Source organism: Heloderma suspectum, chromosome 4 (assembly GCF_057233095.1).
Source record: "Heloderma suspectum isolate Gila_16-S chromosome 4, 16-S_ref, whole genome shotgun sequence".
NCBI classification, from domain to species: domain Eukaryota; kingdom Metazoa; phylum Chordata; class Lepidosauria; order Squamata; family Helodermatidae; genus Heloderma; species Heloderma suspectum.
In genome coordinates, this window is record NC_139461.1 from 185,211,646 (window position 1) to 185,283,734 (window position 72,089).

A 72,089-nucleotide genomic window follows, 5' to 3' on the forward strand; every position below is an offset into this window, starting at 1 on the left:
TCAGCAGCAGGAATATGACAGCTAATTAATACAGCAATTCACAGCAGTCATGCGAAACTCCCCAGATTTGAAGAATCCACCACACACTGCATTTCCCTATCATGGTATTGTCATCAAAAATGGGCAGCATTTTATCAATGAGAGAAAAGCTAGCAAAAATAAGCTGGAAAAGCTAATCCATCCCAAAGAAGGATGCAAGAGTTCATGCAAGAAGGATATGATACACAGATATGAGTTGTTTGGCAGATAAAGGAACTGCTTCTACATAGATTATGTATTCTGTGAACAACTTAGGGCGCAATCCTATCCAGATAGGTGGCCTCCTCCAAACTCGGAGGCGACCGCCTATCCAAAGCAAGGCAGGAGAGGCACCGGGGGGGGGGGGGTAGGGATGGGTGGATTCCCTACCTGCTGGTCCAGGTGGGAATCCGCCCATGGGGGGGTGATCAATTCCTCCCCCCGGAATCCTCTTTGGCCGGCTCTGCTCTGCGGCAATTCCGCAGAGCCACTGGCTGGCTCCGAAGCACCAGCGATATGGCCGCCATTGCCGTATTGCTGGCTGAGGGGTATTGACTGCGGATGCAAATGTTGTCCAGTACGCCATTTGTGGCCATAAAGGTCTTAGTTTAAGGTAAATGCAGCCATTTACAGCTGCATTTACCTTAAACTAAGACCTTTATGGCCGCAAATGGCGTACTGGACGACATTTGCATCCGCAGTCAATACCCCTCAGCCAGCGATACGGCATGGTGGCCGTATCACTGGCGCTTCAGAGCCACAGGATCTGGCCGAAGAGGATTCTGCAGGGAGGTGGAGGTAAGTGCTCCATTCCTCCACAGACTCTGGGGGGGCAGATTCTTTAGAATCCAGCCTCACTGGGGTCCGTGGTGGAATTCTCTGCCATCCCTATGGGGGTGATCCATTTCAGCTGTCTAGCCACAGGGAGCCAAGCAGGAGAGGACGCTGCTGTATGATGACACGTTGGATGTGTCATACGCACAGTTCTGCTCTCCCCACCCCAGAACACCCCCAGCCCCGCTCCTTTTCAGTCACTCCACGCTCCTCCCCCCACATGGGGAGAGGTCTGCTTTCCAGGAACCAACCTTGGAGTGCGGGCTCCGAGGTCGGTTTTCAGAAAAGAGCATATCCTATGGCCATCTAGCCACTGTCTAGCCATAGGATTGCTTCCTCCGGCAGGGAATCCATAGCGAACAGGCTTTAACACCTCAAATTTGGATAGTCACCAGTTCATTGTGCATTTAAATAACCCAAGAGGAATTTCTCAGAATTAAATGCTGGGGGACATGATGGCAGATCTGTGTGCCCATCAACACAGGTCTTGTCCCAAGAACGTCTGAGCCCATTTCCTTCCCTGCACATGAATTCCACTGTATTGTTATGTTGAATCACATGTGAATGTCTTCTGTGGCCAGACAAAAGCAGGTGTTTGGCATCCAACTGTTCCTTTGTGATAATACAGGGTGCTAAAAAGAGAGGAAAAAAGGTCATGTATTTTTATTATACTTAATTTTACCCTCTTTTTGCCCTGGAATATTACAGACAGTCCAGCCTTCACCAAATCAGTGGGGGAGAAAATCAGCAAGACCTCAAGGGGCTTATTGTAGAGATGGCGGAGAAATCTGCCATGGACTCCAATGAGGCTGGAGTCTTTAGAATCCAGCCCCCTGGAGCCCATGGCAGAACAGACTGCTCCCCCCCCCGCCACCCCACGAAGGCCGGCCGGGACAGACCCTACCTGGCGGCGGCAGGTCCAGGTCCGTCGTCTTCGTTCCGCAGCCAGGCAAAAGCAGGCGTTTGACATCCAGCTGTTCCTTTGAGATAATACAGGGTGCTAAAAGAGGAGAAAATAGGTCAGGGTTTTTTTTATTATACTTAGTGCAGCCTCTCTCTCGCCACCCTGCTTCCCCCCACTCTATATATACATTTTTCTTTTCTTTTAGTGCAGCCTCTTTTTACCCTGGAATGCTACAGACAGTCCACTGAGTCTTTCCTTCACCAAATCAGTGAGGGAGAAAATCAGTAAGTCCTCAAGGGGCTTATTGTGGCTGAAACATAGGCATCCTTACTCAGACATGTCATTTTAATTTTTAAAAATATTAAATTCAGAGCTGAAAAAACATGTCATTCATATAGCAGTGATAATGATATTTTGTACATGATGTGGTTGGGGTGAGATACTTTAACCTCCTCCTCTTTCCCCTTCCTCCTTTACTGACTGTATCACTATAAACTGCCTGGATAACTTATTTGAAGTGGGGGGTATAAATCTTAATAACCAATGCAATAGATAAGCCACTTCTCCTGGGGAAAGAGCCTTGGACAATCATGGCTGCCATATCCCTTAGCAATTTCATCTCAGCCATCAGCGATTCAAAGCATAACCATGGTCTGTCCCACTTTATCTAGTTTAAAGGGTTGCAAGTTTTCCCTTCTCTGCTTTCTTGGAAATAACTCTTTGGTCCTGTTTCCCTTCCCCAGTCTCCTTCCCGGAATCCCGGCTAGGACAGCCAGAGGCCAGCTGCCTGCAATTTAAACTGAATGAAACGAGAAAGAAGTATACTTCCATACCTTTGTGTTGTTGTTGCTAGTACCAATACTGATGCTGTACCAGGTAATGACACAGAGTTCAAACTGATTCAAACCCTCCTTTGCACAATAGTCCAACACTGGTTGGGGCAACGACATCAGTGGAAGGCAGTAAACGCAGTCTTGTCCAACTATAGTACATTCAACCATTAACCTTGACTTTAAATAAGCTATAGTATGAGTACAAAAGGTCTCACATCCTGTATGGAGAGGCCTCAATTGTTCTGCATATGTGAGAATTCTCATATGACTAGCAATTGTAGACAAGCATCATCTCTAACCTGACATACTTGGTTCTGGGGCCTTTCACATGTTAAAAATGCTCTCACATTTTGCAGTGTGAAGTAACATTATAAGTTATCCTAGACATGATCCACTGTTGTTCTAAACTTCCCGGAGGCAAACAAAATATGCCATGATCTTACCCAAACACTTTGGTAGAGGTCTCCACTTTTGGCTACTGCATGTTACCCATTCAGGTCCTTCCAAGACATATCCAGGGTTGCATTCGAATTTTGCTTCACTATCCCCATCTTTGACTCCCCAAAGCCTTACAATCTGTCCGAAATCAACTTCAGTCGATCTCCACACACTAGAATGTGATTTAGCATCAATTTTGTGAACAATCAAGAACCAAAGCTATAATTTTCTCCAATTTAATTCCATGTTCAGGATTCATGTATTCTTATTATTTGATAATTTGTTACTTTTTGGACAGGTTGTGTCAATAGACTGTATTGACATTAACTTATTCATGTCCTTTGCATTGCTCCTCTTGTATACCTGTTTTATTTCTTTTGCTAATTAAGAACATAAGAAGAGCCATACTGTTTCAGACCAAGGGTCCATCTAATCCCGCATTTATTTTTTTTCACACAGTGGCCAACCAGCCACCTGTGGGAAACCCACAAGTAGGACAACCCCAGCAACTGGTGTAGATAGGCATACCACCTCTGGTACAGGAGGTAGCATATAGCCCTGAGGACTAGTAGCCTTATCCTCCATGAATTTGCCTAATCCCCATTTAAAGTCATCCAAATTATGGCCCTCACTACATCTTGTGGTATCAAATTCCATAGTTTAACTATGCGCAGTGTGAAGAAGCACACTGTCCTGAGCCTCCACCCAATCATGGGATGATTCCTGGTTCTGGTATTATGAGAGAGGGAAAAAATGTCTCCCTGTCCAATTTCTCTGCACCATGCATGCATTTGTACACCTGACTTACCCTTTTTCTAAGTAAACCTGCCCAGACATTATCACCTTTCCTCAAAAGGGAGTTACTCCAGCCACTTGATCATTTTAGTTCCCCTTTTCCATACTTCTTTCAACTAATATCCAACTAATAATTCCAGTTAATATCCAAAAACCCCTAATATTAAAAAAAAATCCCCAAATATCCCTTTTTAGGCATGGTAACCGGAACTGTACACAGTATTCCAAGTGTGGTCACATTAGGGATGAACGAAAGTCCCTTACCTGTCCTCGAAGCTTGCTTCGCGGTGGGGGGAGGCGCTTCGCTTCTCCCCCCGAAGTTCATGCGAGGGGGGGAGGCGCCCCGCCTCGCCCGGCTGAAATTCAGCCAGGCGGGAGGTGCCCCATCCCTCGCCGGCGAAATTCAGGCCGGGTAGAAGCGCCCCGTCTACCCGGCCGCGGAAAAAAAAAAAAAAACCACCCCTGTGATAGGCTACGTAACGATTAACGTAGCCTATCATGGCTAGATTTCCAAAGTCAGCCGTGATAGGCTACGTAAATCGTTACGTAGCCTATCACGGGTGACTTTGGGGAAAAAAAAAAAGCACGTACGCAAATGGCGGCCCCCATAGGGAGCCGCCATTTGCGTTCCTTATTTGGTCCCTGTAGTCTACGTAAAGATTTACGTAGACTACGGCGAAAATAAGGGCAACGCAAATAGTGTTCCCTTATTTTCGCCGTAGTCTACGTAAATCTTTACATAGACTTTGTTGTTGTTCAGTCGTTCAGTCGTGTCCGACTCTTCGTGACCCCATGGACCATAGCACGCCAGGCCTTCCTGTCCTGCGCTCTCTCCCGGAGCATGCTCAAGTTCATATTCATTGCATCCGTGATGCTATCTAGCCATCTCATCCTCTGCCGTCCCCTTCTCCTTTTGCCTTCAGTCTTTCCCAGCATCAGGGTCTTTTCCAGGGAGTTTTCTCTTCGCATTAGGTGGCCAAAATATTGGAGCTTCAGCTTCATTATCTGTCCTTCCAATGAGCACTCAGGGTTGATTTCCTTTAGGATGGACTGATTTGACCTCCTTGCAGTCCAGGGGACTCGGAAGAGTCTTCTCCAGCACCACAGTTCGAAAGCATCAATTCTTCGGCGCTCAGCCTTCCTTATAGTCCAGCTCTCACAGCCATACATTACTACTGGGAAAACCGTAGCTTTGATTAGACGGACCTTTGTCGGCAAGGTGATGTCTCTGCTTCTTACTATGCTGTCTAGGTTTGCCATAGCTTTCCTCCCAAGGAGCAAGCGTCTTTTAATTTCATGGCTACAGTCACCGTCTGCGGTGATCTTGGAGCCCAAGAAAGTAAAATCTGCCACTGCTTCCATTTCTTCCCCTTCTATATGCCAGGAAGTGATGGGGCCAGATGCCATGATCTTCGTTTTTTTAATGTTGAGTTTCAAACCAGCTTTTGCACTCTCCTCTTTCACCCTCAACAAGAGGCTCTTTAGATCCTCTTCACTTTCTGCCATTAGGGTGGTATCGTCTGCATATCGGAGGTTGTTGATAATTCTCCTGGCAATCTTAATTCCGATCTCTGATTCATCCAACCCGGCGTTTCTCATGATGTACTCTGCATATAAGTTAAATAAGCAGGGTGACAATATGCAGCCTTGTCGTACTCCTTTCCCAATTTTGAACCAATCGGTTGTTCCATGTCTGGTTCTTACTGTTGCTTCTTGACCCTCGTACAGGTTTCTGAGGAGACAGGTAAGGTGGTCTGGTACTCCTATCACTTTCAGAATTTGCCACAGTTTGTTGTGATCCACACAATCAAAGGCTTTAGCGTAGTCAATGAAGCAGAAATAGATGTTTTTCTGGAATTCTCTTGCTTTCTCCATGATGCAGCGAATGTTGGCGATTTGATCTCTAGTTCCTCTGCCTCTTCGAAACCCAGCTTGTACTTCCGGTAGTTCTCGGTTCGCATACTGCTGAAGCCTAGCTTGTAGGATTTTGAGCATCACCTTGCTGGCATGTGAAATGAGCGCAATGGTGCGGTAGTTTGAACACTCTTTGGCGATGCCCTTCTTTGGAATTGGAATGTAAACTGACCTTTTCCAGTCTTGTGGCCACTGTTGAGTGTTCCAGATTTGTTGGCATATTGAATGCAGCACTTTAACAGCATCGTCTTTTAGGATTTTAAATAGCTCGGCTGGAATACTGTCATCTCCGCTAGCTTTGTTGTTACTAATGCTTCCTAAGGCCCACTTGACTTCACTCTCTAGGATGTCCGGCTCAAGTTCAGTGACCGCACTCTCATGGCTATCAGGGACATTCAGATCTTTCCTGTATAGTTCTTCTGTGTATTCTTGCCACCTCTTCTTAATCTCATCTGCTTCTGTTAGGTCCCTGCCTTCTTTGTCCTTTATCATGCCCGTCTTTGCACAAAACGTTCCCTTGAGATCTCCAATTTTCTTGAAGAGATCTCTAGTCTTTCCCATTCTGTTGTTTTCCTCGATTTCTTTGCATTGTTCATTTAAGAAGGCCTTCTTGTCTCTCCTTGCTATTCTCTGGAACTCTGCATTCAGTTGGGTATATCTTCCCCTTTCTCCCTTGCTTTTCGCTTCCCTTCTTTCCTCAGCTACTTGTAAAGCCTCATCAGACAGCCACTTGGCTTTCTTGCATTTCCTTTTCTTTGGGATGGATTTCGTTGCTGGCTCCTGAACAATGTTACGGACCTCCGTCCATAGTTCCTCAGGCGCTCTGTCTATCAGGTTTAATCCCTGAAATCTATTCCTCACCTCCACTGTATATTCATCAGGGATATGATTTAGGTCATACCTGAACAGTTTAGTGGTTTTCCAATCCCCTATGATGAAGAGGACATCTTTTTTTGGTGTTAGTTCTAGAAGGTGTTGTAGGTCTTCATAGAACCGATCAACCTCAGCTTCTTCGGCCTTAGTGGTTGGGGCATAGACTTGAATTACTGTGATGTTGAATGGTTTGCCTTGGATTCGTACTGAGATCATTCTATCATTTTTAAGATTGTACCCCAGTACTGCTTTTCCCACCCTTTTGTTGACTATGAGTGCTACTCCATTTCTTCTAAGGGATTCTTGCCCACAATAGTAGATATGATGGTCACCTGAATTAAATTCGCCCATGCCTGTCCATTTTAGTTGGCTGATTCCCAAGATGTCGATGTTCAATCTTGCCATCTCATGTTTGACCACCTCCAGCTTACCTTGATTCATTGATCTGACATTCCAGGTTCCTAAACAATATTGTTCTTTACAGCATCGGATTTTCTTTTCACCACCAGACACATCCACAGCTGAGTGTCCTTTCGGCTTTGGCCCAGCCGCTTCACTCTTTCTGGCGCTACTTGGAAATTCCCTCTGCTCTTCCCCAGTAGCATATTGGACACCTTCCGACCTGAGGGGCTCATCTTCCAGCGTCATATCTTTTAGCCTTGTGATATGTTCCATGGGGTTTTCTTGGCAAGAATACTGGAGTGGGTTGCCATTCCTTCTCCAGTGGACCACATTTTGTCAGAACTTTCTGCCATGACCTGTCCGTCTTGGGTGGCCCTGCACGGCATAGCTTATGGCTTCACTGAGTTACGCAAGCCCCTTCGCCACAACAAGGCAGTGATCCATGAAGGGGTTACATAGACTACAGGGACCAAATAAGGAAAGCAAATGGTGGCTCCCTATGGGGGCTGCCATTTGTGTATGCGCTTTTTTTTTATTATTATTATTTCAAAGTCACCCGTGATAGGCTACGTGACGATTAACGTAGCCTATCATGGCTGACTTTGCAGATCTAGCCGTGATAGGCTACGTTAATCATTACGTAGCCTATCACAGGGTTTTGGGGGGGGGGGTTACTGCACTTGTAATGGCAGCTGCCGCCCCTGCCCCTGACGAAGACCCGACGAACCACCGCCGGGACCTGCCGCCGGAAGGGACATTCGTGAAAGGTAAGTCCCATCCCGGGGGGGGCGGGGGGGCGGAGAATTTCACTGCCGATTTCGTGGGGCCGAATGCATTGGCACTCGGCCCCCCAAAGTTTTGGGGAGAAATTCTCCCCCATCCCTAGGTCACATAATAGATTTCTATAAGGGCAGTATGATATTGGCAGCTGCATTTTCAGTGCCTTTTCTAGTTATGCCTAACACAGCATTTGACTTTTTTACAGCACCCACACAATGGGTCTACACATTCATTGGGAAATCCACCACAACACCAAGATTTCTTTCTTGATCAGTCACCACTATTTCAAATCCCATCACTAGAGATGTCAGAGAATTCCGCCACGGATCACGGTGAGGCCGAATGCCAGTGCATTTGGCGCCCTGAACTCCATGGCGGAACAGCCTGCCACCCCCTGCCCCCCCGCGGATCCCCCCCGGGACGAGACTCACCTGGGACGGATCTTCCGGGTGGCGGCGGCTCCGGCGGCGGCTCCAGCGGCAGCAGCCAGTCTTCCAACCAGCTGCCGCCACCACCATTTCCACTCTGGTAAAAAAGAAAGAAAGAAAGAAAGAAAGAAAGAAAGAAAGAAAGAAAGAAAGAGAGAGACTTGATAGGCTACGTAAAGATTTACGTAGCCTATCATGACTTGGTTTAAAACAAAACAAAAATGACATGATAGGCTACGTAAATCTTTACGTAGCCTATCATGGCTGGGTGGGTTAAAAAAAAAACCCGCATGCGCAAATGGCGGTGGCTACAGCCGCCGCCATTTGCATTCCTTATTTTTGCCCTCTTAATCTACGTAAATATTTACGTAGACTATGATGGCGAAAATCAAGGGGAACGCAAATAGCATAGCGGGCGCTATTTGCGTCCCTTTTTGATTCCGCATTTTAGCCTACGTAAATATTTATGTAGGCTAAAACAGGGAATCAAAAAGGGACTCAAATAGCGCCCACTACGCTATTTGCGTTCCCCTTGATTTTCGCCATCATAGTCTACGTAAATATTTACGTAGACTAAGATGACCAAAAATAAGGAATGCAAATGGCGGCAGCCATAGCCGCTGCCATTTGCATACACATTTTTTTGTTTGTTTTTTTACCCAGAGCCCTCTGCAGCCCGAAATCCAGCTGCGGACGGCTCTGGCCTGGCCGGACCTGGCCAGCTGCTCCGCGGAACTGCCGCGGAGCACAGCTGGCCGCGGAGGATTCTGGGGGGGAGGAATGGAGCGCTTCCCCCCCGGCAAGGATTCTGGGCGGAGAGACAGAATGCCTCCCCCCCACCATCAACATAATCCGCGAACAGGTAAGTGACTTTCGTACATCCCTACCATCAGCATATATGTGAAGTTGGGAATTTTTGCCCCATCATGCATTACTTTAGATTTTATTATATTTTGCCATTTTGTTGCCCATTTTCCCAGTTTGGAAAGATCTTTCTGGAGCTCTTGTCAGTCCCTGTTTGTTTTAGCTATCATAATACATTTGGTGTTATCAACGAACTTGGCTACCTCACTGCAATTCCAGATAATTTATGAACAAGTTAAAAAACACTGGCCCTAAAACACATTCATGTGGGACCCCAGTGTTTACATCCCTCCACTACAAAAATTTACTATTTATTACTACTATCTGCTTTCTGTTCTTAAACCAATTACTCATCCATAAGAAGACCGTTACTCTTAATGCATGATTGCTAAGATTTTTCAGGAGTCTGCTAAGGGACTTTGTCAAAGCCCTTTTGGAAGTCCAAGTAAACAGTGCCTACCAGATCACTCCTGTGACTGTCCCTGTGTAAACTCCAAGTTAAGCAGAATTACTATTGCTTAACACATGGGAAGGAGAACCCAAATTAACCCAATGAGGGCTGGGCAGTTGGATAAGAAAAGCAATTTGGGTAACTAGCAGCCATTTCCCTAGGGTTTTAAAAATCTCATTTTAAGAACTTACCATCATGGGAAGTACAGCATGTCCATAGAAGCAATGGAACAATATATCTCAGCCAACTCATCTCAATATTTCAGGTAGTTTATAGTTGCTCTGTTGTACACAGTCTCCACTTTCAGCTACTAATCGTGAGGAGGTCAACACTACTAATACCTTCTTTACCCTCTGGTACCCCAGCTCACTGGAAAAGACCCTGATGCTGGAAATGATTGAAGGCAAAAGGAGAAGGGGACGGCAGAGGATGAGATGGCTAGATAGCATCACTGATGCAATGAATATGAACTTGAGCACGCTCCGGGAGAGAGCGCAGGACAGGAAGGCCTGGCGTGCTATGGTCCATGGGGTCACGAAGAGTCGGACACGACTTAACAACAACAAATCACCCCCAGATGTTGTTAATTATTTGGTATCATGTCTGTGGAACATTTTCTTTGATCGGTGTAAAACTTGGGATGCAGAGACAAATATTGAAATAAGGCTTTTCTGTTGAAACTGTTCATTGCTTTTGTAGCACAATTCTGGCAACAGAATTCTGTCAGATCAGCAAAACTCCTTCTTTCATGAAAAAAAGTCATATTTTCAGTCACTCTGAGCCAAGTTTATCTGATGTCATGGCCATCTGCACCTCAGCTATAAGTGAAGCAAAAAGCTAACATTGCAATCCTATACATGTCTACTCAGAACGAAGGCCCAACAACTTTAATGAGTTGTACTCTCTGGTAAGTATGTATAGGATGGGAGCCTAAACTATGAAAGAGGAGAAAAACAAGACTTGAAGTGCAAGGAGTATTATTGGCTCTGTGGACCAAAAGAAATACTGAGTGAACATGAAAAAAGCCCAGCACCCCCACATTATAAGGTTTAGTATCCTTATTTCTATTATTTTTATATTTTGTTTTCAACTTCTAAAATTATATCAGCCAGAGTTATTTGTAAATAATAAAAAAGACATGAATCATTATTTCAGGAACTATGTAAGCAGACATTTTACATACGTAGGATATGGGAGGGGTTTGTTGCTGCTTTGCACTCAGAAGGTTCCAGGTTCAATCCCCAACGTCTCCAGGTAGCGCTGGGAAAGATTTCTGCCTGAAACCCTGGAGAGCCACTGCCAGCCGGTCTGACTCAGAATAAAAAGGGGGATAATTATTTCAGAAACGATGTAAGCAGACAATTTTAGATGGTGACATTGTTAATCTCTTATCCATTAAAAAAAAAAAAAACTACAGCACCATGTAGAAACAGCTGACTTTCATTCCAATTCTCACTGGTAATCCGTGAAGGTATAATGGGCCAGTTCTGCAGAAGCAATTTGTCGATGAAAATGTCTTTAAACCCTTTAACTGCTTCAAATCCCTTTTCCCCTGTACCATTTTCTCACTGGGAACAACTGTTCTACAATTGTCCCATTTTATTACTGAAGGCTAAACTGCACACTACGTTAAATACATAGCATGCAGCTGAGCCTAACCTTTTTTTGACCTCAGTGTAAGTGAGTGGGGCCCTGATCCATATCAGGACCACTGCACATGGGTACGGAAGGCTTAAACCTCCCCTATCTGTGCACAGTGATCCCACTCCAGATATGCCCTACCTACCCCTATGTCCAGCTTTCCTGGCCATGGGGGCATTGTGGGCAGGTGGGGTGAGCGGACGTGGCGGGCCGCCATTGGCAGAATCCCCATAGCACCACTGGGGAGGGGAGGGGTCGGAGAGGCATTTTTACTCTCCATGCCCCTCCCAACTGCCTCTCGCTCGCGCAGCTGTCAGGCACTTGGCACGTGCTCTGCAGCTTCAGATAGGAGGGGCGGCGACGGCCCAATCGGCAGCACGTCTCCTCTTTGGCCGGGGTCAGCCAGGGTTCCCTATGCCACAACTGGCATCAGCAGCAGCAGCTTTCAGGAGCCGGCAGGCGGACAGTCCTTCAAACAGGAACGACAGCTCCTTCGCATGCCGCCGGTGGTCGATTGGGCCACTGTCTGCAGAGGTGGCCCCATTCTTCCTGGGGCCAGGATTGGCCTGCATTTCTGCAGTGGCAGTGAACAGGAGGTGGCAACGGCAGCATCAGCAGCTGCTCCCTCGTCAGGAGCGACTGCTCCTTTCTCCCACCGCCTGCAGCTGACGGGCCGTCCACTTTAAACAGCGGCTCCACTTTTGGCTCTCTTCAGAGAGTTGCCGTGGATGCGGTCTCGCCCCCGGCGAGGACAACGGTCTTCTGGAGCCATTTGGCCCAAGGTTTGGGCTGCATGGGGCCAGGGAGATGGGGGAGGGGTGATCCCGGTTGGGGCCCCCTCCTGGTGGTGTCTCACCCCGGTGACTCTTCCCCAAGGTCGGTGGGGGGTGGACTGTCTGCTTCTGGGGTTTGGACACCCCTTTCCTCCTGGGCATGTTGTGGAAGGGGGGGGCTCCCTTGGTAAAGTTGCAGACCGGGGCCTTCAAGCACCTCAAAGAGCCCCTGTTTTGTTTACAGAAGGTCCGAGGCTCGATACCCAGCTTCCCCGGGTAGGGCATGGAGAGAATCTTGCCTGACACCATGATAGAGCTGTTGCCAACCCCAGTGTGGGAAGACCGGGAGCCTGTGGGGTTGGGGGTTCTTTTGTTGTCACACCTCCCAGGCAGTCTAGAGAGACAGCTTGGTGCAGTGGTTAGAGTGCTGTACTGGGACTTACAGATACGGGTTCTAGTCCTGACTTGGCCATGAAGCTTACTGGATGAAGCCAATCCCTGGCTCTTGGCCTAACCTTCCTCACTGGGTTGTTGTAAGGAGTTGTTCCTCATTCATTTGGTGGGGCAGCAGCTTTAACATTTACTCTAAGGGGACAGTCTGGAGGAACATGAGGCTTCTGGTCGGGCCTGGTCTGTAACTGTATGGGTGACCTGAGAATCCCATATATATATGTACGTATATAATTATTTTTTGCTTGGATTTGAAGGGGGTTTCAGGTCACAAGGCCTGTACTGAGACACCCCCCTTCCTTTTGTTTTTGTATTCCATTACCTTTGTGATGGGTGGGTTGTCCTATGGGGCCAAGTCCCCCATCATTTGTATAGGATGCCCCACAAGAAAGGGCAAGCAGGGGAAGGGCAAAACACCCTGCCCACTTGCCAATATGCATTGGAGGAGACATGGTTCTTCCTCTGAAGATGAGGCCCAGCTGGACTTACCTTAAGCTGGGCTAGATTGAAGGCAGTGGAAAAAGACTAAGGAATGGTGTGTTTTGAATGCAGTGCGGGGCTCTGGGCCCAAAACAAACTTTGAGACAGACCCAGAGTAGCTTATTATTTTTTGTTGCAGCATGCTTGGTTGCCATCAAAGCTTCCTTCAGCACAACTCCGCCTCAGGTTATGGGCCCGTTCCTTCTGCAGCTCTCGAAGGATCAAGTCATCTGGTGTCATTAGTGCATCTGGATGCCATCAAAGCATCCACCAGCTCAGCTCCTATTCTGAGTTTGAGATCTGCAGCTCTCACAGAACCAAACCATCCCGTGTCATTTGGTATAGTATGTGGTTTAGTGTCATCTGAGCCGGCTTGCAGCCCTCTGTGCCAATAATTACAGACTCAGGGCACTTTGGTATTATTAAATCTTTTATATTCCACTAGGTGGAATAGTTTTATTCCACGTAGTGCCGGGTTAACTTTAGTGTTAGTGTCACAGGATTAACCCCCTCCCCTGCACCTGCCTTCTCCCCGTGTCTGCAGTGGCAGAACCAAGCCAGGCTATTTATACCTTCGCCACAGTAAATCCGGATTTAGGTGCGAAGGGTCTTGTGCTTGCATGACCTGTGCTTAGGGATGGCGGAGAATTTCTCCCCGAAACTTCGGGGGGCCGAGCGCCAACGTGTTCGGCCCCCCGAACAAGTTTCGGGGAGAAATCCTCCGCACCCCCCCGCCCCCCGCACACCCCCCTGGGACGGGACTTACCTTTTGCGAATGTCCCTCCCGGTGGCTGGTCCGGCCGGCGGTTCGGCGGGTTTTCGAGCGAGGCGGGAGCGGCAGCCGGTCTTTTGACCGGCTGCCGCCGCCGCCATTGTAATGAAAGAAAAAAAAAAAACCCTTCCCCTCATAGGCTACGTGACGATTCACGTAGCCTATCACGGCTAGATCTGCAAAGTCAGCCGTGATAGGCTACGTGAATCGTCACGTAGCCTATCACGGGTGACTTAAAAAAAAAAAAAAACGCATACGCGAATGGCGGCCCCCATAGGGAGCCGCCATTCCCGTTCCTTATTTGGTGGCTGTAGTCTACGTAAATGTTTACGTAGACTACGGCGAAAATAAGGGCAACGCAAATAGCCATTCGCGTACGCGCTTTTTTTTTTTTTTTTTTAAGTCACCCGTGATAGGCTACGTGACGATTCACGTAGCCTATCACGGCTGACTTTGCAGATCTAGCCGTGATAGGCTACGTGAATCGTCACGTAGCCTATCAGGGGAAGTTTTTGTTGTTGTTTTTTTACTTTTGCGTTCGCGGCCGGGCGAGGCGAGGCGCCTCCTCCCCGGCCTGAATTTCGGCCGGGCGAGGCGGGAAGCCTCCCCCCCAGCCTGAATTTCGGCCGGGCGAGGCAGGAAGCCTCCCCCCCCGGCCTGAACTTCGCGGGGGGAGCAGCGAAGCGCTCCCCCCCACCACGAACGGCCTTCGACGACAGGTAAGTGACTTTCGTCCACCCCTACTGTGCTTACCTGCTCACATTACAGGGGTCAGGGGTATAGTAGGGATGGACGGAAAGCTTACCTGCCATTCCGAGGTGGGCGGAGGCGATCCGTTCCTCCCCTCCCCTGGAATCCTCTTCAGCTGGCTCCTGCTCCGCGGTGAATCCGCGGAGCCACCAGCCGGCTCCGAAATGCTAGCGATACGGCCGCCATGCCGTATCGCTGGCTGAAGGGGACTACTGCCTGCGGTTTACTGCCGTAAATGGCTGCATTTACCTTAAACTAAGACTTTTACGGCTGCAAATGGTGTACTGGATGCCATTTGCATCCTCAGTCAATCCGCCCAGCCAGTGATACGGCAATGGCGACAGTATCGCTGGCACTCTGGAGCCAGCCAGCAGGGAGGATCCAGCTGGCGAGGATTCCTCCTGGAGGCGCAGGTAGGAGATCCGATCTTCCGCGGACCTTCCATTCCCTGGATAGGGGAAGAGAACGTCTACCCACTGCAATTGGGCAAGGGCACATACACCCCATCTATACCCTAGGGATGTTGGAGAAATCCTCCATGGACCCCAATGAGGCCCGATTCTATTGAATTCTATTGACTCATTCTATTCTATTGACTCATTGGAGTCCGTGGAGGATTTCTCTGACATCCCTAGGGTATAAATGGAGTCTATTTGCCCTTGCTCAATTGCACAATCCCATTCAACCTTAAGGAGGGAGGTCCTGATTGTTAAGGTCTGTAAAGATAGAATTTCAACTGTTGGTACAACCACCTATCTGATGCTGTCTACTGCCAGCTACCAAAGAAGTTTTGGAGAGGAGAGTGGGTAGATGTTCTCTTCCCCTATCCAGGGAATGGAAAGTAATGGAACAAGGCTTAGTATCAATAAACAGGGACAGGAAGGCTGGCATGGAGTAATAGCCCTATCCAAAGGGGCCCGCCCCAGTTGGAACCAAGCCCCTCATGGCTTTGTAGTGGTTCTGTGGCAGGAGGATACAGTGTGCTTTGTAACTTGCATTTTAGAAAGGTTCTGGGTTTCATTCCAGGGCTAGTGTCAGGCCCACTTTTCTCTGAATCAGAGATTTATCTATAGTAGTTCTATTTGGTTAAATTTATATTTAAGGATACAGCATGCAAGTTGTTAAGTCTGTATGTGGCCTTGTTTGTTCTTGCTCTGTGAGCACCTTCAGAGTGATAGTGCCTACAGGATGCCTGAGGGGCGATGCAGGTTGACCTATACAGGTGCTCTCATGATGTCACACTTCATGCCCTTTAGGGAGTGGCAGAGTTCTTATTTCACCAGCATAGCTTCTGTCCCATGTCGGCCTTTGATGGAGGCTGTGCTGTACCACAAATGGGGTTAGGCTACCACACCATTGAATTAGCCCCAAGGATTTCGGTTGGGTTTTAATTTTTTGGAGATTACCAGTGTTTCCTTTTCGGGAACACAGGTTCATCTTAGGGATGGCAGAGAAATCCACCACAGACTCCAATGAGGCCGGATTCTAAAGAACGAACTACTCCCCCCCCCGACACCCCCCAAGATCCTCCCTGGACGAACCCTACATGCTGCCATCCGGTCCAGGTCTGTCCACTGCTGCCGTCCATCCACTGCCCCAGACTGCAGATGCAAATGGTGTACGGCATAGCAGACACCATTTGCATCCCTGCTCTTTTCCATGATAAGCTACGTAAATATTTATGTAGCCTATCACGAAAACAGCAGGGACACAAATGGCATCCGCTATGCCATTTGCATCCCTGCTCTTTGCCGTGATAGGCTACATAAATATTTACGTAGCCTATCACCGAAAAGAGCAGGGACGCAAATGGTGTCCCCTACGCTGGAGGCCATTTGTGGCAGCAGCCTGGCAGCAGATGAAAGTCCGACTGCGGACGGGCCCAGCCGGCGGCTCTGCGGACTCGCCACAGAGCGGAGCCAGCCAGAGAGGATTCCGGGGGGAGGGACGGATTGCCTCCCCCCCCCTCGTGGACACCCGGAGTGGAATGGTAAGTGGGTTTCGTACACCCCTAGTTCATCTTCAAGGTAGAGCTGCAGACGTACTATGATGCCTCTAGTGGGCTGGGTTTTAGGGTCAACTTATAGGATCATTGGGTGTGTAGTGCCATGCCCAAGGGTTGGCCCTCTGATCTCTCAAGATCTTGTTACTGGAACTTCTCTTATACGTGGCATCGCCCATGCGGGCCAATTCAAGGCTCAATGTCCATTCTTAAATGCCTTGTGTGTGAAGGGCAGGCCTCCATTCTTGTCATCAAAACACAGTCCTCCCGCAATCAGAACATTATGGATTGGGTAGTAGTATTGAATTTGCACTGCCTACTGCACAATATCTGTTTTCTCATGAGGCATATTAATGACAAGTAGAATACCAGTGCCAACATTTTGTCTAATAGCCGGATGCAAAAGTTGGTAGAGGGCACCCCCTGCCCCCAGGGTGCTGACACTTCTAGAGACCATGCTAAGAGGCTCTCGTTGAGTGTCGTGTATTTAGATAGCGTAAGCCATGGTGTACTTCATGGCTCACAGGACAAGGGCCCCCTGTACCTGGGTTGATATGGGAGCCCTGGGCTTTTTGCTCTCATATTCAGCTGAAGCATTGGTAGGGATGGCGGAGAATTCCGCCACGGATTTCAGTGAGGCCAAATGCACTGGCATTCAGCCCCCCGAAATCCGTGGCGGAACGGCCTGCTGCCCCCCCCCCCGCGGATTCCCCCTGAGACGAGACTTACCTGGAGCGGATGTTCCGGACAGCAGCCACTCCAGCAGCGGCTTCGGCAGTGGCTGGTCTTTCGACTGGCTGCCACAGCCGCCATTTGCATTCTGGTCTTTGCCGTGATAGCCTACGTAAGTCTTTATGTAGCCTATCATGGCAAGCCAATCAAAAAAAAAAAAAAAAAACAGCCTACGCAAATGGCAGCGGCTACAGCGGCCGCCATTTGCATTCCTTATTTTTCACCATTTTAGTCTATGTAAATATTTATGTAGGCTATTACGGCGGAAAAAAAAGGGGGAATGCAAATAGCGTAGTGGGTGCTATTTGCGTTCCTTTCCCCCCCCCCCGTTTTAGCCTACGTAAATATTTACATAGGCTAAGATGGCGAAAATTAGGGAACGCAAATGTCAGCTGCCATAGCCACCGCTATTTGCGTATGCCGTTTTTTTTTTGGGGGGGGTTGCCCAGCCGTGATAGGCTACATAAAAACTTACGTAGCCTATCACGGCTGCCTGGCTGGATGCAAATGGTGGCCGCTACGGCGGCCACCATTTGCGTCCACACCAGCCAGTCCGCGGCCAGAAATCCGGCTGTGGACGGCCCTGGCCAGCTGCTCCACGGAGCCGCCGCGGAGCAGAGCCGGCCAGGCAGGATTCCGGGGGGGAGGACCGGATCACCTCCCCCCCATCGAGGATTCCGGGGGGAGGGACGGAGTGCCCCCCCACCGCGAACAGAATCCGCGAACACGTAAGTCACTTTCGTATATCCCTAAGCATTTGTAGCCTTCTCGGTAGTTTACAGTTATGGTCTTGACTCCATTCCTAGGGTGTGGGACTTCAGTGATCAGCATCTCTTTTCTTGTTACTGTTATTTTTCCTTTAGATCAATGGAATGGATGTGAACCCATATGTGTGCGTGTGCACTCATGCCTGGACACAGTGTGGTGTTATGGGCTGTTTGGAGGGTTTATAAGTCAGGCTGTGGATCCCAGAGCAGACTGTTCCAGTGTGCATGTGTTAGTGGTTTGACAGACACAGCATGCGGTGAGAGCGCCTCTTTCCCACTCCATTCCATCATGATTTGGTGCATGTTTCCCCACAGGTTCTGGTGCTGCATCTAGGAGGGAACGACCTGTTGGTGTGAAAGGCAAGGACCTCATCCTGTGTGCCTTGGCCGATTCCCAGGTCATACGGCCCAGGTGGCCAGCATTAACAATCACTGTCCTGCTTGCTTCCTCGAATTAATTGGAGGAATGTTTGGAATCTGAGGGCCATGGAAAGGGCCCATCAGAAAGTGAACCGGGAGATGGCATTGGGCTATACCAGAATAGCGACAGGATCATCTCTCATTTGGAAATTATGAGGACGCAGGTGGAGCCTTATAGACAGGACCTGTCCGATTTGGCAACGACAAAGTTTTGTCGGATCCGCTACGGGGCCTGTGAGAAGCCCTTCAGCACAGGAGGGGGGAATGTGACTAAGCATTAGGCTTGTCACTCCTGGTGGCCACTAGGATACAGGCTTCTGGGTGCAACATGCCATCCAGGGCAGGACCAGCACATCACCTGCAACTGTGGACTCCAGGCATCCCTTTTCCCCAGATATCCTTTATGGCTCTGAAGCTTATTGCCATTGCGCCTCTCCTTCCGAGGCATCATTGTTTTATGTGGCTACCTTAACGGCTTTGTTTGGGGCCCTCAGAATCTCCAAGCTGGTCTGGGCATCCAGATGTGATGCAACTGATTGGGCCCTGAGATATTTTGATACCCAAGCACAATATGATATGGTCCGGATTCAGCTCAGGAAACCTAAAAACTGACTGACTAGCTAGGGGCACAAAGGTGTTCCTTTTCCCTACACTAATAGAGGAGTTATGCCCCATCAGGGCATTAGCTGCTTTCCTGCAACTAAAGCAGACAGTAGATAGTCCAGTCTTTTTTCCTTGGATGGGTTCCCCACATTTAACTATATCAATTTTGGACTATTACTAAGCTGGCACTGAGTACTCTCAGTCTAGGAAATCCGATTTAGGACACATTCTTTCAACATTGGGGCTGCTCCTACAGCTGCGTCTTTGGGTTTTTCCACTGGATCAGGTGAAGGCAGTGGGCAGGTGGCACTCCAAGGCCTTCAGGACTTAGGTGCAGGCTTTTCCTTGATGCCAAGGAATAGCCTCTCCTTTTCTGTTACTTACTGTTCTCCTTTATCTCCTTTAGATCGATGGAATGGATGTGAACCTGTGCGTGTGCTCCTGTGGTCACAGCATGGTGCTCTGGGATGGTCAGAGGTCTTAGATCAAGCTGTGGATCCCAGCTCGGACTGTCCCAGTGTGCCCATGTTCGGTGGCTTGGCACACGTAGCATGTAGTGGGAGCACCTCCTCCCCACTCTATTCCATCAATGTGAGGTGCATGCCCCCCCTGCAGGTTTTGGTGCTGCATCTAGGGGGGAATGACCTGGTTGTGAGAAGGCAAGGACCTAGGGATGTACGAATGGGATGCACTGGCATTCGGCCTCACCGAGATCCGTGGCGGAATTCTCTGACATCACTACAAGGACCTCATCCTGCAGGCCTTGGCCAATTCTGAGTTATCCAGCACCATGAGCTGGGGATAACTGTAATTTGGTCTTGTGTGTTCACAAGAATGACGTGCGGAATGTTCTGACCCAGAAGGCCATGGAGAGGGCCCCTCAGAAAGTGAACTGGGAAATAACCTTGGGGCTATACAAGCATGGTGATGGGATCATCACTCATCAGGAAATCATCTGGACAAGGAGGGAGCTTTACAGACAGGATGGTGTGCGCCTGTCTGATGCTGGCAATGACATATTTTTTGTCAGATCTGCAAAGGGACCTGTGGGAAGTTCTTCAGTGCAGGTGGGGGGAGTTTGACAAGCAATAGGCTTGTCGCTCCCAGTGGCAGCTAAGGTGGGCAAGGGGGAATGAGCTTAGGGTTGGTGAACATTCAGAGGCACCGTTATGTTGACAGGTGATGCCTGAGGCCTCCCGAATGGGTTTTGCGGCTCGGCGGGGAGATAAGGGTTGCCTGGGAGACTGACTCACCTCACTCACCCAGGAGCTTTGTGGCCCAGGAGGGGATGACAGGGGAAGGTCTACCTCCCCCAGAAGGGGCAGTCCGGAGGGGCAGCAATGCTGTCACACCACTCCTCAGGCTGTGTATGTTTTCGCCCATTATCGTGCCAGCTAACAGCTGGCACAGTCCAGTGCCCGTCCTCAGTTTTCCCCTTTGCAGATATTTCAATAAATGTGGCCCAGTTTCAATCCAAGCATATGCATCTGTCTCTTTCTTACCCTGCTCTGCTCTCAATAGGGACCCACATGCTTATGCAAAGATTTTTAAAAGGTCAGGATCAGCTGCACACTACGTATTTAACGTACCATGCAGTTTAGTTCTCAGATGAACAGTTGGTGGGGAAACAAGCCCAAAATTCTGTCCCTGAGCTGGAGGAAATGCATTGTATTCCAAGCACCCTCTTCGATCTCTCTTTATACATGTATTTACAAATCGACTTCACTTGCTTCTGTAGTTGTTGCCATGCCATAAGTGAATGTGCAGAGACCTCTGCCCATCTTGGTCAGCTTCCCAGCATGTTTATAAAACATAATGCAAGTGACATGACTCCATGCTTGTAAAGTGTGGAACTTTCAAAATTACCGCAGCGCCATGCATTTTCATGGGTTAATCCTATGGCGATCACATGGTTCCTTCCCTTGGAATTCGCAGTCTCTTTCTCTATTTCTCTCTCACACACCCCTACACCTCCTGGGGCAGATTTAAATTACCCTTGTGGCACTGCTGTGTAATATGTAAAGGGAACCTATATAAAAGAGTGAAGAGGCTCTTAAATGAACCATGAATGCTGAAGCCTTTACAGGGGTCCCCAGAAGCTTGAGAGCAACCATGGAGGAGGCAGCACCCACACTGCCTATTGTGATATGGAAAGATGGGTCTCAACATATTCAATGTTCAATTTTCTTAACTGTGTGTGTATGTGTGTGTGTGTGTATTCTCAGCAGTGATGAAAATGAAGCTGTGAGCTTTGGTGGATGTTATTACAAACACGGAGAACTTGAATATTTCATTTATTTTGAGTTGACACTGTAAGCAGATAAAAATTAAGTTCTACAAAGTAAATCATTATTCACATTTTTAGGAAATGTTTGTTGAATGGATAACACCAAAATCCTAGATTTAATCAAGTATTTTATTGCTGTTTTTCTTAATTTACTTCAGGATTTTATAGTGAAAAAGAACAGTGAAAATAAATGAAACACATATATGTGTTTTGAATTCCTAAATTAAGTGTGTTGCTTTTGCTTTTAGGATGCGAAAGAAATTACACAAAGTTAAAAGGAACTGCCTGCGTGATTTGTCAGACGACTGAGCATAATAACAATGTCACAGTGCATCCCCAATATGATGTCCATAGTCAGGACCTTGTGCTTTTCTTTAATTAAAAAAAAGAGGCTACTTGTAGCAATGGAAGTGAGAGTGCAAATTGGACCAGGCTATAGCACTGTGGGATGGGGTTTTAACCCATTCTATCACCAAGCGTTATTGAAATCCCACCTCCAAACTGCTATCTGACACACAGGGGAAAATACACTACCCTGTACTAGTTAATCTATACAGAGGTGAACAAGGGCAGGGGGTCTGCGGCCCATTTTCGCACACACCCTCTCCAGACCGTCCCATGGGCCACACTTATGGTTCTAGTGGCAACGACAAAAAAAACTGGCAATCCTCTCCCCGCCCCCCCGCCCCCCGCTCCAATTTGGTGACAAACCACTACAGAGCAGTAATTAGGGCAAACTTACCTTGAGAACAAATTTAATTTGACCTATTTACTGCTCCCGTGCAGTAAACAGATGGATTTTTTGGATGCCGTGAATTTCAGTGGTGCAACTGCAGCACAGGCCATACTGGGCGGCAGTGGGGGGGCACATTCAGCCAGTGAGCCATGTACCTCCTACCCCTGATCTATATACTCTCCCTTGTCTGCCTCCCAGAGTAGCCTCTTCCCATTCCATTTTTATTATCAGGAAAATTAAATCTCAAGACGAACTAACAAGGCACAGCTGATCTTTTGTCTCCCATGCCTGTCTCCTTTGCAAGGAACAAAGTGCAGCCAACACATACTAAAAAAAAAGTAAATTATGCCATTTCACTGCAGTTAACAGCTGTTTCCCATCTATCAATTCATGCCACTGTGTACTATGTCTCTGGGTTAGAGGTTCCTGACATGTGTCACTTGGGTAGAAGGTAGATCTCCAGATGTTTTGGATGATAGCTTCCATAAGCCCTTGCCAGTATGGCCAATTCTCAGGAATGCTGGGAATTGAAGTCAAAAATCTCAAAATCTACCTTCTTCCCACCCCTGATTTAGGTGCTAGTCCACATTGGTAGTTCAAATATTTAGAGCCAGAAAGGTATATGTTAAACACTTCCACGCTTGAATCCTGTCGCATTTTTTTCTTTCTATAATGCTTCATTTGTAAGGTTTTGAACTGTATTTTCTTAGAAGTGGGCTAGGCCTACACTTTTAGCCATTTTGTAACTTCACCCATGATAAAGGTGCAGGTGTGGCTTCCCTAAAGTAGGTTTTCAGTTTTGGTCAATGATCCATTGTGAGCAGCTACAGAGACCATGAAAATATAATTTGAAGCAGCAGCAGCAGAGGCAGCATTTGGTAATATTCGAGATAAGTGATCAATCATTTTTGAAGACAATATGTTGGTTGAAGATGTCCACTATACACATCTTATGCTTCCTGCAAAATACAAAGTAAACAATTAGATGTGGTTACATATATAGATTTTGAGTAGCTAGTTTCTTTGTAGATACTCTCGATCTGCAGCAGAATGTTGTCTTTCACTGCTTGATGTTAAACTGGTTCAACACACAAGCAATAGTTTCTGACTGTTAGAAGTATTATATGTCTGCTTTTGGATGAAGCCCAAAAATAGAGTAAAGAAAAAAACCAAGTCACAAGAAATCAGCATATTCTACTCATCAGCTCTTTTATTTAATCTTGCTTGGGACTGTCCTTATTGAAGTTGCATTGTTACTACAAGTATAGCAGTGGAGGAATATGTTGTGGATTGCTCCCTTTGAACTGTGTAGGCTGGGATAGAAACCCCCTTGGGGTACACCTGTCCTTCTGCTTTCATTTCCTTGGACTCTGGGAACACCATTGTCCGATGTTCTGAACTGAGGATGTTAAGGAAACAATACCCAAATGCTACTGTTGTGACTGCCTTCTCCTCTTCCTCTCTTTCTTATTTTATCATGGAACAATGAACTTCCTTTGCTTGGCCATAGTGCTGGAATACTCTTACATTGGGGGTCTCATGAGCATTTGAGCAGGGCTATTCACAAGCCCCCCTGCCTGGGGCCAGATTAAACCTTCTATATAATATGCATGGTATAGCAATGCATACTAGTCTTCTTTATATAGTCTTCTTTTCTTTCATTCTTTATGTATAGTCTTCACTAGAGGGTGGATTGTTCTAATAGCCAGGCGAGCTGCCATTAGTAAATGTGTCACCATTTTTTAATCATCTGATGATATTTTGCCCTTTACAAAACCCAATAAGGTCACCAATGGGTTCTTCAGTAAATTTCATTTATATTGATAACACCAAAATGTAAGATTTTAGGACAAAAAGACCAAAAAATATGAAAGATATCAGCATTTGATCTCCACATGGGTGTCAATTTGACTATGCTTATGTGGTGTCAAATAACACATGCATAAAGTATTTTAAACATTCTCCTTAAAATTCATACACAATGCAGACTGTGGAATATATTTCCACAGCCACTTCCATACCTCTTCTGTACCAGTCTTGATGACATCCTCTTTCAAATGTTCCATGATAGAAGTTGGTAAACGGCCAAACGATTTGTAGTTTGTTTCTGTAAGGGGCGAGAAACTCAGTTTGCCTATGTACCATATTTTAAATAAATTACTCTATAGGGATTTGCCTGAATTTTAGCAAAGTCATTTCTGTTCCAATACAAAAGTGTACATTAATATGTAGTTAGATTCTGTTATTCTCACCTTGTGACCTTCTCTATTGTGAACCATGATTTAAATGAGCCAGCATCTATTTAATGCAAAGAAAAGCTATATCTCCTTTCTCAACTAGATGGTACAGTGTTTTATCCATAATTCCAGCCTTCTAACCAACACACACTAGGGATGTCAGAGAATTCCACCACGGATCTCGGTGAGGCCGAATGCCAGTGCATTCAGCCCCCCGAAATCTGTGGCAGAACGAAGCCCCCACCCCCCCAATCCACAAAAGGTGTGCAAAAACGAACACTTACCTGCTGCCGTCCACGCTGACTTGCAAATGGCGGCCGCCCTCCGGCCGCCATTCACTTCTTCATCATAGCCGTGATAGGCTATGTAAATACTTACATAGCTTATCACGGCTAATGCAGGGACACCTTTTGCATCCCTGCGGAGGCAGTGATAGGCTACGTAAGTATTTACGTAGCCTGTCATGGCAAGCCAAAAAAGAACAACAGCGTATGCAAATAGTGGCAGCTACAGCAGCCGCCATTTGCGTTCCCTATTTTTAGCCATTTTAGCCTACGTATATATTTACGTAGGCTATTGTGGTGAAAAAAAGGAGAACGCAAATAGCGTAGTGGGCGCTATTTGCGTTCCTTTTATTTTCGCCATAATAGCCTACATAAATATTTACGTAGGCTAAAACGGGGGGGAGGAACGCGAATGGCGCCCACCACGCTATTTGCGTTCCCCTTTTTTCCGTCGTAATAGCCTACGTAAATATTTACGTAGGCTAAAATGGCTAAAATAGGGAACACAAATGGCGGCTGCAGTAGCCACTGCCATTTGCGTACGCTGTTGTTGTTGGGGTTTTTTTGGCTTGCCGTGATAGTCTACGTAAATACTTACGTAGCCTATCATGGCAGCTTCGCATGATGCAAATGGCAGCCGCTATGGCAGCCGCCATTTGCATCTGCAGCAGCCCGTCCGTGGCCAGAACTCCAGCTGCGGACGGCCCTGGCTGGTGGCTCCACGGAGCTGCTGCGGAGCAGAGCTGGCCCAGGGAGGATTCTGGGATGAGGGACGGAGCTCCTCCCCCCATATGAACACACACACCCCATTGAATTTGGATCTGAGTCGAAGCAGAGGGGGTCCGAGTCAGCCCGAGGCAGATAGGGGTCACTAAAGACCAACATCAGAAGTAGAGCAGGGGGTCCTTGCACAGTAACAGCATATGAGTCCCTCAAACCTGAATCATTTGGCACACATTGATCCCCTATCACTGTATTTTCATCAGGCATGGGCAGCATTTTATCAATGGGAGAAAAGCTAGCAAATAAGGAGGTGGAAAACTAATCCTCCCACCTGAGGTGGCCATGCAAAAAGGAATGTTAGATAAAGACTTGAGTTGTTCTGTGGATCAAGGAATTGCTTCTAAGACTGTGTGATACTTCATGAACTACTACTAGCACAGGAAAGCCATAGAAGAATGGGCTTTAGAATCTCCAAGTGGGATAGTCAAAGGTTCATTGAGCATTTAAATAACCCAAGAGGAATTTGCCAGAATAAAATGTAGATTAACCTGGGAGACATGATGGCAGATCTATGTGTCCATCAACACATGTCCCTTCTTCTGACGCTGTTACCAAGCCATATCCTTCCTTGCACTGGAATCTCAGTGTACTTTTATGTTGAATCATTGTAGAATGGTTGTGGCTGTTTCCCCAAAGGATGTGGTTGACATCCAGCTGTTCCTTTGTGATAATACAGGGTGCTAAAGGGGGAGAGAAAAGGGGCAGGTATTATTTTATTACACTTAGTGTAGCCTCTTCTTACCCTGCAAGACTCCAGCCTTTACCACATTGGGGGGGGGGGAGAGAGAGAGATCAACGTGCTTATTGTGGCTGAAGCATAGACATGGTTACTCAGACACATCATTTAATTTTTAAAAATGTTAAATATAGAGCTGGAAAATAGATCATTAATATTTGTTTGGTTGTTACATTTCCCTACTGCCCAATAGCCAAAGCTTTCTGGGCAGTTCACAACACTTAATACCATAAAATACTATGTTAGATGCATTATAAAACTTTAAAAGTTTAAAAACATAGTATCACTGTAATCAGTTCAGTCAAAAGTGGCAAGTACATCTCTGATTCCTCATTCCTGAAAAACATGCTAATTTGAATTGGGGTTTCTTTTCTTAGAAAACATCCTGAATGCCTACTAAAAATATGTATGTTGAAGCCACATCCATTTATTATTTATTTGTGGGGATTTAAACGCCATGGGGGGAGGCTTTATGGACAGTGCTCCCAAAATGTGAATAGTCCACCACAATTATGATCCACTGTCAACATTAACAGATGTTGGTTGTTCTAGATCTTCACTCTAGTGGGTTTTAATTCAAATTGGTCTGTTTTGCACTCCTGGAAATAGCTAGGATCTATTTGTTCTGCAAATAATCATCTTTGCCACAAGCTGATGCCACATTACAAATCAGTATCTTAAATGGAATTCATATGATGAAACAGTAAAGCCTCATTTATCTGTTGAGCAGCCTCGTCAGGGAATGACCAATCTGCACATTCCCCCCCCCCCTGGATTTAGCAAATATGGAAGTTGGTGGTGCTTCTACAAATGTGCAAAGGGGCAACATACTGTCAAGAGTGTCAGGAGCGCCCTGGCGGCCTCTTTCAGTCTACTCCAATAGCTAACTCAAGACACAGACAAAAGGATTCTTTTCAAGACTTTAATCCTTTTACAACTTGAACTTAATGACTCTTTCAGATACTAATCACCAGCGACTAAGCAAGGAACAGCAGAGTAGCCTATGCTCCAGGTTAGGCAGTTGGTCCCCGTTTGAAGGAGAAGCATGGGAAGACCCTGAACTTATGGGCTAGGGAGAGTTCCTCCCTCTTTCCCTTGGGTCCTCGGGACGCGACCGTTGCTTGTGTGCCAAATGAGCACTATGCCTCCTTTCTGCGCCCTCCAGCTGTCATTGCTCCCGGCATCGGCATCGAGGGTCCAGCAAGCCCCCCTCCTGCACTCTTTCGCTGCCAGGGTCACTATCTATCTCAGGAATGCTAGCAGGAGAAATCTGTGCCAGCTGCTGTGCCTGTGAGAGATGAGCGCGCTCCTCTCCCACAGATTGCTGTTCCTCCCCAGAATCAGAACTGGTTTGGGGTTCTATCAGCTCAGTTTCCACCCTGACAAAGAATCACCAGAGAGAGAGAGAGAGAGAGAGAGAGAGAGAGGAGGAGGAGGAGGAGGAGGAGGAGAAGGAGAAACACACCTTGGTCTGCCAGAGGTGTCTTCAACTGCCCCTCCCTCAAATAGCCAAACTCCCTTCTGCAGTTCCAGATCAATTAGACATGGTACTGCCAGATTTCCAGTTTTTCTAGGACATTTTGCACAGTATGTGCTTTGGATGAGATACTCTCTAATCTCCTCCTCCTTTATTCACAGTTGCGCTATAATTTACCTTGATAACTCCTTTCAGGGGCAGGGTATAAATCTTAATAATTAAAGGGGCACAGGAGTGCCCCTTGAATTAAGGGGAGTTGCAAGAAAAATCCATTGCTTTTATTATTTATTTATTTATTTTTAATATTTTTTAATCCACCCAATAACAAATGTTATTAAAAAAAAAAAGTTAAAATAATATGCTATAGAAACAGTTAAAAATATAAAACACAATACAAACATTTTTTAAAAAATACAATTCAATATAAAAATGACACTTGTTGTTCTACTAAGTCGAAATGACACATGTGAACAACCAACCAACAACCAGTCCATAACTGCACAAAATTTCAAACACATCTAGGAAAAATTGCCACAGGTACAGCAACTTAAATAGTTCTGAGAAGGAACAGGAAATTGGGAAGGGAGTGGAGTGGAGTGGACTGCCCAGGTGTGGGTAGCAGAACGATCAAGGTCTCACACCACCTTTCTGAAAACGAGAATGCAGCACAAGAGCCCCAGTCCGTGATCTTCCTTTCTAAATAAATTTCTGGAGGTAAAAAGACAGTGTGAGCACTCCAATCTTTGCTGTCCTTTTCTATGAAGTAAGAGAAGGATGTGTAAGGATCTTGTTTCACCCTCGGGGTACTCACACATTACACTGAGCATGTATTTACCCTGTAAGTACACTCATTGAGATGGCTGTGAGTATCTAGTCCTATTCAGTTGTTCTTCTCAGATCGAGAGCCAGTGTGGTATAGTGGTAAGAGTCTTGAACTGGAATTTTGGAGATCTGGGTTATAGTGCACACTTGACCATGTAGCTGGCTGTAGGGTGACTTTGAGCCAGTCACTTACTCTCAGCCTAACCTACCTCACAGGGTTGTTGTGAGGATAATATGGAGAGGAGGACAATGTAAGCCACCTTGAGTTCCTTTCAAGAGGAAAAAAGGCAGATGATGATGATGATGAATGCTCTACACCCAGGGAAGGGGAGGGTGAATAAGTCCACTGGCTCCACTCTTGTTCTTCCTGCTCTCCACATATGGAGAGTAATTCTCTGCAAAGAAAAGCCTCCTCTATCCATAAAAACTCTCCCTGGGATTTTAGAATCCTGATGAAAACTTTCCCTGGGATTTTAGACTCCTGATGACATAAGTCAAGCACACCCAGTACAGCTTTCCTGTCAACATTTGGACTGTGGGGGAGTGCTAGCAGAAAACTATCAGCTGAGACAAGAGTAAAGTCATTTTGAGGGCTGGGAGAGTCATTGTGCCTAACTGGTTAGTGATGAAGAGAGGGGGGGAGGGAAAGGAAAGGGCAGTGTTGGAATTCTGTGAAGGCTTACTCAGATGTAAGCCTCTCTGAACATATAGGGACCTATATATTTATTTGTTCACTTCCACCCTGCTAATGACTTCTGTGTGGTTTTTTTTGGGGGGGGGGTTAGTTTGTATTTTTGTTTTTTTCAGAACACTGAAATAATATATTTCCTTTTTAAAAACGGGAGAAATTAAATTATCAGAAAACATGCCACTTCAAGATCAGAGTTAAGGCTATCTCATGCTGATTCAAGTTTCACAAAACCAGGAAACTGGAAGCTTAGGATGATTAACAGATGGCCTTAACAGATATGCCAAAGTAAAAAAAAAAAAAGAGCTGCATCAATTTAATTCCCAACGCATTTTGACACTTGGTCTTTATCAATGGAAAAACTCTTGAAGATTCATTTGGAGGATTCTCTCTCCCTGTTTCTTCCAAAGTCCTCCAAAAGAGTCTTCAGGAGTTTTTCCCTGAATAAAGACCAAGTGTCAAAATGTGTTGGGAATTAAATTAATGCAGCTGTTTCTTTTTTGATTTTGGTTTCCAGCCTTACAGCTGTTTTTTCTGGACCCTATTGGCACTGTTGCTTAACAGATATGCCCCATGATCAGTAACGTGTCTGCAACGTCCAAATTATACTTGCTTCTAACATACCCTCCATGCAGCAGCACTGTTCTTTGTCCTTCAGGCCCAAATTCAGGTGGGGAGGATGCAAAGCCTGGGGCAACCAAAGACCACCCACATTTTCCTAGTCCTGTATTGTTTTATGAAGCATCTGCACTTTATGGTATTCCTAGGAGAATCTTCCCATGTTTTTGCCTGTTTGTTGCTCACATTTGCAGCTGGCAGGGTGGGTTACACTAGCCTTCCCAAACCAAGGGCCCTCTAGATGTGTTGGACTGCTAAACATCAAGCCTCAGATGTTCAATAAAGCAATACAGAACCAGGGGGTTCATCTGACAACTGTAGACAGACATGATCTGTAGACAGACTTGGTCCCTGGATCTCTCACATGTTAATACAGACTGCTCTCAAATTCTGCAGTGTGAAGCAACTTTTAAAAAATTATCCTAGACATTATCCATTATTGTTTTTAACTTGCAGCAAGCAAACACAATATGCCATCTTACCCAAACACTTTGGTAGAGGTCCCCACTTTTGGACGCTGCACTTTACTTCTTCAGATCCTTCCATGACATATCCAGGGCTGCACTTGTAATCTGCTGTCGTGCGTGTTAGTTCCCCTTCTGGGACTCCCCTTATAACTACGACCTGTCCGAAATCAACTTCTGGTGGTCCGTCACACACTAGAATGTTATTTAGCATCAATATTATGAACAATCAAAAGCCAAAGCTATAATTGTCTCAAATTTATTTTCTTTGACAGGATTACTTTGTCATTATTATTTGATAGGATAGTTAATTTTTACACAGGGTTTGTCAATAGATGGTGTTGACATTACTGGTTATTTATTCATGTACTTTGTATTCCTCCTCTTGTATATCTCTTTTATTTCCTTTGCTAATTATGTAACAGGGCCCCTGAAGTTCCTGTCTATTTTGCACAGCTTCTTAGTATGTCAAAAACCTGATAAAACTGTTTTACCATGGGCCAAATTGGGGGGGGATAAATGAAATGAACAGGTTAATCATGGCATTGGCAACACTGGTTCCAGCATGGTACTTTCCATTCTGTTGATGATCGTTTTGTGTCCCCATTTATGAGACAGCTAATTAATACAACCATATTATTCAGCAACTAACAGCTGCCATTTGAATCTCCCCAAATTTGGAACATTCATCACACACTGCATCTCGCTATTGTCATGTTCCTTCATCCTCCCCCTTCACAATCAACACACTCCAGGATACCAGGCATCAGGCTCACTACTTTATTATTTAATGACTAGCTTTCCTACAAATGCAACTTCTAGGAAACTCTCAGATTACAGTGAAAACAGCTACTCCACACAATTACGAATATCAATAGAGGAGCCGAAGTGGAAGTTAGAGAAGTTGCCAGCAGTCTGAACAATAACTTATCTGCCAGACTAGCTTTGGAGTGATGCCCCTCCTTTACAGTGGCTTCCTCCTACGTAGGCATAGCCAACCTGGTGGAGCGTCTGAGCTCCGCCTCTAACTTTTCCGGCTTCGCTATGTGATGGACCCTAGCATCCCTCAGGTCACGCCCCTCATTCTCCTCCTCCTCTGAAACTTGGGTTCTCATGGAGGAGGAAAGTGGGGGGGGCTTCAGGCTGAGCCATCTGTGTGCCAAGGTCTTGGGAAGAAGGCTTTGCCATATCTGAGCTCACTAAGGAGGGAGCCTCCCCCTGTTTTGGCTGTTCCCATTCTGAATCTGAGATGCTAGACATCTCCACATGCTTAGATTCATTCCTGACTTCTGTCATGGATGGTTTGTTCATCAAAAAGGGGTGGCATTTTATCAATGGGAGAAAAGCTAGCAAAAAATAACATGACAATCTATCCCAAATCAGAACGTTATACAAGTAAAGGATTTGAGGCAAATATATGAGTTGTTCTGTGGATTAAGGAACTGCTCCTGTGTGGATTATAAACAACTAAGGCAGGGGAATATAGCAAACAGGCTTTAACATCTCAAAGTGGGATAGTTCACCAGTTCACTGAGTATTTAAATAACCCAAGAGGAATTTTCAGAATAAAAACTAAAAAGCAGATTAACCTGAGATACATGATGGCAGATCTATGTGCCCATCAACACAGGTCTTGTCCCAAGAACGTCTGAGCCCATTTCCATCCCTGCACATGAATTCCACTGTATTGTTATGTTGAATCACATGTGAATGTCTTCTGTGACCAGACAAAAGCAGGCGTTTGGCATCCAACTGTTCCTTTGTGATAATACAGGGTGCTAAAAAGAGAGAAAAAAAAGGTCATGTATTTTTATTATACTTAATTTTACCCTCTTTTTACCCTGGAATAATATTATAGACAGTCCTGCCTTCACCAAATCAGTGGGGGAGAAAATCAGTAAGACCTCAAGGGGTTATTGTGGCTGAAGCATAGGCTTCATTACACTCATTAATCATCATTACACAGACATGTCATTTTAGTTATTTTAAATATTAAACATGGGGCTGAAAAAGGTCATTAATCTGACAGTGTTACTGGTATTTTGTACAGTCTGTGGCGAGATACTCTAACCTCCTCCACTTTCCCCTTCCTTTTTCCCTTACAGTAGCACTATAAGCTGTCTGGATAACTTATTTGAAGGGCAGGTTGTAAATCTTAGCAGTCAATACAATAAATAAGCTACTTGTCCTTAAGAAGGTTCTTGGACAATCATGGCTGCCATATCCCTCAGCAATTTCATCTCAGCCAACAGAGATTCCAGACATATCCATGGTCTGTCACATCACATTTGATCTAGTTTAAAGGGTTGCCCCTTCCCTGCTTTCTTGCATATAATCCCTTCAGTCTTGTTTCCCTTCCCCAATCCCCTCCCCATCCAGGACAGCCAGTGGCCAGCTGCCTGCGATTTGACTGAATGAACTGAGAGAGAAGGATACTCCTTCCATACTTCTGTGTTGTTGCTTGCTGCACCAGGTAATGACACAGAGTTCAAACTGATTCAACCCCTCCCTTGCACAGTAATCCACCCCTGGTTGGGGCAATGACATCAGTAGAATGCAGAAAATCCACTCTTCCCCAACTATCTAGAGCATTCAACCATTAACCCTGATTTTACATATACTTTAGAATGAGTACAAAAGGGCTCATATCCTGAATGGAGAGGCCTCAGTTGTCATATGGGAGAATTCTCATATGATTAGTAACTGTAGATAGGTGTCATGTCCAGCTTGTCATACTCAGTCTCTGGGCCTTTCACATGTTAAAAATGCTCTCAAATTCTTCAGGGTAAAGCAACCTATTTAGGTTATCCTAGACATTAGCTATTATCCATGTTTTAAGTTTCTGGCAAGCTCACACAATATGCCATCTTACCCAAACACTTTGGTAGAGGTCCCCACTTTTGGACGCTGCACTTTACTTCTTCAGATCCTTCCAAGACATATCCAGGGCTGCACCTGTAATCTGCTGTGGTGCGTGTTAGTTCCCCTTCTGGGACTCCCGCTATACCTATGACCTGTCCGAAATCAATTTCTGGTGGTCTGTCACACACTAGAACGTAATTTAACATCAGTATTATGAACAATCAAGAACTGAAGGTATCATTTTCTCAAATTTTATTTATTATATTTCTATACCACCCAATAGCCAAAGCTCTCTGAGAAGGTCACAATAATTAAAACCATGAAATGCACCATAAAATGCAATATAAAATGTAAAATATTTAAACTACAGTATGAATGTACAAACCAAAATATAGTCTAGAGACTTAAAATACAATAACATTTAAAACAACAGAGCTAAAAGACTAAATATTTAGTCTTCCGTTTTCATGATTACTTTGTTATTATTTATAAATTAGGTAATTTTATTGAGGTTTTGTCAATAGATGGTGTTGACATTCCTGGTTACTTAGGGTGCAATCCTATGCATGTTTAAACAGAAAACAGTCCTTCAACTACCGGGCATTCCCCAGCCAGCCATGCTGGCTGGGAAATGCTAGGAGCTGTATGACTTTTTTTCAATCTAAACATGCATAGGGTTGTGCTGTTAGTCATATACTTTGTATTACTCCTCTTGTATATCTCTTTTATTTCCTTGCTGATTGAGAATGTAAGAAGAGCCATGCTGTATCAGACCAAGAGTTCATCTAGTCCAACATGCTGTTCACACACAGTGGTCAACCAGCCACCTGTGGGAAACCCACAAGTCAAGCTTGAGCATAAAGGCACCCTCCCACTCATGTTTCCCAGCAACTGCTGTACATAGGCATACCTCCTCTGGCACGGAGGTAGCATATAGCCATCAGGACTAGTAGCTAGCTATTGATAGCCTTATCCCCCATGTATTTGTCTAATCCCTTTTTAAAGTCATCCAAATTGGTGGCCATCAGTACATCTTGGCAGTGGTAGCAAATTCCATAATTGAACTATGTGCAGTGTGAAGAACTTCCTTCTATCTGTCCTGAAGCTCCCACTAATCAGCTTCATGGGATGATTCTGGGTTCTAGTATTATGAGAGAGGACTGCCTATCCACTTTGTCCACATGATCCATACTTTTGTACACCTCTACCATGTCTCTTCTGGTTTGTTCTTTTTCTCAGTAAACAGTACCAGATGTTATCAATTTTCCTGATAAAGGAATTGCTCCAGCCCCTTGATCATTTTAGTTTCCCTTTTCTACACTTTTTCTAACTGATACCCAACTAATGGTTACAGCTAATAACATCCCCAAAATCTAATGCCCCCCCCAATTTCCAAAAATAATCCTTTCTAGGCATAGTGACCAGAACTGTACACAATATTTCAAGTGTGGTTGCATAATAGATTTGTATAAGGGCAGTATGATATTGGCAGTTTTATTTTCAATGCCTTTCCTAATTATGCCTGGCATGGCATTTGTCTTTTTCATAGCAGTCACACAGTGGGATGACATTATCATTGAGCAACCCACCACAACACCAAGATCTCTCCTTGATCAGTTACCACTAGTTCAGATCCCATCAACATATATGTGAAGTTGGGAATTTTTGCCCCAACATAAAGCACTTTGCATTTTGTTATATGAACCACATTTGCCATTTTGATACCTATTCTCCCAGTTTGGAGAGATCCTTTTGTAGCTCTTCACAATCCCTTTCTATTTTAATTCTCCTAAATAATTTGGTGTCATCAGCACACTTGGCTACCTCACTGCTCACTCCTAATTCCAGATCATTTGTGAACAAGTTAAAAAGCATTGGCCCTAATACAGATACTTGTGGGAGGCTTCTGTTTACCTCCTTCCAATATGAGAATTTACCATTTATTCCCACTCTCTAATTTCTGCTTTTTAACCAGTTACTGATCTATAACAGGACCTCTCCTCTTATCATGTAACTGTTACATCTGCTCAGGAGTCTGGTGAGCGACACTGTCAAAGGCTTTTGGAAGTCCAAGTAAATAATGTCTACTGCATCACCCCTGTCCACATGTTTATTGACACTCTCAAAGAACTCTGAAAGCTTGGTGAGCCAAGCTGCCCCTTGCAGAGGCTGTCTGCTCTCATCCTTTGGCATCTTGGGCGCCATAGCTGCTGCTGCCCCCATGCTGAAGGCATCCTTTCCCAGCATGGAAGCTTCCTTTGTTAAACTGTGCATGCTTGCAACCACACAGAGCCTTGGAAGTCTTTATAACTGAGCAGTGCAGCCACTGCCTCGAGGCACATTTTTTTAAAAAATGAAAAATTGTCAGTGCAGGCTCTTAGCTTACACTCTCCAGGGATGTCTTGAGCGCCTGACTTAGTCCAAGAGGCTGGTGAGATCCCCCACCCCTGCCCCCGTGGCACCTGCTCACCAAGCTCCAGGGCACTGACAGACACAGCCAGCAGGTGCCCTGGAGCTCGGCGAGTGGCCAGAAACAACCTGGACCTGTTGCTGCTCACATCACATCCCAACCACTCTCACCTCCTCCTCCTCCTGCCTAGTCAGTTGCCAAGGGAACTTCCTTGACACCTGACCAGGCAGGATGGGTCCTTGCCCAGGGTCCCAGCCTGCTCAGGAGGAGGAGACGGCTTGCAGCTGGAGCATGTGCAGTGCCTCCTTCTCCAGAGGAGATGGCTAATGGCTGGGGTGTGCGCACCAACCCTGACAGTCAAGCCCTTGTGTGCACAAAACCTTGACTGCCGGATTCCTCAGTGGGGCGGCTGGGGGCCATGAATAGCCCATATACGCAAGATTACAGATGTAAGTGCCTGTAATCTTGTGTATATGGGAGATTCACAGCCCCCTTTTGCGTCTATGCAAATATGCACATTTTCACTTTTGCCATTGAAGGTAATCGCAATCATGCTCATATTTTGTGGCACCATTTTTTCCCTTAAAATGGCACTCGTGGTGCTCACCGACTGCTCCCAGATGAGTATGGGCAGCTCGGCAAGTGCAGGGGGGGCAAGCATGGGTCCGGGGGGTGCACAAGCGGAGGCAGGGGCTGGGTGGGTGCCCGGAAAAACTGGAGGGGGCGCCCATACATCTCTAAAAAAAGGTGTCCCCAGCCAGTCGTGTCCGACTCTAGGGTGCGGTGCTCATCCCCGTTTCTAAGCCGAAGAGCCAGCGCTGTCCGAAGACGCTTCCGTGGTCATGTGGCCGGCATGACTGAACACCGAGGTGCACGGAACGCTGTTACCTTTCCCGCCGAAGTGGTACCTATTTATCTACTTGCAATTTCTTGCTTTCGAACTGCTAGGTTGGCAGGAGCTGGGACTGAAGACGGGAGCTCACTCCGTCATGCGGCACTCGGGTCTCGAACTGCTGTCCTGGAGAAGACCCCTTCCCTCCACAAGGGAGGGGGTCTTTTGTGCTATGGGTTGTTGCCCATGAGGGCATTGCTGGCTAGGTCATTGGCTAAGCCAAGCCAGCCAGTCATTAAACTAAAAAAGAGCTAGAAGGAGAGAAGTGAGTGAGTGAGTGAGTGAGTGAGTGAGTGAACAAGCGCTCAAGCTCACTTACTTGCTAGCTATTTCTCTGATTACTTTGAGGAGCCAGCCCAGCCTTGCACAATCCTGGTATGTAAACTCCCTTAAATAGGGTTGGGGGAGACAGAGGGGTTTATAATTTGTTATTGTTATTATTGCTTCCCCCCCCCCCCGTTTGCTTTAAATCTGGACTTTGCCACAAATTGCTTTCTCCATGTTGTTATATACTCCGGAGAAATTGGTGTGTGTGGGGGGGGAGGAGGGGTTGAGCAATCCTATATAGGTCTACTAAGAAGTAAACCTCATTAAATTCAATGGGCCTTACTGTCATGTAAGTATGCATAGGACTGAAGCCCTAAGGAAAGGGGACAGATGTGTCTCTGTGTAAATGCCTTATTATGTGACTGTGTGTGTCTCTTTGTGTGAATGCCTTGCGATGTGTGTGTGCATGCGCGTGTGTGTGTGTGTGTGTGTGTGTGCGCACGCGCACACACATTAATGTCTTGGGGCTTGTGTGTGAGCTTTTGTGTGGGCTGTGTTGTCTGATCCTCCCCTCCACCACCACCACCATCACGCACACAGTCACCACCACTCATGATTTCAACGACGGTTCATTTAGTTTCCTTCTCTGTGCAATGCAGGTTGCTGTTGGAAAGAAAGAATGGGGCTTCAAAGAAGTGCTTTTGCACAGGTTGTTGTTGTTGTTGTTGTTGTTGTTGTAAAAATGCAAAAGATAGATTTTGAATGTTCTGAGAGCTTGCTGCTGTATTTGACTATGGGTTACGTCAGCACTGCAAGTAGTCTATAGTTGTTACACCCATATTGTTGGGAGAGAGAGTAGTATGCAACATCACTGCAGTGTAGTCCAGAGTTGTTATTTAGTTGGCTAGTAGGTTGGGCTGTTTTTGTTTTGTTTTTAGGAAAATGCAGTGGAGGTAGAGGATAGGACCGTGAAGTATTTGATGAAAAGAAGGATACTTACCTTTACTTCCTTCATTAAATTTCCATCTCACTTCACTAAGCACCACACACACACACACACACACACACACACCTTATATACTGTATAAAAACCTGAAAATCCTCATAGTACCCTATGCATAGGATGCAGCTGGCTATAGTCCATGGAAGCTTATGCCAGAATAAATTCATTAGTCTTTAAGGTGCCACAAGACATTTCTTTGTTTTGGCTACTAATAATGTTTCTTTGAGTTGGTGTTCATGCAGAAAATGGAGGCATATGGGTGGGGCATGTGAAAAGCAAGAGGATGTTTTCCAAATTTTGAATATTTAATGCAAGTTATAAGAGTTTGTGTCAGTCTTTAGACTCCCTCCCCAGGGTCAGTATAATTAGGGATGTGCGAACTCACCCCAGTCCAGCTTCTCCGGATGCCTGCCCAGCCCCTGCCCCCGCTCACTGGTCCCCAGACCACACTCAAGCCCTTCCCACACTTGGTGAGCAGCCCACACTCACCCCAGCAGCCTCATCAAGCTCTGCAGTCACCATTTTTTTTAAAAAAAAAAAGGCAATTGCAAAATGCACATTTTTTGTATGTGCAAAAATGTGCATTTCTGCACATGCATGTATTCTCATGTGCGAAATGCATATTTTTTGCAAAGGCGCACATTTCTGTGTGTGTAAAAATGTGCATTTCATGCATATGCAAATATGCACTTCGCAAAAATGTGCATTTTCACGTGTGCTCAAATATTCACATTTTTGCAATCACCATTTTATTTCTCAAAAATTGGTGACCATGATGCGCGACGAGGCCACCAGGATGAGTGCAGGGGGCAAGCAGGGGCTCTGTGAGCAGAGCTCGGAGGTGTGGGCAGGGGCAGTTCTGCCAGATTCCCGGACTGAATGGGCGCCCACGCCATCCCTATATAAGATAAATATCCTTGTGAAGTACAGGATGCTTCTCATCTGTAGAGCACATGCATGCAAATATGTGCACACAGTAATGCAATGCACAGATGTCCATTTTACATGCTAGGGTGGCCTATTACAAACATAGCGTAAGACAATTATGTTTTTCAAGTATGAAATTATTTACTTCATTTATGTTCCCCATTTTTACCTTCACAACATTCCCATGAGGTATGTTAAGCTGAGAGGTAGTGACTGGCCCAGATCACCCCGTGAGAAATGGGAGACATTTGCTGGTTCTCCTCAGGCAGCAAAATGTCCTGGGCTAACACTGGCTGTGTATGTGTGTGTCTCGTTTGGCTGTTGCATCTGAACAAGTCAGTGAGTTCAGTCTAGGTTTCTTTTTTGAGTGTGTGTGTATGTATGTATGAGAGAGCATGTCAATGTGTGTTCATTCTGTGTCTGTGTGCTGCATTCCATAAAAGGGGAAGCTTGCATTTGTATATGAGAGATGTAATTCTTTTCATGAGAGATGCAAGTCTTTTCCTCCAGGAAAGCATGGAAGATGATTTCCACAAAAATATGTAGTGAAAAATGTTTTTGTTTTATTATTGTACATGGCTGACTCTGTGTGTGTGTGTGCGCGTGTGCACACGCATGTGCGTGTGCGTGTTGTGTGTGAGTTCAGTATTGGAGGCAGAGTAGGAGGCTCACTACAGACAGCTACCCTGGGACCCATCATGGCCTTGAGCTGACTCTGAGGAGATCATCATTAGCAGTGGGAGCATCTTGTTTTTGTGTGGTTGCGTGACTGGCCCCATCCCACCCCACCCCACCGTTCACTCATGATTCTCTGTGGAATGGGAGTTGTTTCTGGAACAAGAGAATGTGGGTCCCAAGGAGTGCGTTTGTGTGGCTATGTGATTTCGCATGTACAATCTCAAAGTTCATGTGCCTCAGTTATTCCTTTCTGTGGCTGTTGGTGATTCAAAGGCTGCTCTGCCTCCTGTGACCCCTTCGCTCCACCTCTGCTGGCGTTTCTTCCACTCCCTCCAGTCAGATTGGCCACCAGCCCCTACTACCTACGGCACTTCAGAAGATGGTTCTGCCCCTTTTAGAGTTTCTAGTCTGCTTGACACTATGCCCTCTTTACAGAATGACATCTGCTCCTATAGCACTGTCCTTGCTATAGAGTTTATATCAGGAAATGACCGTATCACAGTGGTTCTTCCCATTCTACCTCGTTACTGCTATACCCACTCTATCTAAATTCCCTCTGAAACCGGTCACTCCAGCTAGCCCATCTTGGCTCAGAGGCTTCTATCATTAGCATAGAAACTCCTATATACGGTGTCCCTCCCCAGATGTCACTCGTGTATTCATCTTCTGCTATGGTCCTTAGGCCTTTTTGATTGGTTATCATGTTCACCTCATGGCCAGTTTCCTCATGCTCATGGCCTCCCTGTCTGCGACTGGGCAATCAGAAACATCTTCACCTTCATCCCCTAAGGATGATACAAACCTAAACCAAATGCTTCCCAGCTCTTGTTGGCTTTCCCCCAGGTTCAGTTGCTCTGCCCCTTTTTTTATTTTACATGCCAGCAGACTGGTTCCATTCTGGTGTGTTCACTCCTCCTGCCATCACCTCTGTTTCTGTATTTTGCACAGCTTCATAGTATGTTAAAAAACCTGCTAAACCTGTTTTACGAGAGGCCAAATTCAGAGAATGAATGAAATGAATGTGTTCACCATGGAAACACTGCTTCCCTCATGCTACTTTCAACTCTATTAGGAATCATTTTGTGTCTCCAGTGAAGCTTGTTGAATATGGAAAGGAGCCAGAGACTAAACAGTTATAGGCTGTTGCTTTTTATCTGATTTTTCCAATTTAGCATTAAAAAACACTCCAGTCTATGAAGGTAAGGTCTGTTAAATCAGGGGTAGGCAAATCCAGGCGCTCTGGGGGGCAATTTCTTGTCTGGGACCTTCCAGGGGCTGCACCCCCACTGCTGCCATGCATGCAACACACATACATACATGCTTCTTCCTCCCCCCCCCCCACACACACACACACACACGCTGTCCCATACACACAACTTGGATCATGATCACTGGGAGGAAGGCATAGTTAAAGCCTTTTCCTCCTCCCATGGTCCAAGTCATGGGGATTGTGGGGGAGGCCTCAACCTCATCCCTCCCCCCACCCCAATCCCAGGGACCTGGGTCACAAGCAAATTCTCCTGGGAAATAGATGTGCAGAGAAAGTCAGTTGACTCTGCTGGAAATGGGTGTGCATGGATGATGCTCCCTGTACACCCATTTCCCAAAAGAATCTGCTCTCACCAGGGCCAGCGAGGGGGAGCGTCTGATTCTGCTGAGAAACACAGTTCTCCTTGTACTCCTGTTTCCCAGCATAATCTTGCCCCTGCCAGCCCACCAAATGGTGGGCTGGCAGGCTGACAAGAGCCTGCTTTGTGGCTAGAGGGGACATATGGGGTGGCAGCAAGCACAGCGGGGAGAAGGGTTCGGGTGGCAAGACACCCTTTGGGGGCAAGGGACCCATGGTGGGCCACAGAGATGGCCTCTGCAGGCTGCGGGGGGGGGGATGTTGCCCACCCCTGGCCTGTAAGGAACAATTGTTGTTGTTGTTCAGTCGTTCAGTCATATCCGACTCTTCGTGACCCCATGGACCATAGCACGCCAGTAAGGAACAATAGCCATATGTTAAATGGAAAGGGAACAGCAGGAGGGAAATCTGGAAACATTTTCTCTCGTTACACACTCAGGTGGTTGAGTGCTGAGATGTTTGGAGCCAAAGTGAGAAGCAAGAGGAAGGCATCAGCACGTTTGGGTGGACTCCAAGTTAAGCAGAATGACCATTGTTTAACACATAGGGGGGGTGAAGCCAAATTAGCCCAATGAGGGCTGGGCAGAGTTGGAAAAGAAAATGATCTGAGTGGCTAGCAACCGTTTCCCCAGGTTTTTTCTTTTTTAAAAAAAAAAATCTTATTTTAAGAACTTACCATTATCAGAAGTACAGCATGTCCATAGAAGCAACAGAGAAAAGTATCTCAGCCAATTCATCTTAATATTTCAGGTAATTTATAGTTTGTTGTACACAGTCTCCACTTTCAGCTACTAACTGCTCGGAGGAGGTCAGCACTACGAATACCTTCTTTGCCCTCTGCTGTCGCCCCCAGCTGTAGTTAATTATTTGCTGCCATGTCTGAGGAGGGCTTTCTTTGATTGGTGTAAAACCTGGGAAGCAAAGAAATGATTGAAATAAGGCTTTTCTGTTGAAACTTTCTATTGGTTTTGTGGCACAATTCTAGCAGCAAAATTCTGTCAGATCAGCAAAACTCCTTCTTTCATGAGGAAACAGCCACATTTCCAATCACTTTGAGCCAAGTTTATCTGATGTCATGGTCATCTGCTCCTCAGCTATCAGATACCAGCAACATCAGTAGGCAAGAAACTAACAATCCTATACATGTCTATGAGAAGCAACCCCCAATGAGCTCAATGAGATGTACCCTGAGTTTAGTTCTTTATCTGGTGTTGGAAAGAGTACAATGATTTGCGTAATTCGCAGTGTTCACAGCAATATATACTATATATATATATATATATATATATATATATACACACACACACATATATCTATATACACACACACACACATATATCTATATACACACCTCTCTCTCTCCCTCTCTCTCTCTCTCTCTCTCTCTCCAAGAACCGTATAAGGTAAGCCAGTGTTATTATCCCCTTTGTGTGGTGCAGCTAGGTAATTTTAGAGCCTGGTTTTAAGGTGCAATCCTATGCATGTTTAGACAGGAAAAAGGTCCTACAGCTCCCAGCATTCCCTAGTCAGCCATTCCATGTTTACAGATGATTTCACATTCCTGATATATTAATGCCAAAACAAAACCTATTTGCCAACCCTTTTTTTTTTAAGGAGGGAAATACTCTGAACATGTGGAGCCTTGCACCCAGGGACAAATGGCCAGGACAGGATCGGTAGATGGGCAATAGAAACAAGAAGGTAATGCTATATCCCACTGAAGTTTGAGCTCCAAACAAGTATGACCAGATATGCCACTAATAGTAAGAGAATAGCAACGGTCACAGATATGCTTCCTGAATAAATTGAAAAAGTCATAATTCCACTTCAAGACACGCAGTAAGATTTCCCAGAATATAATGGCATGGGAAGTGCAAATGTATCCATAACTGCCAGTGGTAATTTTAAATCCCAGACTTAGGGAGCAATCCTATGGCCACTAGACACTGTCTAGAGGGCCATAGGATATGCTCTTTTGTCTTTTTCCGGGAACTGATCACCCCCCACATCCGTGCTGCCTTGGAGGCAGCGGGGAGAAGCCCCATCTGCCACGCTTGTAAGAGGATCATGGAGTGACTGAAAAGGGGCGGGGCTGGGGGGCATTCTGGGGCAGGGAGAGTGGAGCTGTGCGTACAGCACATCCAATGTGTCGTATGGCAGCTTCCTCTCCCAGTCGGGGGCCCCGCTGCTAGCCAGCCAAAAACGGCTGTCTAGCGAAAATCAGCAAGGCAGGAATGGCGCGGAATGATCCCCCTGTACCTCTCCTGCCTTGCTTTGGATAGGCAGTCGCCTCCGAGTTCAGAGGTGACCACCTATCTAGTTGGGATTGCACCCTTAATGATCTTACCAGGGACCTCTTTAGATAGCCATGTGTATTACCCATTTTCCACAGCCGTTGCTATAGTTCTGTCTTTCTTGCTTGACTGATAAAACTCCCAAAGAAGGACTTTTTTTTTCTGTAATGGGAAAGATACCCCCAATCTTGATTGAGTCCAAATTCAATAGAATAAAGTTTGCTAATATATTTCATGCTAGCACTTCCCTTTGCAGTTTTTATGTTGAAGTTTGGATACTTTTAAGATTAGCAGCTGAGTGTCCTGAAAGATCAAAATGTTCCCCGCACAGGTTTCTCAGTGATGCTATTTCTTATATCAGACTTAGGTCTATTTATTCTCTTGCATTGAGACTGACCTGTTTGTCCTATGCAAATAGCGGTAAAATAGTGTTGCCAGGTGATGGCATATATTGTGTTGGGGAATATGCAGGTGAGTGAGCCCTTGCTGGCATAGCTGATGTTATTAAGTCCTGTCAAAGGTCAAAGTTCAGATGGAGCAGGAAATCAAATTTTCCTACTAGGTAAATGAGCCTTGGGCTCATGCGCTCCCCCTTCTTTCAGAGGAGGCAAATGGAAACTTTCACTCCTGGTTTTAAACCAACCACAGTTCCTAGTGGCATTCAACTGTAGTTTGTTTTTTACTATGGTGTGTGAACAAGCCATGATCAAAATGTAATTTTGGATCCTGGCTTGTTTGGAAACCATAGTTTAGGCCATTGTTGTTTTTCAAGTATATCTTTAAACAAAAATAACAAATGCTTCCTGGCTTTTAAAATTGGAGAAGACCAATGGTGGCTGAGAAAATGAACGCAAGGTAAGTTGGAGGAAAACCATCATCTGTATGTTGTTACATATAGGGGAACAGGACATGCCATTATGCCAGGGCTGAAGAACCTCAGGCCTGGAGGTCAAATCCAGCCTTCTGGGGTTCCCCAGGGGGCCATACCCTCTTTCCCAAGCCTACCCCCTTTATGCCAACCACCAGTCCTTTGGTGGTTTCCTGGCTTTTATGCAGTATTTTCCCATTCTAAAAGGCTGAAATACCTCCCCTAAGGCTTGAAACTCAACATTAAAAAAACTAAGATCATGGCATCTGGCCCTATCACTTCCTGGCATATAGAAGGGGAAGAAATGGAAGCAGTGACAGATTTTACTTTCTTGGGCTCCAAGATCACCGCAGACGGTGACTGTAGCCATGAAATTAAAAGACGCTTGCTCCTTGGGAGGAAAGCTATGGCAAACCTAGACAGCATAGTAAGAAGCATAGACATCACCTTGCCAACAAAGGTCCGTCTAATCAAAGCTATGGTTTTCCCAGTAGTAATGTGTGGCTGTGAGAGCTGGACTATAAGGAAGGCTGAGCGCCGAAGAATTGATGCTTTCGAACTGTGGTGCTGGAGAAGACTCTTACGAGTCCCCTGGACTGCAAGGAGGTCCAGTCAGTCAATCCTAAAGGAAATCAACCCTGAGTGCTCATTGGAAGAACAGATACTGAAGCTGAAGCTCAAATATTTTGGCCACCTAATGCGAAGAGAAAACTCTCTGGAAAAGACCCTGATGCTGGGAAAGACTGAAGGCAAAAGGAGAAGGGGACAGCAGAGGATGAGATGGCTAGATAGCATCACCGATGCAATGAATATGAACCTGAGCACACTCCGGGAGAGTGCGCAGGACAGGAAGGCCTGGCGTGCTATGGTCCATGGGGTCATGAAGAGTCGGACACGACTGAACGACTGAACAAAAAAAGGCTTAGTTAACAGGTAGTTTTAGCTTTAAGCTAACATTATGCCAGTCTATTTGGGGGGTATTTTGATCTGCCCCTGTTGCCTTTGGCCCCACCCCTTTTGCCTGCAGCCCTGCCCACAACTGGAATGTGGCCCTCGAGAGATTCTCCAAAATGGAATTTGGCCCTTAGGCTGAAAGAGGTACTGCACCCTTGTTTTATGCTGATATGCAGATATTTTAAAATATTATATAACGCCGCCTCCTTATATATTTCTCTTTGGGCTGCAGTTGACCTGGCATTCTCCCAGAATTCCAGCCTCCTCCTCTTCAGGGTAGGTGTTAATGCCATTGCCCTATACAGAGGTTCCAACAGCTTTGCTGTGGGGGCTGCCGTGTCAGCCGCAAACCTTCTGGATGCATTGGTTTACACAACAGTTGAGGGCACCAATTCAAAGCTGTGGGACATCTTGACCCCCAGGAGGCCCCTCTTCTATGTGACAGAGCAGTAAGGAAGAAGTTGGCCAGGGAGGGGGTCTGTGACCTTTGTGCTTCATTCTGCAGGAGAAAACTCCAAATTCTGCAGCTAGAAAAGTACGTGAATGAGGAATATTTGCATCACATGTTTTGATAACGGCATTTATTATGCAGCATTTCTTGAGCATGTCAAAGCGCTTCTCATACATGATTCCAGTAATTTTTTCTGCTGTCAGATAAAGTAGCCATTAGTATGATTATCCTCAATGCTAGTTCAAATAAGAAACTGAGACAGTAGATTGTGGCTGCTTTAAAGCAGTGGTCTTTGACCTTTAGAGATCTGTGGCCTATCTTTAACAGCAAACTGTAACCCGGGGGCCATTATTATTATTTTTACATATATGTTTGTCCTGCTGTGAGTGTTTTTTCTACCATCTGCCTTTCTTTCTCTTGTCTTCAAACTATGGTTAGTTGCTCCCAAACAAGCCAGAATAAGTAAGCTATCTTCAAACTATGGTTTGAAGATGGCTGACAAATCCTGGCTTGTTTTGAAGTGATTAACCATAGTTCCTGTTTGGCATGTAGTGGGAAGCTATGGTTAATTGTGGATTCCTGGTTTATTTCTCCACTCATGCAAAGTGGAGGAGCGAAGCAAGAGTGAGGGGGCTGTGTGCATCCTGTAATGGCCCCAGGCCTGTAACCAAGTCACCAGTAGTTTTAGGGGGGCCTAGAGATCCATAATGCTCTTTGCTTTGGTTCATTATTAGTGCAATTCTCTTGCAAGGTGGGCCTCTTAGCTTGTAAGTTGAGTCAAAGGTCGATTTCGCCACCTCAGCACATTCCATGCTAACGAGCTCTGGAACTGTTTATCTTATCAGAGCCTAGGATGCGCCTGAGAAGTGAGGCTATGTTTATGCCATAGCTACAGGTGTCTGTGCTAGGAAAGTTCTGATTGTTTTCCTCCTGACCAAGCACTGTTAGTCTATGCTGGGAAAGTTGCAAATGAATGCTAATTAACTCTTTTTTCTGTTATGCTGCCTCACTGCTAACATGTATGGTATAAAGAAGCTGTCTGATCCAACCATTGGGTATGCCTGTGCACTGTAAGTACTCAATAAAGTCTCCTTGTAAGCAAACCTGGATCTGGCTTATCACTATCTCAGCACCTCTAAATCTTGTCAGCCCACAGCAGGGGCAATACACACCCGCACGCTGCTCGTGCATATCCAGGTTTATTTAAGCCATGATTTTTTGGCTTAGCATTACACTGTTTATGCAAATCCTGGTTTATTTAAGCCAGGATTTTTGGCGTAATGTTATAATTCTCATGCATATTCTGGTTTATTTAAGCCAGGATTTTTGGTTTAGCCTTACATGCGAATGTGGCCAGTCGATCAATTTATCGATTTCTTGCTCACTCGCTCACTCTCTCCCCCCCCCTCTGTTTTTAAAGCTGTTCTTCTCCCCTCTCTCTGTTAATCTCCATCAGGTCCCAGCGGAACAATACACCTGTGAACTGGTGTGTCTGTTGCTTCATCGCCCCCAATCCCTCTACCTACACTCTTGGAAAGCCCACACCTTGGTAATTCAATAACTGCCCCAAGAAGTGCTTTGGTCAAGAAATATCCTTGTGCCTTCAAGTACCAGCTGGGTGCTCCAGCCTCTAAGTATACATCATGGGTGTTGACCTCAGGCCCGAGGGCAGAATGCAGCCCGGAGTTCCAAACCAGCCCTCTGGGGTTCCCTAGAAGGCCATTGCCCCTCCCCTTGGCCCCACCCCCTTTCCCTCAATGGCCAATCATTTTCCACATCCCCCTCAGTCTAAAAGGTTGAAATGCTTGCACAACATCTGTATAGGATTGGAACCTAAACTATGAAAGAAGAGAAAAAGAGACTTGAACTCTAAGGAATATTACTGGCTCTGTGGCCCATAAATACTGTGTGAATACCCAACACCCCACATTATAGGGGTCAGTACTCTTATTTCTATTTTTTCTATTTTGTTTTTAACTTCTAAAATTCTATTAGCCAGAGATGTTTGTAAATAATAAAAAGAGGGGGTCATTATTTCAGGAAATATGTGAGCAGACATTTTTTTAGGTGATGATATTGTTACTCTCTTATCCATTGGAAGAAACTACAGTCACCATGTAGAAACAACTGACTTTCCTTCCAATTCACCTCACTGATATTGCATAGAGGTATATGGGGCCAGTTGTTGTCCAGAAATTACTTCTGCACATCTTCTTGGTCGGTACAGCTCATTTTATGAATCCAAGCATCACTAGGTAGCAAAATGAAGACACAGTCATCTGTCAGTTTGGTAAATCAGAAGCAATAGCGCCCATGACATTCAAGCACAGTTATCAAATGGTAAATCTGTGTCTTTAAAAGCTCAAAAGCTCTGGGAATAGAGAACTACCGTGCCTATTTCCATGCTGCTTCACTGGTCCCTCCTCCCACCATACTAGCCGCCCTTCACCCTGTTGCAAGCAGAGCTGGCAGGTGAGGAGGAAAGAACAAAAGCAGCCCTGGGCTGATGAGGTGGGAGGTGCAGTTGCTTTAGAAACTTTAAAGAAGCAGGAATCTGGCCAACTTTTCACTATCTGCACTCTTTTTTTAGAGGGAAGAAAATACTGATAAATATGGCAACTAAAGTCAAGATTTTACTTAGGCCTATTGTGTAATTTCAGTTGAATCTAGAGTTGCCCTTTGAATCCCATGATTGGGAAACTCCTTTTAGAATACACATACACACACAACTGTGGGAAGCTCTTATCTAAATCAGGACTGTGATGCAGAGAGAGAGTTTTAATTAAACCCTTTGCACCATGTACCATTACCATATATGCACCATGTACCATATATATATATATATATATATATATATATATATATATATATATTAAAGACACATTTTCATGCTTCAGTTAATGGTAGAAATGTGCATATTTCTTCTTCTTTGAATGATCCAAGAACGACACATGAAAATGGGACCAGACCAAACTAAAGATCCTAGAGTAAGATCTGGAATAAACTCCATTTAAGTGTTCTTCTGCTCAGAGGGTTGACAGACCACTGACAGGGAGAAATTGAACTTTATTGCAAATTACATACTCATCCTTTTCTCCCCTTTGGAAAGGAATTTAGGCTGCCAGAATAGATTAGCTCTATTCTGCGTGAATTTTATCATGTGCAACGCTTAATTTTGCAGGGGCCTACGGTCTACCCCAAATCCCCCATCCTGCCTTCCGCGCTCCTGTTTGCAGCCTATTCATCAGCATGTCCTGGGTGCAATTTTTTACTCTTGCTGGCTGACTGTGATCATTCTGTGTAAAAATGCCTGAAATTCATTTTGAAATGTCCTCCCAAACTACCTTCTTTCTTAGCCTGCTCCCCGCCTTCCTGGCATGGATTTTTATGCCATGTTAAAATCCTTCCACAGGTTATATAACACAGCCAGTCAGAGATCCCATAGTTAGTGTGTTGATATCACAAAGCTATTTAGCCAGTCATGGCTTTGGCTAAGCAATGATGTATTGTAGTCAAATCAGGAATATTAACCTCACCCCAAATTGTATCAGCACTGCAAACACTTTGGTCCCCATTCATTTGGTCCCCACCTTTTAAATATTGGAAGATGCTTTGCACACTGGATGAAATGTTCACAAACAGTGCCATGCTTCATTTACCCTAAAATGTTATTTCACTCATTCAAACACACACATGCATAGTGAATAACTGGGAACAGATTTATAGGAAGAACTGACAAGATATTAGCAGCTATATATGGGCTGCAGACAGATGCATTGATTTTGCTTACTAGGCAATTTTGACACCAGAATGAGAGATCAAATAATACTCCAGGAATTGGAAATTGTATTAAATTACGTAAATATGCTGACCTCAAGAAAATACAAAAATAGGCATATGAATATGGTAGGATGATAATTATTCAAATTTGAAATAATTAATATCCATGGAAAAGTTGTTATTGTCATGGAATCATGGAGATTCCAGGGGACACTTAACTGATATTCCAATCCGAGTTAGCAGTGCGATGTATATATTACTCTCTATTTTCTTTGTTTATTTATTTATATTGTTATATACCGTCCTTCATTAACAAATTCCAGGATGGTGTACAAAAATAGTTGAAACAGCAATTACATTGAAATAGAAATCCACAATATAAACCAAAAATCCCACTAAGCTAGCCGTTAAGATCAGCAATTGCTTCATTGAGGGCGCAATCCTATTGGGAGGTGGCTGACTATCCAATGCAGAGTGGGTGGGTAGCAGAAGGGATCTTCTCCTCTGCACTCTGACTGCCCTGCATTTGTGGCTAGACAGCCGGTTTTGGCTGTCTAGCTGGGGACCTCAGAGTAGGAGAGGGGAGGCTGGATGGTGCATAGGAAATGTCATAATGATGCTTCCGCGGTCTCATTCCCTCCCCACCCCCAGGAATGCCCCCTTTTTGCCTGCTCTGCACTGCAGTTCTGATTGCAGAGACAGGACAGAACCATGCCACCTATGAGATAGAGGGGGTGGGGAGCACAGTTTCTGGGAACCAAGCTCAGAGCCCTGGCTCCAAGCTCAGTTCCCAGAAACCAAAAAATCCTATGGCCATCTAGACACTGTCTAGCAGCCATAGGATTGCTCCCTAAATGAACGAGTTTTAAACAGGCACTGAAAGACCATCAGAGTTCATATCCATGGGGGAGGTGATGTAAACATGGGCACCACATCGGAAAATGCCCCCCACCCTAATTGCTGTTAAATGTTCCTGTGCAGGTAACGGAACAACCAGAAGGCCCTGATCTGTAGCTCTCAATCTGCATTCAAAATTCTGAGATAGAAAATAGAGACTGACCATCAGCCAATTAAAATTGTATTGTACGACCCTCAGAAATACCACAAATCTAAGAACTATAATAATACAAACTATGTTATACAGCGGGACAAAGATATTAAGTGATGCAAGCAAAAGTGGTGGAAGTTCTCAAAAATATACTTTCCTGGCATGTAAGAATACTAAGAAGTCCAAACAATATTCTGCAGATTGATATAAGCAGTGCACAGAAAATGAAGACTATCATAATCTTGTCAAACATTAGGTGGATCTCTCAACAATAGTAGTTTGTTTGGGAGTACAGGGAAGCCAGTGATAATCTAGGTAAGGTTACTGGAGAATTTCAAGCCTGTGGGACTGCTGAAAAAAATTAACATTCTGAAAAATTTAAAAAACTACAACATAGGATTTCATTATCAATACTGTTGCCACTGCAACATAGAGTAACACTGATAAATTTGACAAAGAATATTCATTAATTCAAATTGCAAAACTGCTCCAGGAATTATGGACAGGTGGGTTGATATCATCACAGGAATCAGCCAATCAGTGCTGTCTATAGTAGGCTTCTGCTGCCAAGTTGCATATCCAGTTTATTCAGTGTTTGACACTGGAGAGGAAAGAGTAAGTTAGAACTGACTGCAGTAAGGCCATTTTGAAATCAACCCAACCAACCCTCCTATCTGTAAATATCATGTCTGTCTTCTTCCTGTGTCAACGCAGCCTACTGCTGTTGAAATTTGCTATATGATACAGCATTGGCTGATGTTGTAAGGTATACAATATTGTTGCATTCCATCTGGTGTTCTGGCTGTAGTTGAATTCAGTCTTTTCACCAGAAAGCAGGAATGCAATTCTGTCTGGAAATTACTATGGCGATGTAAGTAAAAGATAATAACCATCAAGAATATACTCAGAATAACTTTTTTATACAAATGAACAAAAGGTGCAGTGTACACTTAATGTATTGGTTTTACTTGTTATATTTTTAATCCACCGAATAACTAGAGTTTTCTGGGTGGATTACAAACAGTTAAAAGAATAAAACATAATACAAAAAAATACAATACAAATATTTAAAAGAATAACATACAACACAAAATGACGAACAACACATAAGGAGATAAAGATATGTATGAATAGCCATAATAATCTAAAAATTAAGTATCTGAAATGCCTGAGAGAAAATAAAGGTTTTTGCTTGGTGCCAAAAAGATAACATGTAGGTGCCAGGTGAGCCTCCTTGGGAAGGCATTCCATAAACGGGGTGCCACAATGAAAAAGGCTCTCTCTCTAGTAGCCACCTGCCTAACTTCCATTGATAGGTGCACTCAGAGGAGGGCCTCTGAAGATGACCTAAGGGTTGGAGCAAGTACATATGGGAGAAGATTCTCCTTTAAATATTCTGGGACCAAGCCTTTTAGGGCTTTAAAAGTTGACGCCAACACTTTGAACTGGGGCTGGAAATTGACTGGGAAATCATACTACTGATGAAGCACTGGCATCACATTATCATATCAGCCAGTCCCACTTCATAACCTAGCAGCTCTACTTTGAGCTAACTGAAGTTTCTGAACCATCTTCAAAGGTAGCCCAACGTACAATGCCTAATCAGATATTCTAAAATGGTAAGTTTTCAGGAGGCCATAGGGATGCATACATTGGCCATGTCCACTCCATTCCTATCCAACAACAGGGAGGCACCAAAAGTAGCCCAAATGCAATAACGGTGAAACAAGATCACACAGGTGCCAGTTTATTTTGTTCTAACCTGCCCAAGATTGTGGAGAATGCCTCTTTCCTTGGGGGTTCCCTAAAATACACAACACATTACTGCCACTCCTGAACTTCCAGTGTGCATAATTAACAGTGAGCAATCAGGGTTCCTGATTGTGGGGAGGACTGTAAGTGCGTTCAGTGCAATATGATTACCCATGACAGAAACACAATATAAACATGGACAACTTTGTTTTATTTCATCCCTTTCCAGAAGTTAGGGCTCAGGGACTGCTTTGCTTGACTTGCAGACCAAGTACAGTCATTAACATCCGTCAGAAAGTTATTATACTGGAATGCTTTTTGAACTAGTTTGTGATTTTCCCAAGGTGCAGACCAATTTAATCAATTTTCAATCATGGTTCTCCTTCCATGTGAAAACACCACAGAATTCTTCACTCATTGCACAACTTACTAGATACACTCTGGTTTTGGCATCCATCCTTCTGCAAGATACTGTGTCCGTACCGTGTCCTATCACCTCCTTGTGGAGCAACGAAGCCAACCCGACAAAGATACAGTACTTCCCCACTGAGACCATATCCGTGCTTTCGTTGATGAAAATAACCATCTAGTGAGTCAGTTAACGTATTCACACAGCGGTGCTTCTAATGGTGAAACAGAAGGATATCACATCAGATGTGACGTATTGCTTTCCTGGCATGGATCAAAGATCCATCTAGTCCACCACTCTGGATTATAAACTACGAATCACAAGCAGAGTTCTTGCTCATGAAATTGGAGCTGGACCTCCTCTATCCTCCTTTTGCAATTACCTGCACATCCCAAAAAGCTACCCTTGAAGGTTAGGGGTCCCTTGGGAAACAGCATGGGATCTGACCATATAGACTGCAGTTGGAGGGGGATCCACAGAAAGAGATGATGTGGCTGGTGGGAGGAAGTGTTGGAAGGAGGAAAAAGGAGATGAAAGGTCATCCAGATGGGTCTGGAGGAGCCAAAGCCAAGGCAAGACCAAGGCAGGTGGATGAATGCCAGGCAAGGTGAGATAAATTCAGAAGAGGCTAGCTGGGATTCCATGGACTGAAAGAGAAACTACTGGGGCTGAAGGAATGGAGGGGAAGGAGAAGGACTGGAGATGGGGAGAGCAAGCCCAAAGAGAAGCAGAAAGAACAGGTCAGAACCAAGAGAAGCCAGGGAGGCCAACAGTGTGCAGGACAAAGAACAAAACCCAGGAATTCAAGATGGGACAACAAGCAAACTGCCCTTCAAAGACAGCCTTGATCAGTGCATCCTAGCTCTCTGGGACCACAGATAGGGTTGGCCCCAAAGCAATTAAGACTCTTTTTCTTGAACACCCAAGAAAATATCACCATTGCTGCTTCCATTTTCTTTATGCTTTTAAGTCAGAGAAATAACCCACTTACTACACTAACTAAGGGCTAAACTAAACATTCAGCTAAATATGTTAATTGTGTACATACAGGAGCTATTCTCCTGTAAACACACACAGTCCCAATTCAGATTAGGACTGGCGGGGGGAGTTAAAACTTCCCCTGCCCATTTTTGTCCCAAAATTCCACACACCCCATAGGGAGGTGACTGAAAAACAGAAATAGTCTCCACTGGCTCCAATGTTTATTTCTTTTAAACACATCTATGCCACACAGGGGTGGGGGGGTTGGAATTTTGGGACAAATACGGATGGAGGAGGTTAGCACGCACACACACTTCCTGGAGCACCATGGTCCCAATCCAAATCAAAATTGTGTGCTCTTACAAGAAAATAAGAGAAACTACCATGCATAGCTCCGCTAGGCATGATCAGCTGAACATTTAGTTAGGCCCTTACTTCTCTTTTCTTGGGGAGTTAACCATGAGGTATGTCAGCATTAGTATCATCCCATATGCATTGGGAATGGGGCAACTCAGAAATAATGGCCTCTGTGTGAATGTGTCTGCCTGCTCACAAGAGGAGGCTTGTGTAGAGGTGGCATGTGCAGAGCCTTCTATAACCCCACCTTGTGAATTAGCACTCGGTATCACATCTGCTAATACAATGATTACCAACAGGGGCTCACAAATATACTCATCACCGGTGACAGCCTTTTTAATCCTGGTGAGATCACCTGAGAAGGAAAGGGTCAGAAAGCAGTAGGATTCCCAGAACATGGTCTCTCACCATCCTCTCCGCAAGCCTCAAGGCTACCTCTCAGCATGATAGAAATGATCCCCCCTCCTTACTGGGTTCAGTAGTAAGTGTCAGTTAGTACCAAGGTCAGCCAACAGCTGCAGTCTTGATTACTGTGGACCTCTTGTATCTGACAGATGCCCAAGGAAAACAGCAAACAGGTTTTGTTTATAGCAGCAGAACAGGACTCGTATCATTTTCTCAAACTGTATATTATAAGGCAAAAGAGCATACATAAACTTACGGCTCATTTTGGAGAGGGTGACCACCAGCCACTTTTTGTGCAGGTAGCTTTTATTCGCTGATGTGGAGGATAATATCCCATGTTACAAGAAAATGTGATATCATCACCCTCTATGAAGGTTTTCCAATGGTCATAAATTAATTCCCCATTCAGCAAATATGTAAGAGGAACACATTTTTCTAAAAGCAAAAATAGTAAATAAGGAGGAAGAGTTTTTGTTGAAATGGCAAAATTTCAATCGCATCTTCAACCCAGCAAACATCATGTGCAAACATCATTACAAAAGAACTGCTTTTTCTAGTATGATCTAAGAGATTTATTTTAAATACCTGATTCCATGGGATGAAACATTAGAGCAGTCTTCCCAAACCTGGTGCCCTCCAGATGCAGGGCTAGTGCCAAGGCTAGGCAAGGCTGGGCACCTGCCAAAGACCCCCCACCAGGGCCCGCTGTCACCCCTTAGAGTTTCTCCTCCACTTCACCATTGCAACCTGCTTGCTCACTTGCTTCTTGCTCTGGCACCCCAAATATGGTGGTGGTGAAGAAGGAGCTGTAGATGCCATTGCCTAGGTGCTCAGGGGCTCTCTGCCTGTCAAGTAACCAAGTGGTAGCAATGATGAAAAAGAGGAGGAGGAGAGATTGGAACTGGTGACAATGGTGGTAAGAAGCTAGACTCACTGAGAGAGGGCCCACTGAGGATGTCATGCCCAGGGACTTCAATTCCCATCAGCCCCAGCCAGCATGGCCAGTGGTCAAGGATGCTGGGAGTTGTAGTCCAAAACATCTGGAGGGCATCAGGTTTGGGAAGGCTGGATTAGTGCCACCACAGTTCACATCAATCTATCATAATTTTCTCTTTTTTTCACTCTGCACTAGTATACATCTCTCTGCATGTTCTTCTTCCAGCAACACCCCCTTTTTCTCTACCTCCCCTCTCAAATGCTTTCTTCCTTCATTCTATTTGTCCACCCACTTGATTTCTTAGCTCTTCTCATTGCTGACACCAATGGCCCACAAGGCTTTCAACCTCCCTTCCACCACTCATTCTCTGAGGGTTTCCCTGACACAGGAGGGCCAAGGCAGCATGGCTGGCTGGCTAAGAGAAGGTGAAATTATGCAAATAAAACTCCACAATCTACTTTGTGTTGCAGGAGAGGAGAAGCAATACAAACACAGGTTTTCTCCCATCCATCTCCACTATCAATGCACCACTGAAGGCCATGGATGGTCCAGAAAGAGGTGGGTATGAATACAAACTGTCAACATTTTGAATTATCCTAGAATCTGCCACAGAAACCCAGACAGGGGTCATACGTTCTCTACTGTGTAGGCCTGAATAGGAACAACCTGATAAAATACAGCTATTACAAGCATAACATTTTCACCTTACAGGTCCTTTATTTAGATTCTGGTCCAAAATCTTTTGGTGAGATCATCTGTTGATGAGCCCATCTATTGTCTGCTCTGGAGCCATCTACCATAGCCATAAAGAAAGAGGTGAAGACAGTAGAGAACCACCTCATCTTGCAGGAAGATAGCAGGAGAGTGGAACAACAACCCCACCTCCTTTGAAAACCATTCCAGGATTCCTGCATGCTGCTAAGAAATATCCCTGACATCAGAGGGGAGAGTGCCAGAGTTAGCCTTCAGCAGGAAGAATTCTACAGGATGAGGAGAAACAAACAGCCTTTCCCGTTTGACACACAAAGCAATTGCAAATATGAGAGATGAATCTGTTACAGCAAAGGAGATGTCAAGGACTCCTTGGAGGCCTCTCTCAGTCTAATCCAGTAGCCAAGTCCAGACACAGACAAAGGGATTCTTTTCAAAGCTTTATTCCTCTTTTACAACATAATAACTCTACTGTTAGCAACTAGATATGAGCAGCAGAGTACCTATGCCCTAAGTTGGAACAGTTGGTCCCCGTTTGAAAGGGAATCATTGGCAGACCCTGAACTTAAGGGCTAGGGAGAGTCCCTCCCCTTTTCTCTTGGATCCTCTGGGCGCAACCATTGTTTGCGCGCCAACCCGGCACTACGCCTCCTTTCCGCGACCTCCATTTGGCGCCACTCTCTGTGTCAGCGTTGCGCGTCCAGCAAGTCTGCTTCCCACGCTCTGCCACTCCCAGGACTGCTATCTAAGCTAGGAATGCCAGTGGGAGGAATCTCCGTCAGCTGTTGGCCCTGGGAAAGAGGAATGCGCTCCTCTCCCAGGAGCGACCTCTCTTCCTCAGAATCAGAACTACTCTGGGATTCTATGGTCTCAGTGTCCACCCTGACAGGAGAGTTGGTTTTTGGGACTCACGTGCACTACAACTCCAGAGCCAATCTCCCAATAAGGGATTCCACATATTCCAGTATTTTTGAGAGAGTGCATTCTCCCTTACCAGCCTGCCTGGTCACTCAGCTCATTAGATGAAGTGCTACTGGTTCTACGTGGACTTAGATCCCATTTGGACTCCACTTGCCATAGAGCCTTCCATGTACTGACTCCCTCTCTGTGGAACTCCCTGCCTGTTGATGACAGGCAGGCACCAACATTGTTTCATTTTCAAAGCCTGGTAAAGACATTAGTATTTAAATGAGGCTTCTCTAACTAACCAGCCATGGTTTTATTGGAACAATCTGAATCTGATTTTAAAGGTTTCAATTCTGACTTTTGAGGAGGCAGGGAGAGTTTCTCCCCTATTGTTAGTTGCTCAGATATTTTACTGGATGTTGAGCAATTTATAAATATTGTAAATAAATAAAATATTACGTGACAGAAAATTTGGGTTTGCTGTGGACACTAGTTGACAAAAAAGCTACTCTTAGCTCCCCAATGAGTGTGAATCTAAGATGCCAAGTATTTCAAACCACAATATTTACAGTTTTTAGTATAAACCTAAAAATAAGAAACAAGTGTAAAATTTGTGACTCAACTGATTTTTTTTTTAAATGCTGTCATTTGCAATACTGGATGAAAACAATATTGGTATCAAAGTGCATAGAAGGTCCATTTTTATTTAAATACATGATACTTTATTCCTCATAAAGGAAGAAAGGGCAAGGAAAATGTTAACTTACTAAAGCACTTTGATTCTGGTTCCCAACCAAATATGGTGCATTTAGTATGATGCCATTCAGCTTTGTTTTCTGGGAGAAATCCATTATCACATTTGAATGGAATTACAGTTCCCGTCCTTCTTGGAAACAGATTGTGCCTCCCATGTACATTAATGCTAGACAGTTGTCCATTACACACTGAGGGATAACCACAGTCCTTCGTTTTGGAAGAGATGAGAGACAGAAAAGCACAAGTCACAAAATCAGGATATGCTACTCATCAGTTATTTCCCTGAGGTTTGCTACAATCTTATCATCTGGGTGGCTTTGCAATGTTATCCTAACATTCAGCTCCTACAAGCAGATTCTCTATATACAAGCAGATACTTCATACACAATCAAAACAGTTTACAAATCCCATTGAATTGAATGGAACTTACTGCCAAGTAAGATGGTTTAGGAGTGTGACTTTAAGGCTGGATCAAACATTGTGCTCCCAGTCCCTCACCCCATATAGAAGCTACCAGAGATCACTTTTTAGTTACTGCACACCACACAATGGCTGAGATTTTGCAAGCTTTATTTAACTAATTGCATAGATGCGCTTCATGCTACACCAGGTCCCTGCTATGGTAGCATGGGGAGTCTCCCAGTAGTAAGAGGTCAATCGCAATGAAAAATGGTCTTCAAGTGTTACATCTGTCACATGGATCACTGTCACATGGAAGAGATTTTTGGCAGCTATTGCCATTTGAATTGGCCAAATACAACAACAGAGGGTGCTAGTTGTGAAAATGTCCCTTTGGGGTAGAAGCTTAACCTAATCTTATGTTTCTTAACCTAATGGTTAAATATATGCTTCATTCCAAAACATCATAAGGTCTCATAACTTTATTTGGAGACTAAAAGAACCAAGAAGAACAGGCAAAAAATCAAATGCTTACAACAAAGAGGCCTACTACTCTTTGTTAGGTAATTACATTGCTCATTTTCTTCAGGCCCAAATAAATAGGGAGCTGTTCTTTAAAGGTACAGCAATAATTTCACAGAACATTCCGTACATTGATATCAGCTGCTGCATGACAGCCACCATTTTGTTTGGACCATGGCATGCAGGGAAAGGGGTAAACCCTTTTTCCTCTAATGTAATCCCAAATAAATCCCTCTGCAATGGCTATTAACCCCAGAAGGAAAGCTCCAACAGGCACTTATAGGAGCATGTGTTCTGGGACTAGTAGCCAGTGCTGTGAGGGATATTTTCATCAGGATTGTAGTAGGGGAGAAAGGGATTAAATCTCCTTCCCAAAAGCTGTGGTCCCAACAAAAATCAGGATCCCCTGTAGCAGTTATTAACAATCAAAACAAACAACATGTCACTTCAAGTGATACATCTATCATCAGGTTAATGTCACTTTAAAAAATATATTTGCATGGAGTGGAAAAAAGAGTCATATGATTATACAATGGTAAGACATGTAAATTTGACTTACCAATGCACTTTGGTATAACTGACCATCCATTTCTTGTACATTCAGAGACCTTTCAGCCTTCGTCTATTTGATATCCACAGTCACATGTAACTAGAATTAGATCCCAATTGTGGTACACATTCCTTTGAGGTCTGAAAGCACCATTAGCCACTCTTACAGGATTACATGTAATTTCTGGGAGGAATGAGGCAAATATATTACAAATGGAAAGAAAAAGCCAAGGGGAGAATCCCTCTGAACGTATGGATGTTGCTTTCTGTCTTTAAGGAGAGAGACAGAATTATCATTGTTATTATTTACATAGCATCATAAATGTATAGGGAGGTTTCAAAGTAATAGTAAGTTTAAAAGACAAGTTTCTGCCCAGTTCACAATTTAAATTTCAACATAAGGAAGTGTGGGGTTGGGGCGGGGAGAGCCAAGGGTCACAACTGTAATAGATTTCAAGAGAATACTTGATCTAGCTTTTCTCAAATTGCTGATAATGACAGCTAATTACAGAAGGATCTGTAACAAGGACGTATCCTGCCATACAACTAAGTTCAAGAGAATTGCCACATTGTAGAGACAAAATTTGAGTGGCATTCTCATGAGACCTCCCTTTCACCTCTGTCTTCTGGCTTTCTATTTCAGCCACTGAGATTACACAGTGCTCTGTGATGAAAAAAGAAAATTAATGTTGTTAATGAAGCCCACTTATATGCTTGTTTGGATTCATTGGATCGCCATACTGGAAAACTGAATGTGTAAGACAACCTTCCCCAACCTGATGCCCTCCAGGTGTTTTGGCACTTCAAGACCCATCCACCCAGCCAGCATGGCCAATGGTTACAAATGCTGGGAGCTGTAGTCCAAAACATCTGAAAGGCACCAAGTTAGAGAAGGCTGGTGTAAGGTAAATATACATTCACAGAACTGCTGTGAATTTTCCCCATCCTGGTGCCCATCTAGATGTTTTGGACTACAGCTCCCATCATCCACAGGCACCATGCACATAGCTAGCTTGGGTGGTGAGACCTGTAGTCCAAAACATTTAGAAGGCACCAAGTTGGGGTTGGCTGTAGGGATGTATGGACTGTGTAAAATCTGCTCTGTTTCGCGGATTGTCAGGCACCTTTTGTTCTGTTGTCTGCCCAGTGCCCACAGACAGATGCAAATTATTATTTTTTGTCATGAGGAAAAATATGCAAATAATTATGTAAGAAGTTTCATAAGAATTTACATAATTTTCCTTAGCACGTAACATTTAGCATATTGTCCCCCATTCCATTCAACTTTTCCTCCGCAGAAATTTGCCTATTCTCCTAGGAATAATTATGTGTACATTTTGGGAAAGTTAAAAAATCATCCGAAAATCTAGGGATGTACAAAAGTCGCTTACCTTTTCGACAGGGTGATTTGCGGTGGGGGGGGAGGCGCTCAGCACCTCCCCCCGAAATCCTGATCCGGCTGGTTCCGCTCCGCGGAGATTCCACAGAGCCGCCGGCCGGGGCCACCCACAGCAGGACATCCGGCCGCTGGGCAGCCTTCTGGGGAAAAAAAAACCGTGTACGCAAATGGCAGCGGCTACAGTGGCTGCCATTTGCATTCCCTTTTTTTCGATGTTTTATCCTACGTAAATATTTACGTAAGCTATTACGGCGAAAAAAAGGGGGACGTAAATAGCATGGTGGGCGCCATTTGCGTTCCTTTTTTCCCGCCGTTTTAGCCTACGTAATTATTTACGTAAGCTATTATGGGGGGGGGAAGGAACGCAAATAGCGCCCACTACAATATTTGCGTTCCCCTTTTTTCGCTGCAATAGCTTACGTAAATATTTACGTAGGCTAAAACAGCGAAAAAAAGGGAATGTAAATAGCGGCCGCTGTAGCCACTGCCATTTGCGTATGCAGTTTTTTGATTTTTGTTTTTGCTTGCCGTGATAGGCTACGTAAGTATTTACGTAGCCTATCACGGCAAAGTAAGTATTTGCTTGCCATGATAGGCAAAGTAAGTATTTACGTAGCTTATCATGGCAAAGGCAGCTACGCAAATGGCGTGGTGGCCGCCATTTGAGTCCGCAGCAGCCAGCCGAGAGACCAGCTGCCACTGCCACCGCCGGAGCCACTGCCGAAGCTGCCGTCACCAGAACATCCGCCCCAGGTAAGCTTTTGTGCCGGGGGGGATTCCGCGGTGGGGCGGGGGGTGGGAGGCAGTTCCGCCATGGGTTTCAGGGGGCTGAATGCCAGTGCATTCGGCCTCACTGAAATCCGTGGCGGAATTCTCCGCTATCCCTACGAAAATCCACAAACTCCGCGTGGCCTGAGAGGGTCGCTCTGCAGTGGATTCCACAGGTCAGATTCTTAGAAGTCAAAGCTCATTTTAGTCTCTCTCAAATTTCTCCAGCATTCCTAGTTGGCTGCAGTAGAGCATGCTCCCAGCACTAGTTTCAAATAAACATATAACATTTCTCTCTATCTATATATATGAATGTCTCTGACCATAGACTTTTGGACAACTGATACCATAACCCAAGCCAGTATCTTCATCTAGATTGAAAGACTGCTTCTGTTGAGCCTGGCTATCCATTAGCCAACCAGATAGGAAGGCCATTTGCACAAGTCTTTTTTCCAAGGTTGTGGGAGTTGGCTTAGCTTTTGCACATATAACAAAGATAACTTATGGTCCAGGCCTAATTGCTGGAAGAAGGGAGGAGTGTTGTTTGAAATGGAGTAACCTTATGTGACTTAAAAATATACCGTATACTGGCTTTGTAAATAATAAACTACAGCATATTGGCCAACACTTCACAGACAAAGACAGGGATTGTTCTTGAACTATTGAACTACGTATATTTTTAAACATGGAGCATGGCCAGATTGCACATTCATACAAGGCATACACACACACATATACACACACACTCAACGTTACACGTTGTTGAAGGTACTTCTCCACCTCCAGCACACTAAGGGCACAATCCTGTGCATGTTTAGAAAGAAAAAAGTCCTACAGTTCCCAGCATGCCCCAGCCAACCATGCTGGCTCGGGCACACTGGGAGGTGTAGGACTTCTTTCTGTCTAAACATGCATAGGATTACACCCTAAATTGACTACAACAGTTTATTTTAAAATAATAATCACAAAGAATCTGCTTGTATTTATTATAGACTAACTGTAATTCAAACTTGTTCAGCAACATCTGTCTTCTGAACAGGCTGTTAGCTGGAGATAGATGAAAGCGAAGCAGTGAGTGGCACTTTTTCACACGTGTGCATTTACATGAATGTGCTTTACAGCAACTGAGATGAACCATATACACCCGCAGAGATTTGACTTCAGAGACCCAACGTCTCTCCAAAAGGTAAACAAGGGATCACTGGAGGGAAATGTCAGCTGCTTTCAAGGGGGCAGGTGGATTTTAATGATATACTTAATGATATAGGCCAGGATACAAATTTTTTGAATAAATAAATAAATTTTGAAGATTTGGGGAGGGGTGGCTTAGCATATTTTATAGACAAGGTGGATGAGCATTAGGTATTTCCTCCCCTGATTTACCGTTTTTAAAAAGCCTTGCTGGCCATTGGTCACAGCTGGCAAGAGTCTCTGGCACAGTCTCCTGAGTCCTGGCCATGTTTCCTCTTCCTGTGCCAGATCCCCATGGAAATGATGGTACATTTCCATGGGGAACTGGCACAGGAAGAAGAAACTCTGCTGGAACTTGGGAGGTTCTCTCTAGGTAAGGCCGCTGGCATCGGCTTTTCTAAAGTGTAAAACAAGTGGTGCAAGCTGTAGGACCTTCCATCTATTAAGTATGGTTAAGCCAAAACAGTCCCCACCCCTCCCTGCAAGAAGGCCAAAAATACAGTCAGGACCAGAAATATCGGAACAAGGATAACTGTTTTGGCAGTTGGCCTCTGTACACCACCACATTGAAGTTGAAAGAAAACACAACCAGATGGGAGCGAAGTCAGGACTGTCAGCTGTAATTCAAGGGGTTGGACAAAAGGGGCACTACCCATTCAGGAAGTACAGCCAGTGGCAAACACACACCCCCATCGTTGGTGGCTCATAAGTAATGGAATGAATGGCTGACAAGCAGCTGCATGGCCAGGTGTGGCTTGTTTCCTGGGTACCCCATGACCAATCAAGCAGATAAAAGGCCTGGAGATGGTTCTGAGTGTTACATTTGCATTTGGTAGTTGTTCACTGGAACTCCCAACATGAGGTCCAAACAGGTGTCCATGCGAGTGAAGGAGGCCATCATTAGGCTGAGGAAACAAACGAAACCCATCAGAGAGATAGCAAAAACAGTGGGAGTGGCCAATACATCAGTTTGGAACATCCTGAAAAAGAAGGAATTAACTGGCAAGCTCAGCAACAGCAAAAGGCCTGGAAGACCACGGAAGACAACTAAAGTGGATGACCGCAGAATTCTGCTCATGCTGAAGAGGAACCCTTTCACAACATCTAACCAGGTCAAGAACGCTCTTAGGGAGGTAGGCATGTCATTGTCAACATCTACAGTCAAGAGACAGCTTTATGAATGTAAATACAGACACTTCAGAACAAGGTGCAATCCACTGGTAACACTCAAGAACAGAAAGGCCAGATTAGCCTTTGCCAGCAAACACCTAAAAAAGCCTGCCCAGTTCTGGAATAAGATTCTTTGGACTGATGAAACCAAGATTAACTTGTACCAGGATGATGGGAAGAAAAAAGTATGGAGAAGGAAAGGAACAGCTCATGATCCAAAGCATACCACATCATCTGTCAAACATGGTGGAGGCAGTGTTATGGCATGGGCATGTATGGCTGCCAATGGAACGGGGTCACTGGTGTTTATTGATGACCTGACTGCTGACGAATTCTGAAGTGCATAGGGCTTTACTTTCTGCTCAGATTCAGCCGAATGCTGCCAAACTGATAGGACGCCGCTTCGTATTACAGATGGATAATGACCCAAAACATACAGCAAAAGCTACCCAAGAGTTTCTCCAGGAAAAGAAGTGGGATGTTCTTCAATGGCCAAGTCAGTCACCTGATCTCAACCCAATAGAGCATGCTTTTCACTTCCTGAAGACAAGACTGAAGGCAGAAAGACCAACAAACAAGCAGCGGCTAAAGGCAGCTGCAGTAAAGGCCTGGCAAAGCATCTCGAGGGAGAAAACTCAGCATTTGGTCATGTCCATGGGTTCCAGACTTCAGGCAGTCATTGACTGCAAAGGATTTTCATCTAGGTATTAAAGGTGATCCTTAAGTTTGAAATGATGTTGGTTTGTTCCATTACTTATGAGCCACCTTTGATGGGGGGGGGGGTGTTTGCCACTGGCTGTCCTTCCTGAATGGTTAGTGTCCCACTTCTGTCAAACCCCTTGAATTTACAGCTGAAAGTCCTGACTTGGCTCCCATCTGGGTGTGTTTCCTTTCAACTTCAATGTGGTGGTGTGCAGAGGCCAACTGCCAAAACAGTTATCCTTGTTCCGATATTTCTGGCCCTGACTGTACCTCACCCGAAAATATCAGCCCCGTGCTACTATCAATTGGCCTTTTGATTCCACTTGTAGGATAACAACCTTAAGTATTCTGCTCCTTTGCTGACATTGCCACGGCTCCACCACTTAAGACTGCAATCCTATACCCACTTACGTGGGAGTCAGCCCCATTGAACTCAGTAGGATGCATTTCTGAGTAGATCTATGTAGATTGCACAGTTACTGCAGTTAAATTCAAATCTCAAATCCTTCTAGTGCATAGTTCTGTACCAGTTAATTATTGTAATGACCAACAGAATAACTAACATTAACAACCATTTTCCTGTGTCTTTCATCTTAATATCTTCTTACCATTTTGGGAAGTGCAGCATGTCCATAGAAGCAATGGAGCAATACGCCAGGTCATCCCAGTATTTCAGGCAATTTACAGTCACTTTATAGCACACAGTCCTCTGTTAACCGCGAATATTTCTGATGGTCAACATGGCCAAGGTCTTTCTCCCTCTCTTATAAACCCCTAACCTTACACCGTTTGCTCCTATGTATGAAAATAACCTTCTTTGATTGGAAAGTGGAGGACATTATTGATGTAGAGCAAATAAACTTTTCAGTCCCCCCAGCCCCAAGGATAGTTGAGAAAGGGCCTCCAGGTTGTGTCGCAGTTCTGGCAGCAAAACGTGACACTGAGGCGAAAGTCAATCTTCCGCAGGAAAACAGAACTGCTTTTAATCACTTCGAGTTCAGCTCAAGCTGAAGCCACCACTATGGGGAACCACCAATACAACTGGGACAAGAAAGAGAAGGACAACGTGGCTTGAAATGTAAGCACGGGCAGTTTTACTTTAAGAGAAGCGAGGGTAGCACACTCCTTGAAAGTCCCCCCCCAGCATTACTTACTCACTGTGTGTGGGGGGGGGGGTTCACACCACACAGCTGCTGCACATGCTTCCTGGTCTCTCTCTCCAAGCATGGAGCAGCCAGCTCTCTGCTGGCTGGGCAAAGTGCGCATGTGCGGGCGGCATGCATGCACAGGAGAGATTCCTCCAGCAGGCGGCCAAGGGACAGGCATTTTGGCAGGGTGTCCTGGTGGACTGCTCTGCCTGAATGCCGTATTTAGATATATTGGCTCCCCTGAGCCAGTCAGGAGTCAAAGTGCACATGTGCGGGCGGCATGCATGCACAGGAGAGATTCCTCCAGCAGGCGGCCAAGGGACAGGCATTTTGGCAGGGTGTCCTGGTGGACTGCTCTGCCTGAATGCCGTATTTAGATATATTGGCTCCCCTGAGCCAGTCAGGAGTCAAAGTGCACATGTGCGGGCGGCATGCATGCACAGGAGAGATTCCTCCAGCAGGCGGCCAAGGGACAGGCATTTTGGCAGGGTGTCCTGGTGGACTGCTCTGCCTGAATGCCGTATTTAGATATATTGGCTCCCCTGAGCCAGTCAGGAGACACCCACCCTTTTGCCTCTGAGGAGGAGTGCCTTTGGAGGATGACCATTGCCACCTGGCACTCACTATTTTTTTTTTATAGGCAGTCTCCTATTTCCACTTCTTAAAGTTCTCAGAGTTGTCCCAAACATGGGAACCACAGGCCGAGAGCAGAAGTGCCTGAACCTCAGTTTGCACCCCCTCAATTATATTTGAGCAGAGAGGGGAGGGAGAGAGACAGAACGCTGGCTTGCTTGCTTGTGCCTGCTCCTTAGACTACTGCAGAGGAATCCGGAGACTGGTGAAGCAGCACTGGAAATCAGCACAATCCAGTATGTCACACACACACAATAGGGTGGAGAATTTAGGGTGATCATTTCCCTCTTCCCTAGAATTGCCACCTTTAGATTTCCATTGCCTGTAGTCCTGATATGGAAAATCCCACCGAGAAATGCCCTATCCCCGTGTCCGGCTTGTCCGGATTAGGGATGGTGAGCATTCAGAGGTACCGTTCTGGTGCCAGGTGACGCCTGAGGCCTCCTGTTCTGGGTTTTGCGGTCCATTGGGGGAATAAGGGTTACCTGTGAGGCTTACTCATCTCACCCACCCGGTGTTTTGTGGCCTGGGGGGTGTGATAGGGGAAGGTCTACCTCCCACATAAGGGGTAGCCTGGGTGGGGGGAGTGATGCTGATACACCACTCCTCAGGCTGTGAATGTTTTTGCCCATTTCAGTGCCAGCTAGTGGCTGGCACAGTTCAGTGCCTGTCCTAGATTTCCCCTTTGCAGATATTCCAATAAATGTGGCCCAATTTGAATCCAAGCACTTGTGTCGTCTCTTTATTACCCTTCTCTGCTCGCAAAAGGCATAACTAATGTTAAGGTATATAAAGCTCTTCTCAGGATATTCACTTACCATTGTCTTACCCAGAGAGATAAATGGAACAGGTGGAAACACTTCTTCAAGATTTTAGTACCATCCCAAGATACAAGATCAGTTTGGAGACTTGACTTTACTTTTACTAATATGTTGGCTACTGCTTCTGTTATGCTTCTAATCATCCTAACTGCATTGTATGAAGTAATGTTTTGCTTGTGCTATCATTGCAAAGTTTTGTTATTTCTAAGACTGTTTGAACAATAACTATTTATTTTGTGGGACCACTTTGTGTTATTTGGTTAGAGGGGTGCTTCAGGGACAATGACCCATAAATCAATTTTTGAAGCCCTGAACACTCAAGCTGGGAGTTCCAACCTTTAAATCGAGAGGTTAGATTTAGAGGAAACAATGATCCGGTGGATCCACAGTTGGCTACAGAATAGGACTCAAAGAGTGCTTATCAATGGGACCTTCTCAAACTGGGGAGAGGTAACGAGTGGGGTACTGCAGGGCTCAGTCCTGGGCCCAGTGCTCTTCAACATTTTTATTAATGACTTGGAGGAGGAAGTGCAGGGAATGCTGATCAAATTTGCAGATGACACAAAATTGGGCGGGATAGCTAATACTTTGGAAGACAGAAACAAAATTCAAAGTGATCTGGATAGACTGGAGCGCTGGGCAGAAAAAAACAGAATGACATTTAATAGGGATAAATGCCAAGTTCTGCACCTAGGAAAAAGAAACCAAATGCACATTTACAAGATGGGGAATATGTGGCTCAACCACACTACAAGCGAGAAGGATCTTGGAATTATTGTCGATCACAAGCTGAATATGACCCAACAATGTGATATGGATGCAAAAAAGGCAAATGCTCTTTTGGGCTGCATTAATAGAAGCATAGCTTCCAAATCCCGGGAAGTACGAGTTCCCCTCTACTCAGTACTGGTTAGGCCTCATCTGGAGTACTGTGTCCAGTTCTGGGCACCACACTTTAAGAAGGATGCAGACAAACTGGAGAGGGTTCAGAGGAGGGCAACAAAGATGATCAGGGGACTGGAAACAAAGCCCTATGAAGAGAGACTGAAAGAACTGGGCATGTTTAGCCTTGAGAACAGAAGAGAAGAATGAGAGGAGATATGATAGCACTCTTCAAGTACTTGAAAGGTTGTCACAGAGAAGAAGGCCAGGATCTCTTCTTGATCATCCCAGAGTGCAGGACACAGAATAATGGGCTCAAGTTACAGGAAGCCAGATTCCGGCTGAACATCAGGAAAAACTTCCTGACTGTAAGAGCAATACGACAATGGAACCAATTACCTGGGGAGGTGGTGGGCTCTCCCACACTGGAGGTCTTCAAGACAAAGCTGGACTAGGGGTGGACGAAAGTCACTTACCTGTCCTCAAAGCTTGTTCGCGGTGGGGGGGAGGCGCTTCGCTGCTCCCCCCGCGAAGTTCAGGCCGGGGGGAGGAGGCTTCCCGCCTCGCCCGGCCGAAATTCAGGCCGGGGAGGAGGCGCCTTGCCTCGCCCGGCCGCGAACTCCAAAGTTTAAAAAAAAAACAACGCCCCCGTGATAGGCTACATGACGATTAACGTAGCCTATCACGGCTAGATCTGCAAAGTCAGCCGTGATAGGCTACGTTAATCGTCACGTAGCCTATCACGGGTGACTTAAAAAAAAAAAGCGCGTACGCAAATGGCGGCCCCCATAGGGAGCCGCCATTCGCATTCCTTATTTGGTCGCTGTAGTCTACGTAAATCTTTACGTAGACTACGGCGAAAATAAGGGCAACGCAAATAGCGTTGCCCTTATTTTCGCCGTAGTCTACATAAAGATTTACATAGACTACAGCGACCAAATAAGGAACGGGAATGGCGGCTCCCTATGGGGGCCGCCATTATCCGTACGCGCTTTTTTTTTTTTTAAGTCACCCGTGATAGGCTACGTGATGATTTACGTAGCCTATCACGGCTGACTTTGCAGATCTAGCCATGATAGGCTACGTTAATCGTCACGTAGCCTATCACGGGGGCGTTTTTTTTTTTCTTTTATTGGAATGAAGGGGGCGGCAGCCGGTCGAAAGACCGGCTGCCGCTCCCGCCCCGGACGAACACCCGCCGAACCACCAGCCAGACCCGCCGCCAGGAGGGACATTCGGCAAAGGTAAGTCCCGTCCTGGGGGGGGGGCGCGGGGGGCGGGGCGATGCAGAGAATTTCTCCCCGAAACTTGTTCAGGGGGCCGAACACGTTGGCGCTCGGCCCCCTGAAGTTTCAGGGAGAAATTCTCCGCCATCCCTAGGCTGGACAGCCATTTGTCAGGGATGCTCTGACTTGGATTCCTGCATTGAGCAGGGGGTTGGACTCGATGGCCTTGTAAGCCCCTTCCAACCCTACTATTCTATGATTCTATGAAATCTGTTGCTGAGTGGGTTCTGTCCATACAGCCACTGTTTTCTCTCTTGGTCAGGTGAGTCACAGACACGCTTGTTCAGGTAAGAGAAACAAGCTAGCTGGATGGAGCAGGAATAGTTTTTTGACCTCACCATTGTCGAACCCAGAGAGATCAATGAAATGGGTGGAAACATTAGAAACGATTATTTCACAAATATCTGTTTTCCTTTCAAACTTCGGTGGCGAGAAAAAGTTTGTGAACCCCTTAGGATTGTCACATATTTCCAACCTAAAATGTTATTAGATCTTAATCTAACCCCATAATCCTAGATAAAGAACAATAGATAACCTGATGAAACCAATGGAACACAAACATGATGCTTTTTCCACATTTATTTATCCACAACTGATTCAACACTCAATATCCATGTGTGAAAAAGTATGCAAACCTTTAGATTCAGTACCTGGTGGCACCCCCTTGAGCAGCAATGACTATGTAGAATTGCATTTCTGGATACTTAGGGCTTTTGAAAAATGGGTTCTTTCAACAGCATCATGACTCTCTAGTTTTGCTTCTGTGTCTAACCAGCATTTTCAGTGAGGTTTTTTTAGAGCAGGGAAAATGCGGCATTTCATTGTGAAAGCGAAAGAGTGATTTCCTCTTGTGTATTTGCGCTCTTCCACTATATCACAGTGCCACCTAGAGGTTATGTAGCAGAAAAGCAGGAAATGGTCCTTGTGTAGTGCTCGGATCTCAGTTCTGCAATGAAACCAAAACTTAATGCAGTGGATTAACAGCCTTGTGTAAAAAAACTCTCAAAGAGTGAGTGAAGGAATGAGTATGGGTGGAACAGGCCACTGGAAGAAAGACAGTATTGGCATGGTTCCCCATCTCTTCCTCCCCTTTTCTTGACAACATCTAGTATAAAACAACACATTAGTCATTGGACTGTGCAGTTCTTTGCCCCATCTCATGTCAGTGGGAGGGGCTATGGAAATGCATAGCATAATGACATCTCTTCCGGGGCCACATTATGCTAGCTTACCAGCAGGAGGTGACAAGACATGGAGTAATCATGGTGACAGTTCCACATCTTTTGTAATATCTAGTTCTGCCGTGTGTGTGTGTGTGTGTGTGTGTGTGTGCATGCGCATGCACATGCCATCCCAACATGCCCCTGAAATGCCCTGTCTCCCACTCTGCCAGCTGGACATCTACACCCATGGAGCTTTCTGAAGGTATATCAGGGTCTTCCGGTGACAGTCATAAGTGCCACCCAACCAACACACTGACCTCCCTGCAGATGGAGCAGTACTTACATCATAATCCAACAGCCCCTCAGCCAGTCTTCGACAGGCCTTAAAAATTTTCTCTGCTTAAAAAATAGTTTTGTAAAGGGATACTTCGGTTCACAAAAACTGCAAGATATATGTAATAAAAAGGGGAGGGGAATTACACAGACACACACACAGAGGCTATGTATTTTAGAAATAATGGATTTATTTTAGAAAATGTGTACTCTGACTCTCAACACAAGACAGCTAGCTACATATATACAAAAAAGAACATATAAAAACAACAACATTAGATCAGAATATATACAGATTATTTAATATTCAGGTGCAGGCGAGGTTCGCTATTAAAGTCTTCTTCCTGTTTCAGATCAGCTGCAGTGTTGGAGAAAAGAAAAGACATTCATTAAACTATTTATGTCAGGGTTATAAATTTCAGACTGAGGGCTGTATTCAGTTTCAGAGAAGTTTGGGGGGGCTGCACCCCGGTGGTGAGCAAGGCCAAAAGGGGTGGGGCCCAAAATAGATATCAGCAGATGGTAGCTGGGGAGAGCAATCCTATGGCCACTAGACATTGTCTAGAGGGCCATCGGATTTTTCGGTTCCTGGGAACTGAGGTCGGAGCCCTGTTTCCAGAAACTGCGCTTCCCACCCCCTCCCCTGCCCCTTCCTAGCTGGTGTGGTTCTCATGCTGGCTGCTTCTCTGTGCTCACAAATGGAGGGTGGAAAGGGAGCATTCCCAGGGGCCAGGAGGGGAGTAGACCACGGAAGCCTCTTTTTACGAGGCTTCCTATAAGCATCGCGCAGCCTCCCCAACCTCCCACTCTGACATCCCTGGGTTTGAAGGCTGATGTCTATCTCCACAGGAGCTCTGCTGCCAGTACCTATGCCTTAGGAGAGGCATTTCAACCTTTTAGATTGGGGAACAAACTGCACAAAAGCTGAGAAGCTCCCAAATCATCAGTGGCTGGGAGAAAGGGGATGGACCAGGGGAAAGAAAGCCAAGTGGCCATCTGGGGAATCAGAGGGCCAGATGGGACCCCAAGGGGGCTAGATTTGGCCCCTAGGCTGGAGCTTCCCTGTGCCTGGTTTATATGGTACTGTATAATTGCATAACACTGAAAACTGTTGTAATGCAAGGCTTGGTGATGGAAATGGAATAAGAACATTACTTGTAGAGCTATTAGAAAATCCTATTTTGATCATACATATTAGGAGTAATCACAACATTCTGCAAACCAAATCTACATGGTCTAAAATTAAAGATGGTGACTCAATATTTAGCTGTAAAAGTGGAAATTTCATTGAGGTTCGATGAAAAATTTTGCTCACAGCACAAATTCATGGAAACACAAGCTTTTCTTTTGGGAAGGTTACCTAACTAGGAACATGGATGAAACACATCACCACATCTATACAGTGGCTTCTCCTCTACACCCCACCCCAGTTGTCTGATAATGTAGGGGCCTCTGTGAAAACTATGATTCCTTCAACAGCAGTATTCCTTATCTCAGAGATAACCGATGGTCTAAACCTGCTGGACATTAAACAATTATCACTCAAAGTGATTCAATCCAGCTAAAAACAGCTCAGTGAACTCAAAACACATTTTGAATAAAGTGAAAGCCAATGCCAAAGGATGCCAATGCAAGAGAGATCAAGAATGGAAGAGATCAGCCATCCCTTAGACAAGGGATGTATGAAACCCCCTTACCTGGAGTCCGTGGGGGGTCCGCGGGGGGGGGAGGCAATCCGTCCCTCCCCCTCCCGGAATCCTCGCCAGCTGGCTCCGCTCTGTGACGAGTCTGC

General features: G+C 45.3%; 2 protein-coding genes and 1 long non-coding RNA gene across 3 annotated transcripts in view; 1 reads left to right on the forward strand and 2 right to left on the reverse strand.

The window, feature by feature from the left end:
* The first annotated feature begins 2,499 nt into the window (after nt 1–2,499).
* LOC146347839 (uncharacterized) lies at nt 2,500–10,972 on the forward strand. The gene is made up of 2 exons (XR_014790440.1): nt 2,500–2,632; nt 9,900–10,972. It is a non-coding gene; the product is annotated as an uncharacterized LOC146347839 (long non-coding RNA).
* Nucleotides 10,973–21,177: 10,205 nt separating this feature from the next.
* Nucleotides 21,178–41,515, reverse strand: LOC146347840 (coagulation factor XIII B chain-like). The gene is made up of 7 exons (XM_084851486.1): nt 41,399–41,515; nt 32,929–33,105; nt 31,646–31,834; nt 30,075–30,251; nt 25,740–25,931; nt 23,969–24,054; nt 21,178–22,906 (listed from the first exon to the last, which is right to left on the reverse strand). Exons 1-7 carry the CDS (start codon nt 41,457–41,459, stop codon nt 22,898–22,900), a joined length of 891 nt encoding a protein of 296 aa, XP_084707612.1. The 5' UTR covers nt 41,460–41,515; the 3' UTR covers nt 21,178–22,897.
* Nucleotides 41,516–70,474: 28,959 nt separating this feature from the next.
* LOC146347841 (complement factor H-like) overlaps nt 70,475–72,089 on the reverse strand; it is a 20,620-nt gene continuing 19,005 nt past the window's right edge. Inside the window, exon 8 of the mRNA XM_084851487.1 lies at nt 70,475–70,655. Within this exon, the coding sequence (XP_084707613.1) occupies nt 70,594–70,655 (62 nt within the window). The 3' untranslated portion in view covers nt 70,475–70,593. The remainder of the gene's footprint in view (nt 70,656–72,089) is intronic.

What these genes read in the sequence shown, in the direction of transcription:
- LOC146347840 (XM_084851486.1), bottom strand. Translation starts at nt 41,459, where the DNA reads ATGAATTGGCTGAGATACTTTTCTCTGTTGCTTCTATGGACATGCTGT. An exon ending in ATGCTGTACTTCTGATAATG is followed by an intron (nt 33,106 to 41,398) that starts GTAAGTTCTTAA and finishes ATTACGTTCTAG; the next exon opens with TGTGTGACAGACCACCAGAA. An exon ending in ACCTCTACCAAAGTGTTTGG is followed by an intron (nt 25,932 to 30,074) that starts GTAAGATGGCAT and finishes CTCCCCCTTTAG; the next exon opens with CACCCTGTATTATCACAAAG.